Source organism: Anomalospiza imberbis, chromosome Z, assembly GCF_031753505.1.
Source record: "Anomalospiza imberbis isolate Cuckoo-Finch-1a 21T00152 chromosome Z, ASM3175350v1, whole genome shotgun sequence".
Taxonomy (NCBI): domain Eukaryota; kingdom Metazoa; phylum Chordata; class Aves; order Passeriformes; family Viduidae; genus Anomalospiza; species Anomalospiza imberbis.
In genome coordinates, this window is record NC_089721.1 from 51,327,363 (window position 1) to 51,399,451 (window position 72,089).

Consider the following 72,089-nt stretch of genomic DNA (forward strand, 5'->3'; position numbering starts at 1 on the left):
TCAGCTCTATACTTCTGGGGTTTCATATTAGGAAGCAGTGTATTTAAAATTCTGATTGAAAGGGAGACACTGATGCTTGGGTTTGGTTTAGCTTTATTTTTGTCAAATGTGGATTTATTTATAACATATAAATTCAGATTTGAACTAGGACACTTGAGGACTTTTTATATGGAAAAAATATGTAGCGGTGGGAAGACCAGAATAGGACTTCTCAATGCTGGTAAACTTACTCATTGATTATGGTGAGATAAACCAGGCCTGGAGGTAGTTTAACTGGGTCTTAAGGATCTCTGTAGGTGCAATACTTCTCCTGCATTATGGAATAGTCTTGGACAGGCCTTTGTGGGAGAGGCAGTCTTCTCTTTTTAGTTTCTCTCTACACCAAGAATATGACAGTGGATGATTAATTTTTAACATTCTAATTTAAACTGCTATCTCCTCAGTTGCTGTTGTTTACTTAGCTATGGCTACCAACCAATGATTTTAGGATAAGAGAGATTGAACAATATGGCTAACAGTCCTTTGTTTTATTCATCAGTGCACTTGAAAAGTAATTCTTTATTATTCCACAACCATAAACATAATTATAAGAAGTTTAAAAATGCAGCCAACCTCTTTTTTTCTAAATTTGAAAGATGCTTGGCATGTTGCTGATGATATAGTGAGGGATAGGTGATGCATGTGATGCATTCAGGATCAGACAGTATAGCTTCAGTCACTCAGTAAGCTGACTTCCTTAGCCAAATCAGGACCATGCATGTTCTTTTATTTCTTGTGTTTCTTTTCTAGACTTGAAAGTGCATTTATAGAAAGATGTCTGACATCATGTTGCAGCTTTAGGTCTTGTCCATATCCCAAAACCACACCAGGGCACATCTGACTTCAACCATATCAGGCACATATTCATGTTAAGTCTGCTAGAACTGTTGTGCTGCCACGTGTGGAGAAGCACAGAAATGAAAACTGTGGAAGAAGCAGTTTCTCCCATTTATTTTTTTTTAATGCACTAACTTGATTTCAAAAAATAATTGGATAGTATAAGTTTTACACAAATTATTTGAGGCACTGGAGATGAATATTTTATTTTTCTTTTATATAGATTTGGAATGGTAATTCTTGCATTCAATCTATTTCTTACTAGTCTGACCTACATCCCAAGCCTGGGGAATTTGAAGTGGATCAGAGGGTTTCTTTTTGAGAAGAAATTTCAGCAGGAGACAATAATTCTGAATCTGTTTTTGTTCTTTTTGTTGAGATGTTCTCATTGCAGCTTCCACAGTCTCTAGGTGCATGGTGAAAGGGAGGATCATGCATGCTGGTATCTTGTACCCATTTTTCTTGGAAAAGCACTTAAAGACTTGGGTTGACATTGGGCTAGCAAAAATGTAGTGAATAACTATTGGAGGGGACTGGGTGGAAGAATTTTCAGTGTGTGAATTTCTTTAGATCTTAATTCAGTGATGTTCATCTTTATCCAGCAGAATAAATTACCAAATTTTTGCTTCCTGGTTGTATTAAAATTCAGTGCAAAAATATTTTCTGATAATGAAATCTCTTCCTTCATTATGTGTCAGAGGCTGATGTCAATGAAGTGAAGAAATGACACCTCTGATCTAAGAATTATTTTGTGCTAATCTCTGACTTTCTTGATTTTTTGGTAATTGAGTCTTATTACTTGACACTTTTAACATGTTGACATAAGAAATGCATGTATGTACCACATAGACCTAGAGGATCCTTCTCTTCTAGTAAGTTTTCCTGAGCTTTAGAAGCTTGCTGGTGAAGCCAAGAATTTTTCTAAAGTATTAAAATTTTTCTGAGTGTTTCAAAGTTTCCAAATAATTGAAGGAGTTTACTAATCAATTTTCTCACATTCTGGTAAATATAGAACTTCCAAGTCTTATTACTTAAATTACATCTGTCAGATTATCAAATCATACAAGTCTGGACACAATGCAGACATTTTATGCATGTCCAATTGGCAATATGCCAGCCAGTTATCATGAGCTTTTAACACTGTAGTGCACTTGTACACAGAAAGGAAATTTGATCCATATAGCCTAGTATTTCTTGCAAATTATTGTATCTGGTACAGTGTGTGTGTGTGTGTAACATGTTCATATTTTTTACCTTCCTGAGGGAATTTGGATTTAAAAAATTGCTTTGCCACATATTACAGAAAAACACACATAATTCTTGTGTAAGGAAACCTTTTGTGTTCAAAAGCTTTATCAATCACAGACATCTCTCAGCAATTCTAAAACTGAAGGACTTATGGGAGTCATTCTTTAAGAATTGTTGGAAATTATTAACTCATGTTTATCTGAAATAACCTGGTATTTCCCTGGTTTTGTTTACTTATAAGTTTAATGGACATTTTTGTAGAAGGTCTGGATCTGCTGTGCTAAAAATATTACTCTAATCTGTCCACCCTTGTTCATGTAAAAAAATCTTGTTGAGGTGATGAGGCTCTGTGAAATAATAACAGTTTGTGGGAGCAGAGGTTGCTACATCATGTCTGATCTGATCTGGGCTGCAGCATTTTTTTTCCTTCCAGCTATGTGTTTTGTTGAAAGATCAAATGAAGCCATGAAAATGGTGGTAAGATACTGTATAGAAGAGTATGTCTCAATATTTTTATCATCTTGTATCATGGGCAAGAGAGACAGCTGTTTTCTCCCCTACTATGAAGACACAGATGCATATTAAACTGTGGTTTCTGGCTGCCTTTCAGAACAATAAGAAACTACACACCTGTCAGCTCTTGGCAAGCAGGAATGGTAAAATTACTAACTTTGTTTCCACAGCATTCTCTTACTGACAAACACACCATTGGCTTAATTTTTCTCTCCATCACTTCTCAAAAGGCTTAGATTTCTCCCCAGAGGCACAGAAGAATTAAGCAGTTTTACTACTGCTTCTCATAAATTGCTTACTTTTTAGAAAGTGTAGGTTTTCATGCTAGGCTTGTTTTATTACGGCTTTTCTTCTGGAACAATTTTTTTTTCCCAATAAGTGTTTTGCATCTGTAAGCCTTTGTGCTATATAGCACCCTCCTTTCCTATGGCAATCCAAAAACCCTACAAGCTAATGGCTCGTTTAGTGATCAATTTGTCAAATAATATCCACAGATGTTTTTCTTGTAGTACAATGCAGGTAATACCCATGTGAATGATTTCTTCTCATAAGTGGTTAGGTAGTGGATTTGTTTTGTATAGTGCGGTGTGGAGTTCTCCAGCAGCCAAGTTTTCTTTTAACCTATCAAACTTTAAAATAAAGTTCTGTTTAAAATGTAGAAATATGAATGAACGTTGGATAAAATTTCTGTCCTTCTGAAAAGATCTTTAAGCACAGGAGCTTAAGGAGCTGCAACTGAATCCTAAAGTGGAGTTCATCATGGGCTTTCAGTCTTGCTAACTTTTGTTATCTTGGCTACATTATGAATGTTATAAGAAAACTGGTAGTATTTTTATTGTTTGTTTGGGTTTTTGTTTGTTTGTTTTGTTGGTGATTCCTTCCCCCTCCCCCCCTGCCCACCCATATTGCCAATAAAACCAAACTGAAGAAAAAGATTGTTCAAGACACTTAAAAAAATTATTAAGATGGTTCACAACAGTTTTAAAAATGATTGAAGACTTCCCTAAGATGTTACTGCCCTGTCTTCCCTTTTCTTCCCAGTTCTTAGAGCTCCTTCACACTGCCCCCACACAGTTAAAAGCACAAACCAGGAATTCCTCAGAAAGTCTTTTACAAGGCATGTTGAAAACTTTGAAGACATTAATCTGAAATGATCTGTCAAAGATCCAGGGGAATGGAATCTAACTGAACTTTAACTACTTTATCCTACTTAAGCCGGAACAGAACTGCTGAGCTGAGCAATTTAAGATTCCCACAGCTGCACTAGCAATGTTTTCGTTCATGGTACTAAATTGTTTCCATTAGCCTGAAAAGGGTTATAAAACCTACAATCAATTTACTTTCTGGGGCATTGTGTTTTGAATACCGTTTAATAGGGTGTGACAAAAACACATAATTTCTCCACATGTTCTTACATTGCAAGCAGATTTTGCTTGGTACTAGGCAGTGAACCAAATGTTCTGGACAGACAAATATTCAGCAGAGAATGCACTGGAATTGGAAATAAAGGAACAGTTTCAGACAGCTAGAATGCCCAGGGCATGACAAGAATCTTAAGTGGAAGAGATGAGCACAAAGGAATAACAGGAATTTTTATCATCCATTTGCTCATCAGCTCCACATTTGCTATGGATACGAATCATTAGATTTGTTTAACGTAGGGGAAAAGAATAGATTCAAAAACTGATAACATGAGTGAACTCAATTGGACAGGAGTATATTTAATACTAATATGAATAACCAGAGATGGATAAATATGATGAATAGCTGTGGGCAGGAGGAGGATTCTCACTTTCTTCCAATGAACTCAATGACTTGGATTGCTTTCTCAGCCTAATACACCCACAGCATTTTTGTTACATGAATAACCACATTTATTTCAAAAAGACTTCTTCATAGGGGAGGACAGATTGATTTACTTACCTTTACTTATGCTCCTAATCTGTTTATATCCTATATCTCCTTTCATTTTAAGCATTTCAGCTTGTATTTTTCATACACAGTGTATCTTAAATAAGTTTATTCAGCAGGAAAATAAGACTCTTTAATGAGGAACTGTGAATAAACATATTCAAGCAAGTTATATGATAAAATATTTCTTAATAGTGATATGGAAAACTCCCCACACTGTTCCATGACAACATGTCTCTGAAAATGTATTTTGATGTTTCTGTAATTGTGTAATTGTTTGCTGAGGTACACTGTAAAACATGTGAATGCTGACCATCTAAAAGGCACTTCATTCTACTTCTGACCACAGATGAACTTAATTGTCCTTCCTAGGTGTTTCGTTGTCTTTTAATTTAAGAAAGAGTGAAAGAAATCTTGCAATTTTCACTCCAAGTCTAGAAATTATTGCTATGTTAGCAAGCCAGCTCCTTGGTTGGTTCTACTGCACTGGTTTCAGCACTTTTTGTCAAAGTGTGGTTTATTTGTTCTTGTAAGGGCTTTTAATGGATCATTTCACAGATCTTCAAAATTTGGTGAGAACTTTTTCTGATTGAATTTTTAAGCAAAAAAATTTCATAGAAATTTTTAAGCTACTTTTACATAGCCTGTATTCTGGTTAAGTGGTAAATGGTAATAAATGTTTTCACTATTATTTTGTTGGATGATGATAATAAAAGCCAAATTTGCTCTATTTTATGTGTAAAAGCATCAAGCACAAAACCATATTAAGAATTGCTACCTAATCATTTAATATAGCAGTATTTAAGGTCCCAAAACTTCAGTTCCAGTGTTCAGCTCAGTGGCTTAACTGAAACTAGCTGTTGGGAAGCAGAGAGAAATAGGAATCTACTGCTTGATGGTATTAGAGAAACTGTGCACTCCACCTTGTTTTCCCAAAGCTGTACAAAAAGTACATCACACCTAAGGGTGTTCCTTCTCCCGTTCTTACCTATTTCCAAGTGCAGAAACATAGCAACCTTGTCCATTTATTCCAGCTCTTCTCTGTGCTTTCCACTGGGCATGCTTTCTTCATAGCTCACCTAATCTCCTCTACTACCATTCCATTCAGCCCTACATCTTGTGTCAAACTTGGCAAAATTCTTCTTTTGCAATTGCTTTTTGTGAAAAAGAATTACATCAAATCTTTTCTACTCTTTTCTCTCACAGTAGTCATGCCCATTCTTTTTGTTTCTTTATCATGCTTTTTAGAATCAGTGAATCATTCATGTTGGAAAAGTCCCTCAAGATCATAGAGCCCAACCATTGGTCTAACACTACCAAGTCCAACCTTAATTGATGCCCCTGTGCACCGTATTTAAGTTTTTTAAATACCTCCAGGGATGGTACCACTACTACTTCCCTGGATAGCCTGTTTGTATGCTTGACAACCCCTTTGGAGAAGATTTTTTTTTACCAGCCTAACCTTCTAAAACCCAGCCTAAATTTCCCCTGGCACAGTCTGAGGCCGTTTCCTCTTGTCCTGTCTCTTGTTTCCTGGGAGAAGAGACCAAGCCCCGCCTGGCTAAATGCTCCTTTCCGACAGTGGTGGAGAGTGATAAGGTTCCCCCTGAGCCTTCTTTTCTCCAAGATAAATATGGCCAGCTCACTCAGCTGCTCCTCACAGGTCTTGTGCTCTAAACCCTTCACTGCTCTTTTCTGGACACATTCCAGCATCTCAATGTCTTTTTGAAGAGAGGGTCCAAAACTGAACACAGGACTCAAGGCATGGCCTCACCAGTGCCCAGTACAGGGGTATGGTCACTGCCCTGGTCCTGCTGGCCACACTATTGCTGATAGAGGCCAGAATGCCATTGGTCTTCTTGGCCACCTGGGCGCAGCTGGCTCATGTTCAGCTGCTGTCAATCAGAATGCTGGGAGAATTTCCAGGCACTCTGTCTCAGTCTGTAGTGCTGCCTGGGCTTGTTAAGGCCGAAAGGCAGAACCTGCGGCCCAAAGGCCTATTTTGATCCTCATCCAAATTGCCTCAGCCCATTCTGTCCAGATTCCTCTGTAGAGCTTTCCTGTCCTCCAGTAGATCAACATTTCCACCCAACTTGGCATTCACATTTTCTATATTTTTGTCATTTCTGTGTTTTCCTTTCATCTGAGCACATCTTACAGGTCAGAATGATTTTCTAGAGCTCTGTTCAGCTTGCTTTCTACCTGACATGTACTTTTTTTTAAGGAATATCCAAATTTGTGATCTATTTTCCTCCCACAGGCTGTCATCTAGTGCTTGCTGAAATTTCCTTTACCAAAATGAGTTATTATTTTGCTACTTTCCTCTCATAAAAATGACTATGATTACAGTAAACAGTGTTAGGTACTCATAGTAACCATCTGCTTTCAAGTGTTAAAATTCCTTTGAAAAATACAATAAACATAATGTCTAACTTTGTTTCTCTGGCTTGCTTTCTCCGAAAATGTTTTCAGAGCAAAAAAGCTCATCCATTTTTGTGGGCAGGTTTTCAGGCTTAGTAGTTCTCTCTTAACTACTTTGTGATTTTTCTAGCATTGGGATTGACCTGACAAAATAAATAGGGACATGGATGTATGGATGTAGTGTGATCACTTCTGCCACATACAAAGTGCAAACATCAGCATTTTAACTCATCATACCTATGTAATACATCAATATATTTTTTGAGCAAACTATGCAACAGCTAGTAATAGAGATGAAGATCCTATAAAAGTGTGTGATTTTGGATGTGTAATGAAACAAAAGAGGTGATTTCATCTAGGATCAATTTAGAGCGCAGGAAGACTCTTTTTAGGAAAGAGGGCTTTTGAAGTTTTAAAAATTGCCTAGTCATTTGACAAAAATCAACTGTTTCATAGCATGATTGAGAATGGAACTCAGAAAGACTGGAAAAGAATATAACTGCTGTTGAAGTGCTGAGGAGAAGAGAAGGTGACTTCACTGAAATGTGTTGGGTGACATTTTTCAAAACTGCTATAAAATTCAGTTCCTACTTAATCAGTAGAAAAAGTTTGAAAAGCATTTCAAAATTTTTAATCTTCAACCCTAAACCCCCAAATGACTGCAGAAAACTTTAAATTTTGACTGGAATATAATTGAAGTAGGAGTGTGACTCCATAGTAATGAAATAATCTAAACTAAATACGATCTGATACTTTTGTAATGACTGCCAAAACAGCTGAATCTGTTGTAATAGCTCTTGCAGATATTAGGAAACTGTGACAACTTGATGTAAACAGTGAAGGGCCAAGAAGGAGGTGACACCTGTAAAGACTATTTCTATCATATGAAAGAGGGACAGAAGTGACCATTGTCCCAAATATAAACTATGTGGGAATCCAAATAAATTGAAGTATGAATGTTTTGTATGTGAGTGTAATGAGTGGAACTGGCAGCATGGAACTCTACATGGCAGCAAAGCAGTGTACTGCCCTCCTGGCCAGTTATAGAGCTTTTCAGTGCTGTAGCAGTTCATTCAGAAGAACCTGCAATATTCTGAATCTAGTATCAGTAGTTTAACTGTAAAAAAAAGTCCTTTTGTTAGACAAGACTCATGACAGTTGGCAAAAGGGACTCACTTTTAAATTCATGGTGAGGAATGATTTGTTCTGGTGTGCTGTGGTGACTGAAATGGGGCATATTTAGCATAACAAGAATGGAAACAGAGCAAGACCCTCTACCAAGAAGACAGTAGTGAGCATCGTAGGAGTGTGTGAGCCTCTAAGCTGTCATTTCTGCCTGGTAGCTGAAAGTGAGCAAAAGCCTTACAGAATACACTTAAAATTCCATTTAATGCATTTTCTCAGAAAGCTGACTGAAGTTAGCACCAGAAATTTATGAAGATATTGTGTGGTGGAATTTGGGTCTGATTTTACTGGTCACAAAGATGCTATATTCATGTAGTTCTGAGAATGCAGGTTTCATCTGAGTTATACATGCCTATCAAACTGATGAACTATCACCTAGCTGTATTTATGAAAGAATCCTTTTAGAGAAACTTTACAGTTATATGTATTAAGTCGGTTCTACCTCAACTAAAACAACCAACTTTTTTTTTTCGAGGATTAAGTGTTTGCATGTGGGAGATTTTCAAGATTGTGTTCATTGTTTTCAGTTGTCATGGCTAGTGTTTTTTCCTTTTCCTTAGTAAGAAGCAGTATAGAATGTGCACTCAAATTATTTTAATTAATGGGTCAACTTCAAGAACTCTTTCTTAAATTGTCTGCTACCATTGTTTGTGATGTCTTCCTGTGGGTTTAAACTGCATAATATGAAGCATGGTATACCTGACTTTTAGTGTTTGAAAACCAGAGTTATGTAAATAATGCAGTCAGTACAGGTGAAACATCTATATTAAATAGCTATTTGCAGAAGTCAAGCTCTGAGTTTGACTTCATTAAACTGCAAATGGCTTGTAATTAAGTTATTGATCATCTTTTGCTGGGTCTTAAGATTCTGCAGATGAGATTGAATCCTTAAATGTGCTTCAAGAGGCCTCGATTTATGCTAGCATTTTGCCAATTAATAATAGGAAACAATACTGGAAGAACATGTAAATTCATTTAGCTATGAGTGTAGCATGAGTACTTCAGGAGCATAAAATTTCACCAAGAACTTGAAAGCTAAAAATTATGACTCTCTGTATCCCACTTCCTAGTCTTCTTTGTTGCTCTGCTCTTCATTCTTTTGGTATTTCACTCATTATTACAGAACCAAGAGAAATGATAATTTCTTCACCATTGCTAGTTTTCTTTTTTTTTTGGTAAATAAGTTGTATCTGAGAGAATGGAGACCTTGCTGTCATATGCACATGGTCTGCGGGCCACATATTTGTGGAGTAATTCTTCTGGCTAAATAGATACCACTCATATGAGACGCTGATAGGGCAGTGAGAGACAGTGAGAGCTTATGGTTTCTGTTTCTGTCCTCTTACCTGCTTTTCACCATCAGAGTGATTCCACCTCTTGAAATGTAACTTCTGGTGAGGATACAGAATGGGAAGGTCTCAAGAAGCTCAGAGGAGTGGGAAATATAATTGACAATTCAGAGTTTTAAGTGGCTTCTCTTTTTGAAATACATGTCTCTACTAAATACTCATTTGATAAAAAAACATGATCAGGCTTAAAAGACAATAATGAATTAAGATATACAATTTGATATTCTCAAACACTGTGGGTGTGCAGACCAAAGGAAGATCCATACTAAAGCTTCTTCTGACCATGAGTTGATCTCACACCTAAAAAATAGAAGAGAGGTCGTCATCAGTTTCATGGTGGAGGTAGAATTGGCATCTGTGGAAAATTCTCCATGAAGAACAGTCACATGAGCCAGCCACTAGGATTAGCTCAGTTAATTAAAGCATGGGGCTATTAATGCCAAGATTGTGGGTTCAATTCCTGTGTGGGCCATACACTCAAGAGATGGACTTGAGGATCTTTGTGGGTCCCCTCCAATTCAGAATATTCTGTGATTCTGTCTTGGGAATTTATTCAAGTATTATGTGAAACCTACAGAAATTTTTTTTACAATATTTTTTAATAAAGACAGCAATTACTTTTAACTCACTTTAAATTCAATGCATTTACTTTTATTAAGCATTCTCACCCATCAGAATTTAGTAAATTTTGATAAAGCTGATTAGAAGGTTCTGTGATTGAAATGAGAATTTTTTAGTTGATAGATCCTGTCCTTCCTACGGAGATAAAATCATTTAGCAGAACAAGTTAATTGAAATAAATTGCCTATATTTTACTTCTACAGAGGACATCTTTCACTTTGGACTTTCTGTAAAAGAGCTTTATTGAAGATCATCTAGACTTTCTGTTTGCACTGGCCATGGAAATGTTGAGGAGACACCACAATACATCAAATATCTCTTTAAAATAGAAAATCTCCTAATTTGTAAACTTTTTTTTTTTTTGTTACAGAGATCCTAGACCATCATGGCATAAGAGATGAGTAGCTTCTTTTCTTGAAGCTTCCTATATATTAGCTTATTGAAAGAGTGGTCCACTATTTAGATGACTGGAAGCTTGCCTGATCTCAATCAGTCTCCTCATTTGTTTGAAAACATTTCCATAAAGACATCTTCCATACTTTAGAAATGGCCTCTAGTCCTTATACTTTGTTATGTATATTTTCTAAACCACTGGAAATCTTGTCATTGATGGCTACAAATGACAGACAGGTTACTTATTTTATTTGTTTGATGATATTAATTCCAGCTCTTGTAATATGAGTAGTATTCTGTTTGTCTTTTACCCAGTGTAATTTGATTTGATATGGTTTCTTTTTCCTCTTATAATTTCAAGCATATTGAATGCTTTTATTTAATTCTGGTTACAGGCATGGGATACATGAGCTGGATCTTGTCTATGCGCTGAGTTATTTGGGGTAGATAAAATGAGGTAAAAGGCAAACTTGTGCAGTCACTACAGACAAAGGTCTACAGTGGCAAATAGTCTAGATAAGTAACAAAGAAAAGAAACAAAAACCACCTAATTTCTATAAAGAGAAAATAATCAGCATCTGAGAGGGAATAGATACTAATTATAATGGATTAAAAAAAGAGGAAAATTAGTTCATCAAAATAGTTAAAAACCCACTACATTTTACTAAGTGATAATGACTGTTATTATTCACAAGGTTATTAAATTCACTAATGATATTTCCAGTGGTACAGCAGATACATCCATATGTGTTCATGGATGCAAATTATCTTTCCAGAAATGAAACTGCATTTGCTATAATGTAGCTCTTACTTCCAGGCCTGCAGCTGAAACCTCACAGTTTACTTTATCCAGTGGTTAGGTACTTTTCTATGGATGATGAGACTCCAGCTGTTTTGCTCTTCCCTGGGGCCTGACCGAAGAGGTTGGAGTTTTTTGTCAAGGCAAGTACCAAAGAGCAACCTATATGTTTCCCTTCATAAATATTGAAGGTTATTAGCTCCAGTGCTTTAACAAGAAGACTCCTAATTGCATCAGAGGTGCAAGAAGTTCAATTAATGTGTGTTTGTTTGCTCTAATTATTCTGATCTTGATTTTATTATGCTGTAATTTGGATCTGTTGATTCAGGGCAATTTTCTCCTCCAACAAGCTTTCTTAAGCCTACAGACACTTAGGATCTCTTTTCCTTTTTATATATGTTCTTTCTGCATGCAGTCTCTGATTTTGCTTGGGAAATTTTTCTCAAAAAGCACTTTGGGACTTTGGGACTGTTCAGGTCACATATGACCAGAGGCCCTATTATGTCCTGTTACAAAATATTTTAAAGGGTAGTGAATATAACCACAAACTGTTCTATCATCATAGAATCATGGAATGACTTGGTTGGGATAGACATTAAAAATCATCCTGTTCCACCTATCCTGCCAAGGGTGGGGACACATTTCACTAGATCAGGCTGCTCAAAGCTCCATCCAATTCCATCCCCAGCCTCTGGGGATGGGTCCTCCACAACTTCTCTGGGCAACCTGTTCCAGTGCCGTACCACCACTACAGTAAGGAATTAATTGTTAATATCTAATCTAAGCCTTCTTTCTTTCAATTTAAAGCCATTCCTCCTTGTCCTGTTATTGCATGCCCTTGTAAAAAGTCTCTCTTCATTTTTCTTGTAGGCTCCCTTCAGCTACTAGAATGGTGCAATTAACTCATTCTGGACCCTTCTGAACCATCCCAATTCTCATTGCCTTTCAACAGAGAATATGTGCTCTTATCATTCCTCCTATCAACTTGGTGGCTGTCACTGCCCTTAACCTCACAAACTGCAGCTGCATGAAGGGAATGAAAAGAATAATCTTTGCAGCACTAACTTGTCCCTTGTGAAGCACAGAAGACAAATATTTAAACTGCCAGGATTTTCTACCTGATATGGTATTTTTTTTTTTCCCAGAATCCTACCTCTCCAGTCAGGACCTTTTTGGAAGTTGTTCTTTCAGCTTTTAAAAAGGGAGAGATATTAGCTATTTTGTTGTTATAGCTCATGAATCAATCCTTTCCTTCTTTTCAGTTTATATCTGAATTAAACATTTGTTTAGAAGAAATTTTCTTGGTCCCTCATTAATTGAATGAAATCAGCTAGGAAGTTAAAGCTGCTAATGCTTTTCTGTCAATCGCCTCAATTAGTCACTTGCTTGTATTGGACTACGCAGAAATTATATCCTTTGGTTTTTAATACCTGCTTGTACTTTACACTTCTGTGATCCTTAAAAGTTTGTGTCATTTTGATAGTGATGATTCAATGGAGAAAAGGTAACAGCTACACGTCTAATGAGCACCTAGACAATGAACCAAAGCATCAGTGCTTCTGTAATAGGTGGTTGTATTTCTAAAGGGCTGTAAGCAATCACTGAGAGTATACTGAAGCCCAGTTTATTTTGAGAGTAATGGTTAGAAATTTTCATAGGTTAGAAGTTTTCAGATAACCTTTATCCAGTGGCAAGTTGTGGATAGCCTTCCAAAATTGTAATGCAGGGATGATATAATTTGTGGCATAATGTCATGATGATACAGCAATGTTAGATCTTCCCATCATTTCAGAATATTCTTCAGTGTTTCCAGTTGTGGGTAAATGCATGAAGAGCTGCATTGTATTGTAAAAATAATGGCAGGCAGATACATCTGGAAAAGCAAAGCTGTTGAACTATTGTTTTCTAGTCAGACTCTTAAAGCTAATAGTAATTACAAGAAAAAAGCATTATGTTGATTCTTCTCTGACAAGGTGACAAGTCTTTCAAAATTGTTCTCTGACAAAATGAAATAAATGCATACTGCAGTATAGTGTTTGTGTCATAGCTGTGTTTGTCTAAAACTGGGAATTTATTAAACCAAGTAATGCAATTGGAAAAACAGAAAATCCTTCACATATTTAAAGAAGATTGCATTCTCCAAACCTCAAAAAAACACTAGATGTTGTCCTAGGATGTTTAGGGAACACATTCTTTTGTTTACAAGGACATATTTTTTCTCTAAACATAGAGGCATATCTTTGTGAATAAGGAGGTATTATTCAAATGAGAGTACCAGGATTTCTTTCTTTGTGTTGCAGAATGTGCATTTACAAAAACGGATAATGTTCTTTCTGAAGAATGCATATGAAATTGCTGGAAAAAGAATGATAATCTGTTTAATTTATTTTCTGAGAAAGTAGCATACTTGCTGACTAACCTTATTGGCATTCTTGCTTCCACTCACAGGGTATAGCTCTGGAAAGGGATTAAGACAGAGACAAAGCTTTAATTTTTTGAGAAAATGCTCATTCTGATTTTTACATTGGAAAGAGGAGATAAGCAGTAAAATCCATTTGTAGGGACGCTTATGTGTGAATGTGAGCAGCATATCTATGTGCATATGTTGATATCTAAAATCTTTAGGAACTGTGCATCAGGAGAGATGGATGTGACAGAATGAGGAGCTCCTGATAGGAATGTGTCATAAACTCACAGAAAGGACTGTCATTTTGACTATGGATGACAGCATCTCCAGATTATAGACCACACAACTGGGATTTGTACATGTATTTTTTTAAATATAGAACAAATTAGGGTGGCCTAGAGAAAATGTGAGCAATGACCAGTGTCTGTAACCTGTATGGCTTTCCCACATTTTGATCAACAAAATAGCTATTGAAATCTGGGCATACAAAGCATGTGGTTGGTTCAGTAATGGCAAGCAATGTCAACATGGTGTAATTAATATGGGGTGGTATAATTTATAAGGAATGTTCTATGCAGCTTAACCCACAGCACCAACACAGGGAGAAGGGAAGGAGCAAAAGAATTGCTCATCTGCAAAATCAAACCGTCTCTCCTTTTGATGTAAACATTTTATTTTCAAATGCTCATTACATTTTTGTCACTAACTAAAGGCATCTGTCATTATGAGTTAATACAGTGACAAGCAAGAGTGAGTCATGAAGATGACCTCTGTCCTTTTGCCTCCATATTAATCTGAAAGGGAAAGTCTCAGCAGACTGTTTTTACAGTACATAATTAAGCAATTCTGAATGCTTAGTGAAACTTGAATTGTACGGCATAAAGTCTGGTAATATGTCAGTTAATGAGATAAGACTTAAAGTTATCCAGCCTTTATAATAATAAATGAAAGCTTCTGCCTTCAGATTTAGGGCAGACATATGCTGAAATATTCATTAAAAAACCTAAAAACAATAGCAAGGGCACTGTCCTATGTGTCTTTGTTTTATGACTCTCTCCAAGAAAGAAGAAACTAAAATAAATTATTTCTTAATTATAATTATTAAATATCTATAACAAACTGTGACATTTGCATTCATGGTGGAGAAATCTAAAGAAGGAAACATTCCAGAAACTGCTAACAGTATAGGGACTTATCTATGTCACTGTATCTTTCTTTAGAGCCCAAGTATTCAGGCTGGCTGAAGCTACATAATTAATTTCACTCCCTGTCTCTAATAATGAGATAGTTACTTTGGAAAGACCTTTTTGTCTTTTTCTCTGCTGTATTTCCACATTCATATACTAAATAATTTAGCTGAGTAAGCCTTCTAGTTGTCATTGGTGGTTCCTGTGTGTTTGCAGCATTATGTTCTTTGCAGCCATGTATAATACATACTCGGGGAGGGAGCTTTCTGGTGAATCATCCAACTTAGCTGATATTGATTAAATGTATTACCTAAAATTGCCTAGGTTAATGCTGGTAAGCAAAAATAGATAACAAACAAAACCCACAAAAGAGATATGTGAATGATTTTCTGAATATTTATTCCTATATTAATAATATGGGAAACCTCATAGGTACCTATAGGGATAGCAAGCTTGGCTGTGCAGCTTTGGCTGCAATTACAGAATTCCAGACATTTTCCCAGAGAACAGTGACCATGTCCACATCTAAAAATGTAACCGAGGTCAGAGCCCTAAGCTTTAACCTAGTGAGCCTACTGAGACAGTGCTCTTGTGTTCAAATTAGAGCTTTGTTCTCAGACTGAAGGAGGCAGCTGGGCTATATTCTTCTCCGCATTGCTCTATTCCCCTGGTGCCTTAAAACTAACCCCTTTGATTTTTCTCTTAACCTGTTTATACTTCATGAACATTTACACTTTCTCTTCCCCAGTTTTGCTAGTCCTGCTCCATTTGGGCAGATTCTGAAACGCTGAATGGTGACTATGCAACCCCAAGATCATGGTCTAACTGCTAAAAAATGTTGTGGTTAAAAACATAAACCCAGACTTGGTCTCAGGTGTACTTTCACTACTAGTGTACTGTATTGTTCAGTAATTCAGAATCCTCAAAATTCAGAGGATTTTTTGATGTATTGCCTGAGGTTGGAGCACATAAGCTTACTATCCCTGCATTTTTAGTTTTTTATTTTTTTTAAGAAGAAACAAATGAAAGCCAACCTATTTCAAGTATTTTAAGCTCTAAAGAGATACTAGTTGATAGGTGACTCATAAATTACACAGAGGTTATTCTATCGGATGCAGTCATCTCACGATCATGTAGTGGCAGGGCAAGGAGAAATGGCTTCAAACTGAAAATTAATAGCTTTAGGTTAGATATTAAGAAGTTGTTTACTGTGAAGGTGGTGAACAGGTTTCTCAGGGAAACTGAATGCCCTTTTCCTGGATGTATTCAAGGCCAGGTTGGATGGGTTTGAGCAACATTTTCTAGGGGTAGGTGCCCCCGCCTATGACAGGGGGCTTGGAACAAAATTTTCTTTAAGGTCTTATCCAACCCAAGACATTCTGTGTTTCTATGATTTTATGATCAGTGGTTCATACAAAACTCTTTTTGTCAATTGTTCCCAAAGGAGATTTTTAGAATGGAAAATCTGAAATACTGAGATTGTTTCTGCTTCATATTTTTCTTAAATTGAATGGTACTTTTGCAAAACACCAGGAGCACATTTGCCTAAGAAGTACTTTTTTTGACTTTCAGAATTGTATTAGTCCAGAGTTTTGTTTCACATTCAAATTTGTGATAAAAAATATTTGTTCTGTTACACGAAAATGAAATGAAAATATAACAAATGTATGACACGTATAAAATGTCTGTAAGTCTCATGATTCTGCTGCAGCAGAGGGGTGTAGTTCAGAGTGAGAGCCCTCTGAGACATCAGGCTTCACACCAGGAAAGTGAAACTGGAAGCAGGGCTCCTGATGATAACCACGCAAGTCTTGCCTGTGGGGGTGTTACAGTATTTGTTTGTTTTTCACTGACACTTGGTGTGTACGTCAGGAGAGAAAAATGCTCCTTCCTGTTGAATTATGTTTTCCCCCTTGATTATTATAAATGTTGCAAACAGCAAGTAAATTTGTGGAGGAGGGGAACTGAGAACATTTTGTAGTTCTTGAAAGGTTAATTGCACTATTTATAGACATAACTGCAGAGGGAAAAATCTCTCAGTATGACCCAGCAAGGTCAGTGTGGTAATAGGAATCTAAATGGAGCTCTGACCAGTCATGAATTACTGTCTGTGATACTGGGAATGCTGACAGTTCAATCACAGCACTGTTTCAATACAGAACTCTATATATTTAAAGCGCTGATACTGTTTTCCCTCTAAATGACAGGCTTGACAGATGGGCTGAAAGCACTGCAGACGTTTGAACAAGGAAATAGAGAGGGAGCCTGCTGGAAGCAAGGCTTCATGCAGCCAGCCACGGATGATGAATAGAGTGTGATTGTGTCTGACAGGTAGTAATATAACTATTCATTCACCACAGAACACCTGGAGCACACTATATTAAATGGTACAAGATGGAGAGATTCTGTGACAGGAATGGGAAGTGTGAATCCCATGCTGAGTTTAGGTACAGCAATATAAAAGGTCAAGGGTCGTGCAATATAAACTCCCCGAGAAAAGGATGTAATTAAATTATTTGCTTACTAAAGTCTTTCTAATGTTTTGCTAACATGTTGCCAGGACCATTATTTCAGCATGTCTGCACAGCTAAGAGGAAAATAGCAAATGGTGCCTGCTGACTACTATGCTTCTGCTCTGTGTTCAGAGTCTTGCTAATCAAAGTGGCATCATTATTGCACAAAGCTGCATTGCAGGATGGGGATGGCACGGGGCAGAAATGCCTAATTGTGGCCACAGTTCTAGAAGCTGTGTGCTGTGTTTTGTCTTATATTTTGAAGCTTGTAGTTGACCTTGTTTTAGGGCATTTGGGGCCAAAAATCTACTGTGTTCAGCATGCACATGGAGAATTAAAAGATACTGCAATTGTGGGTAATGTTGGCTGTGGAGCTGTGTAGCATCACAAATCTGTTTTGTTGGAGCTGAAAGAAGCTGCCATTTTCACCCTGCTATGACAGAACTGTAATTCAAAGCCAGAGACACTTCAATTTGCTAATACTGGTTTTGTTCTGTTGCTGTACTGAGAAGCAGATCAGGCTTAAATTCTGGAATTCTTCTTTGTATGTAGAAAATGAGGACCTGAGATTAGGTTTAAATATTAGTATGAGTTGGAACTGAGCTGCAAGGAGTTGACTTATAATATTACTGAATATCTTCCTCAGAGGAGGTACTGAAAACCTTTGGAACACTTAACTTTTTTTGGAGTAAACCCAAGATTATTAAAGACCCTTTGGAAGATTTCAATGAGCACTTTGATGTGAGAATTAGTGCTACCAATAAATAAATAAATAATATCTAAAAGGAAATCTTGCTAGCAGTCATATGCAAATGAATATTTTTACCACAGTTCGTATCTTGCTAGGCAGGAGTGTTAACCAATTTGTTTCTGTATACTTGTCACTGATAACTCTTAAAATACGATGACAAAGTGCAGTGTCCTTTTGAAAATACAGGCAGCTAATGCACATAAAGTCCCTTCTCTTGGGTATTCAAATCAGGAGTTTACTTCTGCAAGCATAGGTGACAGAACAAAAAAAAAAGACAAACAAGCAGGCAGGTTTTAATTTTACTTATTTATTGTTTCTTTACATTGAATAAAGCACACTGTGTAATTAGAAATGTTACTGTGTCATGTACATTATTGCTCTCCTTTGACCTTACATTATTGACAAATGTTGAATAGAAGGTTTACATTAAAAATGTATTACTTTTGTCAAAATTCAATATATAGAAAAGGTATTGATAATTTTTTGCAAATTCAAAAGCATCAAAGGGGTAGGCTACCTAAAAGCGCTCTGCTTTTTGCTATTTGAAACATCTACTTTTATGTTAGGAACTTGAGAGATATAGTCTAATTTTATGCCTCATAATCCATACATTATTTGACATTATACAGATAAATTATTTCATATTAAAAATATATGTTTTCAAAGATAAAGAATGTCTAGTATGAATGATTTATTTCCTGATTTTTTTTCTTTCATTTTACTATTGTAAGTAGTTTTTAATGCTGGTTTGGGATAAAAGTCAGATTTACATTGTGCCATAGACTGGATATTCCAGTTTCCTTTTTTCATGTGAAATAGCTAGTGATGTGAACCTTGTATTCAATGTAGCTGAACTCTTCAATCTCTGAATCTGATCCATTTTTTTGCCTCTACTTTGTCCCCATATCTTGTTACAGAAATGCTGACATATTTAAAATTGTTTTGAAATTTTTGTGGAAAATGTTGATTCTGATTGGTTTTGTCAAACAGTATGGTCGGGTGATTTTTTTAATATTTCTTCTACTTAGACAATCACTTCAGATATCTCATGCAGCATAATCGGGAGAACCATATTTCTAAATATATGCAGTGACATGACTGTTGACTTGTCTTAAGAAAGTCCTTGTGAATTGAAGTATTTGGTTGTCAATTTTCCATAGGAAGTTGTTCACTAGCTTTCATCTCAATTTAATTTTGCTTGTCACTTTCTTTATTTGCTGAATTCTCTGACTAGGTCGGTTAATCCCTGAATTCTTACTAAGTGGCCTTTCCGGAAAGCAGAAGACATACCAGGCACTCTTTTTTCCTCTGTCTCCTTCCATTGCCAAATCTGGCAGCATAAGTAGTAGTTAAAGGACAGCAGCAAATAACCAGACATAATTTTAAAAAGAAAAGTAAAAGCCACCACTTTTAAAACCATGTTTTTGCCTAAAGATTCAGTATCTCTTTTTCATGAAAAGAAAATACAAAAATAAATGTTCTATGTGCTCAGAAAATTAATGAAACTGCTCTTGAAACTCCTGCTGAGAAAGTTTTTTAGACCTGGTGCACAGAACTCTGTCAAGCAGCGCCCAAATGCATTGCAGCTCTTAGGACTCGCCTATTTTACCAGGAGGTTTCATCATAGCTGGATACATACTGGACTGTTTTCTTGAAAAAAATCTGTGTTTTCAGGTTTTCTGGTGCTTATTAATTTTCTGTTCTGTCTCAAACCTTGTTGCAGGCTGAATTTTAATTCTGTTGGATCAGCTGAAATGGAGCACTTTTTTAGGCAAACAAATTTATTTCTTTATCTATTTATTTAATTTTTTATTTATTTAGTTTGTTTATTTTAAGCAAAATGAGCAGTGTTCCAGGCTTTTGCATTCTTCTGCATTGTCAGTCTGGGAGTATTAACTCAGTATATTTGTAAGTTTACTTATTATTTGTAAGTTTACTTACTTATTTGTAAGTTTATAAGCTGAGGCTGCACCTTCCTTGAAGGCTTTTTTAAGGTTTGTTTTTATATAATTTATTTTAACCAACAATTTATCACAGTTCAAAATAAATTATTAGAAATATTTGTCTCTTACATTAATTTGCTTGCTTTGCTTAATAAGTGACATATGACTATTTGTTGTATCGGGAATAGGGTAATACACAGAAGAGTGTCACTGAGCATGAGAAACCTGCAAAGATTCCTGCTGAGGGAATTGAGGACAACTGTAGCCTTACATTAACAGAATATTAATTATCAAATAACAGTGTTTTGCCAGGAGCAGAGATGGATTTGTCCCTCTCAGTGTTTGAAAATTTCATTCTGTATTAAAAAAACTTGCAGATATAGCTGAAGACACTCTATCTGATTAATCCATAGTATTTTGTGGATACTAAAAACTCTCTACCAGGAAAAGAAATCCTAAACTTGGAGATATCATTAATGTAATGTTTTGCAGTAGAATTATGTGACAAGAGAAGAGGAAAATGGATCTTTTAGACTAAAAGCATTACAATAATTTTGCTTCTCATTGTCTATAAAAAGTTACAGGGTTATTGTCACCAAAACAAAGATTTGATGCATCATTTATGAGGACTGTTGTGGCCATAGAAAATGAAAGAGTAAGCCATAAAATGTAGGTGCCCTCCCTATCTACAAGCGAGTTTTCCCTTAGGTAGAAAGATGTGCCCAGCTTCCACTCCAGTCAGTTCTTCCCTGAATGGTGGAAAAGTTGTCAGCTTTCTCCTTTTCTTGGAGCAGGTCTGCACAGTACGAACAAAAATTTTGCTCTCACTATGTTAGTGCATCTGTGATCACCCCATGTCCACACCAAAGGATCTTTTAACACTACTTTGATGCTTACCTAGAAAATAGGAAAAATGAGAAAAGATTAAAAATATTTCACCAGTATCTTTTGTTCTGTAGATGTGTATATTTTGTAAAGAACAGTAACAATTCAAAATAATTTCCTTGTCTTCTCATTTTAATTGTCTGATGAGATACCTGATGACTTTGTCAGCAACATTCAATATTTGATGCTTGAAATTTGAAAATGTTTATTTTTCAAAACCGTATGTACAGAACTTCTTCACATTTCTTTGTGTTTAATGCTAAGTTGGATGTTGGGATGCCTGTGGCATGTGCTCAACATTTTAGGTCAAGAAGAATTTTACCACCTACTGAGTAGAGTAATAGGTAGCTATTCAGAAGATCTGTAATTTCCATTAGCCTACCAGCTGCCCACAAGGGTCATTGGACCATATCCTTTGTTCCCATTCATGTTTAAAACTGTGACTGAGGAACTTTCTTAGCAGTAAGTGTTCATTCTTCAGGTGTCTGCCCTAACTGAACATTTTAACTGTAAAGATCTTCTTGGCATGATCAGAACCACATAAAATATTATCTGCTTCTTCATAAAAGGCATTTCTAACTAGTCTTATTTTTGTATGGAGCTACTCTCTATTGAACAGTTTCTTAATTATCTTTCATCTATGTTAATAACAGAAAAGTATTTAATGTGTTCCGGAAATGGCAGTTAGAAATAGACCTGCCTCTGGTCCATCTTCCTCTCTTTCAGACATCCATTGCATCCAAGTGTAGATTTGTGCTCTAACAAATTTTATTTATGTAACATAGCATTACTACCGGTATCTATGATATTGAGCTCTGATGAGTCTTTTAACTGATTCCCGCTTCTAATCATTTACTCATTTACTCATTTACTCTGCTTTATTGTCAGATATAAGCTTCTGTACAGACAATAACTGGCTGCACTTTGTCAAAACCTTTCAGACACCAAGAATGGAAGACAGCTAGAAATATATAAGTAATTTCAAAATTATGTCAAAATAAAGTTTTTGATCCAAATAAAAAAAAAAATAAAGATCCAGCTGGATAATTTTGTGAAAAACTTTGCATCTTATCATGGTTTGAAAACAGAAACCATGAGCCAGTGACACAAAACATGCATTCTAGTCAGGGCCTTATAGAGGGATGACCTGGTTCTCAGTGCTTCTTTTAATTTCTCAATTGCACAGAGGATCTGCTGGAGTCTCGGTTATGTCAAAGTGAACTACTAACACTTTGGAAAAAACCTAAAGAAACTGCTATAGTTTGAGTTGAAAGGGCAAAGATATTGCTGAAAACTCAAGACCTTGGTTTTATGCTGAGGCTTTTTGTTCCACAAAATCTTTAATTGCTATGGTTTTAAGGTTTGCCCATGGTGCAGCACTTGATTGCTCATCTCCTGGTGGAGGCCCATGGCTACCAGCTTGGAGGTGAAGAGGGCCACTGAGCCCTGATAAACTGAAAGATACATGAACCTCTGGAACTCATGAAAGATTTAAGCGGGCAGTGCACTGTGATGCAGGGACATCTCGGTGGTGTGCATTGAGCTGGTGTTGTAAAGGGAGACAGAACAGTTTCAGTAGCGCTGTATTGTATGTTAGATTGGTTCAGTTAGGGATTTTAATAAATGTTAGTTAGGTTGGTTCTCTGTACCCCTATTTCCCCTCACAATGGTCTGCTCCAAGCAGTCTACCACGGGAGCTCTTACATGTCAATCTTGTAACCACTCCCTGCTTCTTCACAGAAAGTTCTGTATCAATCACCCCACCTTTGCACTCCCATTTGTCCCAGAACACTGTACCCACCTCTGTTATGTTCCCACAGGTTGTTATGTTCCATGTCACACCCCTGTTGTCTGTCCCTATTGGGTGAGGGGGTTTTCCACCCCGTCCGCCTGCCCCCTATATAACTCAATGCTTTCTCTGTCCCAGCACCATTTTTACCTTACACGGCACTGGGAACGGCTGCTCCGACCACCACTGCAGCCGCACAGGAAATAAATGTTCTCAGGCTCACAGGCAAAGTGTGCCTCTCTCGTCCCTTCGTTTCCTCTCAGCTGAGGCTACCAAAGCTGCAAACCCAGGCTGGAGCACTCAGCACTAGCAGGGAGGCAAACGCCACAGCCCTGGAGCGTCCGTCCACATGGCAGCCACGGTCTCTGGAAGGGCAGCTCTAGCCAGGCTTTCCAGCTGCTTGAGGCCATGGTGGGTGAAAGCTGCAGTGCTGTCTGGTGTTAGTGTTCTCATAGAGAAATAGTAGTTTACTGGATGTGTATCCACCGTCCTTGCTGCTGCTTTGTGCAGTATATATGCAGGACTTCCATCTCACTTCTTATCCTATCACTTTTATTGGTCAAAAGTTTAATGTATTTCAATATCCTCTGACTCCATATGGGTGATTAGAAAATATTTGCATGTTGCTGCAATGTAGAGGGCTGCTGTCATGTATTTTTCACCCTGTGCTTTGCTCTGAAGGAAGTAAATAGAAAATTACACACATTTAAGAAGAGAATTACACGTTTCTATGCATGATATTGTGAACTCAGTAGCATGCCAGTTAAATAATTAAGGACTGAACTTGGAACACCAATGTAAACTCTTCAGCTTTTGATAATGTCTCATCTTTATTGGCTGGAAGAAGTGTAGAGGCTAAATATCTGCTTAACATAATTTGTGATGAATATTGTTATTTAGGAATCTTTTGCTTTTCTGAAATGTCACTTTCACTGTTTATAGGTGCCTTTCCTCTTTCTAAGCTTCTGAAATCTGTCATTGTCCTACAAACTCTTATTTCTAATATACAATTTCTAATGCATTTTTCTGGAAGGATTTTTTGGTGCTTTTTGTTAAGTTTTGTCTGGCCTGATTCATTTCCTATGTGACTAATTTGAACTGGTTTTGTTTTCATAAGCTTTCAAGTATGTCTTGTGTACAAGACATACTTGTACACAGTATGTGTACAAGTATGAATGAATGTTTTTCAGCTGAATGTTTTACAGTATTGCTTCTGTTTTGCTTTTTAGTGGTTTTTAGTTATTGCTCTATTATCCAGAACCTTTCTCCACTTGGATTTCATGCCTGTATGGTTAAGCAGTTTATTCCAACTTCCGAGAGTCTAAATTTCTCAATTTTTTGCCTCAGGATGTTCTTGGTTAGGTTTCTTGACTGAAGGTTAGGACAAAACTTCTTGTTTTCAGTATTTCCTTGTAAAGAAAGATTAGGCAGCATGTAGCCAGTATTACTTAATGGGTGATCTGCAGATCACCTGGACTTCTTCCTTCTCTCTAGTAATAGCAATGGCTCTTGTACACTGCTGAGCTAGTTATTCTGAGCAGACAAGAACTGGCATAGACTCTAAAAAAAATAGTGATTTAGGACAGAATATCTCTCAAGTCAGAGCGGTAGGGACTGTATGAGCAGAGTAGAGGACTATGCAATTATTTACTGCCTTGCTGTGTGTTATGGAACATGAGTGTTTTTAATGTATGCAGAAACTTTTTTTTTTAAGCCATACATGCAAAATGTATGGCTTAAATGTTGCAAAAGATATCCAATGGATTTTTCTGAAGTAAATTGCCTGCTGCATAGTGATGCCTATTCTAGTTCTATGGATCTGATCTGAAGGTGCAATTTGGCCAGGTCGGAACTATAGTACAAGTTTTATTTATCATGTCTTTGTTCATATTTACAGCTGTAATCTGCAGGTTTTACATGATCTGGAGATTACCAGTTAGACCTCTAATAACTGTAATATTTTTGAAGATTTTGTCATCTTTTTATTCAGTAAAGGATATAGTTACCCATCATTGTGATATCAATTACATAATCACGACACTTTGATGAATAATTCTGTTAAGATTCAACTATCTATATTGGCAGCATAGTATCACTGAAATGTTTCTGATTATCCACTACATTTATATTTTTGATGGCCATGGAAATGTAATTTGTGTGTTTTGCAAGTGAATGTATTTTATCCTTTTTCTTTTTTACACTGTCTGCATTGTTCAGCCAATATGCTTGAGATGGGAATTTATGTTCACAGACTGTAAGCATGAAACATCACTATAATCCATAATAAGGCCATTAGTATTCTGCTCATGCAAGCCAGTGTAAGTACAATTTTCAGTGGCCTAATGTAACAGGTAATCATAAATTAGTATTTGCTTTAAAACAACACCAGATTATGCAGACTGCATGCTTAAGAAGAATGACTCAGTAAGTAGTGCAGCTCTGTAATGAAGTGGGAGCTCATTAAACAGATGCTATCTACTTTAGTGATCTACATAAACAGCAAACAAACCAAATGGAAATGTTTCGACAGAACACTGCAGTCAACCAGAACAAGTTCAGGTTCATTTACCGTGACACTGTCTACAGGAATTAGTCACAGCAATAATTGAATAGTTGCTTGCTAATTTATCATTTTACATTTGTTATTGAATTTGCATAATGTTGATTTTTTATGTCTTTGGCTACATTAAATGCCCTCATCTGTGTTTACAAAACCAGAACACAGTGGGTGATTTTAAGATTCATCATACTGGCAGTGTTCAATATTCACTGCTTGGACTGTAATTTTTTTTAATTGTCTTTATTTTTTGTTTTGTTTTGTTTGTTTGTTTTGTGTGTTACATCACAGCACATGCGCACTTGTAATTAATATTTAGGAAAACTGAAACATTTACTTTTTTTATCAGTCATAGGTAGAGGTATGCAGACAGAAGCAATAGCTAGGCATTCAGTATTTCTAGTGTAATGCAGCAGAAATGACATAAGATGTTTTCCCAGTAGGTGGAATAGCCAGAAATAACAGTCCTTTAGAACTGAACTCTATGAGTAATTTCAAAGATCAGTACTAGTTTTGCAGTATTACCTGAAGGACATTTTGCTGACTTTAGAGGCTTTGTAGCTGTTTAGGAGGAACAGTACTGTATAAGACCATTATACAGTTCTGTTTGAGAGGAATGAAATGTAAAAAAACTAAACAATTAGAATTTAAAAAATAATTTTTGATATAGTTTCTGATATGCGTTAATTGTAAGTATTACACAATATGTGTGAAATATAGCTGATAAAGCAGAGATAAATGGGTTATAACTTTATTTTGGGTTATATATGGTTTTTTATATAGTGATATTTTTTATTAGACTGTGTTTTCTGGTAAGTGCTGATGCAGTGCAGTGCTATTCAATGATACAACATCTAGCAGAATCAATTTTTAGTGTTGTCAGACTCTTTGAAGACCTTTTTTATTATTTGAATGCTTTATCTTTTGCTTATAGCTCTTAATTTGTAGAGGTACTATGATCCTGCAGATAGCATCCTGTTAATTCTTACATGTTCCAAGTTTTTTGTCCTCTGCAAAAGCTCTTGACATTGTGAACACTTGTAAAAAATTGCTATTTTACAAGTAGCCAAAGACAAAGATTGTGACCTGTATGCAGACTGTGCTTAGAGTAATTGCAGTTTTTGTGCAAATGTATAGGATACAGAGTATTAGTCACCAAGAAAATGTGGATGAGCTCACTGATGCTGAGGAAAAAGAGAAAAAATTGCAAAACACTAGTGTTTAACATAAATAAATATCAGGGAAAAACATGTATTTCTGAATGACCTTTCAGCAGGACTGGTTAGACTTCTTTCAGAAAACAAAACACATACACTTGCTACTAACAAAGTATTTCGTCAAAAGAAAAAGCCTTTCTGTTAATGGATTTAAATAAGCTTTCACTCCACCTTTTCAATATGTTCATTCGTATGTTCCACAGAAACTGCAGACTGAACAGACCTCTAAATTTGTAGCTCACCTTCTTCAATAACCTGCAGTGTTAAACAATAATTCTGCTGAGAGAAACAGTTAGAGGTAGCACATTCTTTAACACATAGCAAAGAAATCGAGCACCAACAAGTAATACCAATATTGTACTCACTCTGTGCTAATCCACTGAAAATTTGTTTGGATATGTTTTTTAAACACTGACTTGTAAATTATTCAGTTCTTTTGAGATTTATCCGGGTTCACAGAATTACAGAATTGGTCAGTTTAGAAGGACCCACAATGGGTCATCTGGCCCAACCATCCAGTCCACCAAGACCCTCCCAGAGCACATTGCGTGATTGTGTCCAGGTGGTTCTTGAATATCTCCAGTGAGGGAGACTCCACAGCCTTTCTGGGAAATCTGTTCCAGTGCTCAGTCATTCTCACAGGGAAGAAGTTCTTCTTCATGCTCAGGTGGAACTTTCTGTACATCAGTGTCTGCCCATTGTCCCTTGTCCTTGCTTGGCACCACCTAGAAGAGCCTGGATCCATCCTCTTGACACCCTCTGTTCAGACACTCATAGACATTGGTGAGGCCCATCTTAGTTGTCTCTTCTTGAGGCTCAACAAGCCGAGCTCCCTCAGCTTATCCTCATAAGAGAGATGTTCCAGACTCTTGGTCAACTTAGTAACTCCCTGCAGGACCTGCTCCAGGAGCTCCATGCCTGTTGTGCCTGTTGTGTGCTGAGGAGCCCAGAACAGGACACAGCATTCTAGGTGAGGCTTCACCAGTGCTGAGGGGCAAGACCAATTCCCTTGACCTGCTGACAACACCCTTACAAGTTCAGTCCAGGATACCATGGGCCTGCTTGGCCTCAAGGACACACCGCTGGCTCACAGACCCCAAGGTCCTTCTGCAGAGAGCCGGTCTCCAACAGGTTACCCCCCCGCCTGTACCAGTGCCTGGGCTTGTTCCTACCCAGGTGCAGAGCCCTGCATTTGCCTTTGTTGGATTTCAGAAGGTTCACTTATCTGAACTCAGGTCCCTCTGAAAGGCCACACTCTGAGGTATTGGCCGTTGTCAGTTATTTAATAAATGAAGGAAGTTTTAGCTTTCTTTTTCCTGCCATCAGTTAAAGTAACTAAAATTTTGGTTTATAAACATATGATTACATGAAAACATTCATACTCCATGTATGTGAAGTGTCTAAGTAATATATTTCAGTAATACTGAAATGTATCAGGAGTATTGAACTGTTAAAGGAGAACCTTGCAATCATACCTTGTCAGGAGAACCTTGTCATCAAACTGTGGCAGACAAATTAAAAACTATTCCATGCCAAAGCTGTATAAAGACCTTTCCAGCTTATGGAAAGGGTTTATATAGCTTAGTGAACCAGTACATCAGAAGAAAGCAAGAGAGCTGGAAGCTCAAACTCTGTTCATTCCTACTTATTAATCTAGTTTATTTCGAGTATTTTAAAAATAGGTCATCAAGTTTTCATGCTGTTTTGATGTTTTTCCATCATTTCCTTTACAAAGTGGATGACAGTTCCATCAAACTATTCATATTCTTGCATCTATTATTATGTATAAACAGTTCCACACTTCACGATGATCGAGGACACAGCTGTATTGCATTTCAACACTTGCTTTATATTAACATTCAGTTTCACATTGCAATTTTACACAAGAGTGATGAGCATTTATTGATGCTAGTTGAATTTGTCCTTTTTCTGACATAAAACAAGCTTCTAGTTGTATCATTATCCTTTATATTTAAGTTCAATCCACATAAGCAGCACCTCATTAATAAGGGGATAAGATCTAGCTGTGAAGATATTGTTTGAAGAGAAGCACAAAGAAATACAGGTTGAAGAAACTATCTTTTAAAGATAGTACCTCGATATTGAATTTGTAGGAACGTCCCCCCTTCTTTTGTTATATCCCCTACTGTTCTTGTCTCTGGGAATATATAAAATAAACTCTGACTCAGCTAAATATATATTCACTAATTTTTGACAAGTAGAGCTTATTAAGTCTACCTCTGAATTTTTTTTCCCTAGATTAATCTGTTCTTTATTAAGTTATCCATTCACCCCTGAAGATGGCTTGTACCTCTGCCTTTCACCTCTACCCAGCTGACTTGAACAGTGTTAGCACAAGCTCAAGGGACAGAGACACTTTCTTTTCTGAAGGTCTATGCCCATCATCAGGAACAAGTAATGATGTACAGATGCAAGAGGGTGTTTCTACTAAGTCCACTTGTGAATCACCAGTTTCCCTTTTGGAGAAGATAGCATGATGTCTATTTTCTCCTTGGTTTTCTTCTTCTGTTACCTGCCCCTTATTTTCTAATCAACCTCTACAGTTATTGAGAATTTTCTTCTGGAGCATATCTTTTGATATGTTTTGCTTTTGTTGTTCATTTATAGCTTTCCAATGTACCAACAAAATTGCATCCATAGCATAACCTATAATGTAGACCATTCCATATGTGCACGTCCCTTTAAATAGATTGAAAGCTCTGGTGGAATGGTGATCCCAGAACTTTGATGCCGCTTTTCTACCACCTTTTCAGTGGAAATTGTGTAAATAAAGTGTTGATTGGTAATTTCAGAGAAGTATTGGAGCAATCACAATAAAATAATACAATAAAAATCTGACATATATGATATTATGATTTCTTTATCTGTTCTTTGTAGTTTTCTAGATCTTAGAGTCTCTGTAGTCTTTTGGCCATCATGTATTTATGTTTAGGAAAGTTAACTCTACTCCTGGACATAATTAGCTTCTCTTTTCTCTTGCAAATTTTGTTTCATTTTTCTCGTTCTGCATGTACCAGTATCTACTGCCTGAATTTTGCCATCATTGTATTTTTGTGCTTGTCACAGACATCTTCAAAAGAATGGACAAACCTAATCTTTTTGGGAAAATATTGGTTTAAAGTATTTACCAGGTTAAATATAGCAACTCATGTGATAAGGCAACTAAGAGATTCCAAAATGAAACACTTTGTAAGATTTCTTCTCTCATCCCAAGTGATGCGAGTACAGAACCAGATCACCTTTTTGATAGGTGCCTTATCTGCAGATGCTTCTGGGTCAAGCTTTGTGGAACAATGATTGTTTGATGTGTGCTGCATGTTCTGCAGCAATTCAGCCTTGAAATACGCAGTTCAGGTTTACCACTGAGGATATATGATGCTCAAGCACATATGTTGTCATTCAAAGCACGTGTCTAACTTTGAACAAGAGAATGGTTTCTGCAGTGTTTGAAAAATATCACAACAGACAGAAAATGTCCAACGTTAACTAAGTTAATATCAGCTTAACTTCATTGTTAGCATAACTGAGAGTGAATCTGAGTCTTATGACAATGACCATGACTAAGGTTAAAATTTTATTAAAGGCAGAGAATGAGAAATATCTGCTCTTTGGAAGTAACTGTCCATTTCCTTCTGTCACAGCCAACCAATGCAGAAATTGGTCATACACCACAGGCTCATGAGCTGTGTGTCAGGAGGAGAGCAAAGAAATCACTAAAAGCAGGTGGGGAGATGAAAAGCCCTCCTATACTCATGCTTTTCACAAAGCATGAGAAAAAGTGAAATTTCAGCCAGGAGGGAGATGTCACGAAAAGTAAAGAGTTTTTGGGGTGTTGGTCTGTAAGTCACTAGAGAAAAAGGAAACAGATTATTAGATTACAAGGGTGTAACAAGAACAGGTACAGGTTAGGTGACCTGGTAAATGTGTAAATTATGCTTGTGACAGTCAAAATCAAAGGCCAGAACAAGACAGCAGATTATGTTTTTCTTAAAGAGCTGTCTGTAGTTACTACAAACGGACAAAATTGGGCAAGTGCAAAGTAAAGCTAATTGGGACCAAGATCTGGCAAACTGTTTTGATCTAGGTATTAACCATATTTGTAAAGCAGCAAAGATTTATGAATACACCTCTTCGTACTAAAAATGAAGTCTCTGTGTGTCCTGCTTTCCATTCCTTGATGCTTTTAAATTATTCATGTTACTGCTACTTTTTGTGAAGAGATTTGAACCTGGGTCACACAGAAAAATGATCCAGAGGACTTCTCAGTGTTTTACTTGCATTTTAACTGGCTGAACATAACTCTTAAATGATTAAAGAATTTCTCTGTCAAAATATATTTTTAGAGAAAGAATGTGCTTTTACAGAGTTTCCCTCCTTTTCATCCTTCTCTAACTTTAGGTTAATTTTTATTTTCCATCTAAAGACTCACTAGCTTTTTGAACATATTCTCTCCCCACTTTCCTCACCCTAAAAATGCTAGTCCGTGTATATCCAGCTGAATTTTGGCATAATATTTTTCTTTGATAGCAATATAAAAAGACCAAACAGTGTGTGCTGCTTATTTATACTTTGGTCTCACTGTATTTTGTTTGTGTGTATGGGAAACCCTTTTGAAGTTTGGGAGTGGTCATGGGATGTGAGGAGAGATATTTCAGAGAGCAGCTGTAATGGTTTCCCCTGTCCAAGTATCACAGACTGAGAAAAACTCTTCTGGCCAGTTTGCTTCCTTTGATATTTCAAATAGGTGTGCTTCAAACTTGAATAAAGAGGATTTTTGGGGTTTTTTTTAAAGCTGAAGACACAGGAAAATACTGTTTCTAAATAAACACTGTGTTTCTGAGAAAAAAAAACAAGGAAGAATTACAGAACATGACCAAGTGTAAGACTGGAAAAAAGAGATAGCCTTTAAAAATTAAAAAGGAGTTTACTGCTATTTCACCATCAGTCTCTGGTGTGTGCATACAATAGAGAGCAGAAGAAATGTATGATGAAACCTAATGTTCCTCATCTGCTTTTTTTCCAAAATAACAAACAAACAAACCTGAATTTTGATAAAATGGTCAAAGAATAATTTGGTGTTGCAGATTCTCTGAGACATAATTAATTTACAAAGAGTTGTCTACAACTTTGAGCTGAGGATAATGGATGTAAATACAGAAGTAAGGAGAAAAAAACACTGGCTCCAGACTTTGTACATCACGTGAACCCCCAGTCATTCTTAGATTTTGCTTAGCTCAATAATGTGCCTTCTCAATTAGTCGTACAAGCAGTACTCTACGACACTCAGAGGAGCTGCTGGTTCTCTTTATTTTCTTGCCTAGTTGGTGTTGTAACTGATCAGTTTTATGTGTCTGAAGAAGAATTTTCAGAAGTTATCTCAAGTACAGATGATATTTTATGTGAGAAACAGAAAAGCTTATTTTTGGCAGACAGGAGGGAAGCAAGAATAAATTGCCTCAGGTTTGTCCCAAGTGTATTAAATTGCTAGAGAGGTGAAGAAAATGACAAGAATAAAAATTACAAGAGCTGTACTTACATGTTGCAAATTTTGTGCCTGACAGCCAGAAAAGCAGAGTGTCCATGGCTGTCACAAGAGCATGAATGAACAAAGACACTTTGGTTCAAGTGAGAAATTATAGGCCTGGGAACAAAGAACTGAGGAGGGAGCCGAAAATGAAAACTTAACCCACAAAAAATGGGGACAAAGGAGATTTGAGTGTTCAAAGTAGGTCCATTCAGAGTCAAATAGAGTTCAATGATCAGTGAAAACTTCAAAGATGTGCTGTGTCCAAGGTTTGTTATTCAGTGCCCTGATCTCATGCTTTGGAACAGATTCAGAGGTGATGTGGATGTCAGACACCAGTAAGTGGGTGGAAGGTATTCAGCACTCAGCTTTGAAGCCTAGCAAGTGCAAGTAAAAGAATGGTATGTTCTTCTGTCCATCCCATCTCTTTATTATGTTTCATTTCTCAGTCCTCCTTGTACATGTAAAACTTGACCTGCTTATACCTAGAGCATGAAAATTACCTGCTACCCAGAAGGAATAAGAGTTATATTCTCATGGCTTGGATGGGTGGACTGTTTGATGGGTAAAAAACTGGCTGGATGGCTGGATGACCAGACCCAGAGTCTTGTGGTGAATTGAGCTAAATCCAGTTGGCAACTGGTCCCTGAATTCCTCCTTAAAGGCTTTTGGCAAACATGAGCCAGTGTATGCTCAGGTGGCCAGGAAGGCCAATGGCATCCTAACCTTTATCACCAATAATGTGACCACGTAGGACCAGAAAAAAGGTTGTCCTCTGTACTGGGCACTGACGCCATACCTCAAATGCTGTGTCCAGTTTTGGGCCCCTCACTACAAGAGGGCTCACTGACAGGCTAGAGCATGTCCAGAGAAGGGCAACAGACCTGGTGAAAGGTCTGGAATGCAATTCCTATAAGGAGTGGTTGAGACTTCCAGGGTATTTAACCTGAAGAAAAGGAAGCTCAGGAGGCAACCTTATCACTCTCTACCACTGCCTGATGTAGCCGGGTGGGAGTAGGCATTTCCCAGGCAATGAACAAAAAGACAAGAGGATATGGCCTCAAGCTGCACCAGGGGAGGTTCAGGTTGGACATCAGAAAGAATTTCTTCATGGAAGGGGTTGTTAAACCTTGGAATGGGCTGCCCAGGGAGGTGGTAGAGTAACCACCCTTGAGGTGTTCAAGTGACTGGATATGACACTTAGTACTACAGTTTAGTTATCAGAGTGGTGATGGATCAAGGGTTGGACTCAATGATTTTGGAGGTCTTTTCCATCCTAAATATTTCTGTGATTTTGTGGTTCTGTGATATAGTAGTGAAAGTGGCAGTGTAGCATTAAATGTTTTGTTTTTGTTGTTTGGGGTTTTTTTCTAAATATATGAAAGCTTAGGAACTTTACAAAAAGAAAACGCTAATACCAAGAACTGTATTTCTCTGACAAAAACTTGAAGTCTTATTTTTACAGATTACTAAAAATGCTTTGAATTATTTTCCCATTATGATTTTTTTTTTTGTTTGGTTGGTTGGTTTTTTAGACATATTTTAGGGCATTGCTGTATGACTTTGGTGTTACTAACTAAAAAAAATCAAGTTAATGATATGAATGAGAGTAAAAGAACAAAACTGCAAAATTGGTAGGCTTGGACAAGTTCAATGCACAATCACAGTACTGTTCTAGGATTTTTGTTAGCTGTGACTGATCTCTGTTTTCACAGCTTTTCCAAAAAGAGAAATCAAAAGTCTATCCATCACAATAATATGTGATGCCAATACCAGTAGTCAAAGTTTCATTTCAAAGAAATACTGAAATAAATAAATATATTATCACCATATATGAAAAATTAGGCCACTAATGTTTACCAGTTTGACTTCTAATCACAGGTTTCCTAGGACTTTTTTTTACAGTTGAATAGATGTAGTTTTGGTCAATATGAAAGCCTCAAGCTAGTCAGCTAACTGAACAATATTTAGTAGTACTATTTTGTGATCTAGCTTTTAATTGTTCTTCCAACTTCTATAATATTGTATGCAATAACTATTAAAAATTAAGTGTTGAAGGGTCTGATTTAATTCAGTGTCAGAAGTGTATTTTTCATGCAGACAGGCATGTTTCACAAACAGTAAAAAGTAATTTTGTTACTGATGTAAAGCTCAGCAGTTTTTTTACTTCAAGTGTAAGCATTTAATAGTGTTCTCCTATCCCGCCAACTCTTTCTCATTTTAAAATTGAACAGCAGTCCTCCTCCCCAGTCTGCCTACATATTTGGAGTCCACTTCTACTAGATTTGAGCAGTTCCATTTGCTTTGCTTTTGTTCATTTATTCATGGACACCTGAAGAGCTGTCATTTTTAAAGCCTTTGCACTATGCAGGAAGACAACTTTGTGTGTCAAGCATGTCATCATTAGAAATATTTGTAATTTGAGTGACACACAGATATGTTTTGTTTTGAAAAAATGGAAAGCCTGAAAGGCAAAGCAGACAAGAAAGTAGTGATATTCTTCATGAATAAATGGTTGTTAAGGAAAACCCTCAGTGAAAAGGAGATAGGAGAGAAGGGTAATTCAGCAGTGCAAAGGGTTGTAGGTTTTGGGTTTTTTTAGATTTTGTACTTATTTTAAGCTTAAAGCAATGAGCCAATAGTTTGTATTGAAGCTGATATTGATTTTAGGGCCATTGCTGATAGGACAAAGCACTGGGACATAGCTCAGAAATGCACTTTATTTTCTTCTGCAGTCCTTACATTAATACCTCCCATTATATCCACTTTAAGAATCACTTCTTAATTGACTTTCTTCTTGTGTGGGAGAGATTGCACATATATAGGACCCCTGATAATCTCAAATCCCACACCCTCAATTTATTTTGGACTTATATTGACTTATGTCAGAAGACTGAAGTAAGAAGCAGTCCCTTTTCTCTTTTTTGATTGTCCAAATAAATTGCAGAGAGATAATAAGCTATTTGTCAGGTGTTCCTTTGGATATGCTTATTATTAAAATTTTTTTTTTTTAAATCACTGTTTGATTCTGAGTTATTTTCCCATTTATAAATAAGGAGAAACACATTTTGGATCTATGACAGTGAATTCTAAACTTTTCTAAGTAAACAAATATTCTCCAATAACTTTTTTCAACAATAGTGGGAATGTCTGCCATTCAGGCAATAAAGATATAAGCATTAAGTAGTGAGGATAAGATTTCTATGCTAGTGGTGTGGAAGTCTTTAACTGCAAGGACATTTCTGAGTTTTCTATATGTAAAATATTATCACAAAAATCATGGTATGGTCTTTTTTTACATCTATAAATTAGCTTTTTATTTCACTTTAATGCTACAGCAAATTATAAGCTAAAGTTAATTTCAAAACACATAATTCTTGCATACTTTTGGCACTCAATCTCAAATAAATGTAAAATATGTCATGTAGATAAAATGCAGTAAATAGACTGAATTAATTCTTGCAGGTCTCTGAGGGTTGTACTTAAGATGATGGAACTGGCCTCTGTGGACTATGGAGGTAATAAAACTTGACTAAAACTTCACAGAAGAAAACTGATCTATTTTCTTCCAGCTATTTCACGCTCTAACATTGGTAGGGAACAGATAGAAAAGTATTCCCCAGTGGAGGACATGAAAATGTTTCATTCTGTTTTGGTTGCTCTGTGCCAAACTAGAATTTAATAAGTGTATCACTTGATATTTGCCATTGAATAATGATATCATGAAAAAACAAAAAAAAGAAGACTAAAGTACTTTCTTCTCAGGAGAATGTACTCATTTTTCTGTATGTCAGTTGAAAACAAAGTGCTTTTAGATCCCAGTGGGACTGAAAGTGTGGCATCTCATAAAACTTCAACTTACATGTCTGTGAGGATCTTCTGCTGTGTTGTCTATCTTCACAACAACCAGCCACTGATTTAAGCTGAAAAGAATCAGTGACAAAATTTTAGGAGGGAAAAAAGCCAATTGGATTGAAATGAAATGCAGAAAGAAAATGTCTAAAAATATTTATAAAAAGATCAACACCCTTGCCCAAACTAAAACTGTGTTCCAGTGCTACAAAGTGGTGTGACAGCAAATACCTTATTTTAATTTGAAACCAGCCATATTCCTTTCTTTTTTCCTATCTACAAACCACATAAATTTTGTCAAGGCAGCAATAAATGGGATTTGCCAATTGCAACACGTGGTAAAAATAAATTTAAATGTTCTAAGTGATTTAATGTGTTTAGTTTGTTAGATTTAAGTTGTTTCATTTTTTTATGTTTAGTTTTTTCTTGATTTTAATTAAAAAGTTTTTTTTCATTTTTTCCTTGTTATAGTACAATGCAGTAATTCCCTGGGGTGCTTTCTGAAACACAACACTATCCAACAATACTTAGCAATTGATAGACTACAGATACTGGCTTTTTTTTTTCTTTTTTCCTGAGATTATCTGTGTCAGAGTGTAATTTCAATTTCTCCATTATCTTCAATTTTGAAAACATTTGTTTTCTGTTACTATTCTGTACAGCAGGAGGAGGAGGGACAGGGAAGAAGCCCAAACTCTAAGAGATACATATTTGTATTAGGTTAAACATAGTAAAAAAATGCATTTAATTTGAAGGAACAAAAGAATGTAATAATAGACTCTTGGAAAAATATTAATAGAACTAGTTTTCAGACATACTCTTGCATCATCTAAATAGTATACATTCACAGTGCTCCATGCTTACATAAGTTCATCCCTGTTGACTAATGCAATGAATATGTAGCCCTTCCTACACAGAATATCTGCCTTCTGAAAGGATACTTTGTTGTATGTGGCCTTACTGTTCATCTTTTTTTTTTTTTTTTTTTTTTTTTTTTTTTTTTTTTTTTTTTAGCATGTGCCAGGCCTCCAGATATTTGTTTTTCCTCTGTTTGCCACCGAGCTGTGTGGCCCCACTTCAGAACACTGTGAATACCAAGCATTGGCTTTGGGTTGCCGTGAAGTGCGTGTGAATAGTTGTGTTGTATGTCATAGCTCTTATTAACTCTAGTGCCATTGCTAATGTTTTAATGTATGCGTATATGTGCCCTGAGGGAGTAGTTTGTGTGTTTTACTAGCGTGATACACCAAAATACTCCCTTCCTTTTGCCTCGATTATAAATTAATACATGCCATCAGGGGACCTCTTATGATGTAAAATTGTCATCTTGTGAACAGTACAGATGAGATTCCATGAAAGTGCAGCTGAGCAGCTACCCATCCTATGAGCACAACAAAACTCTCTCCATCCTCGCCCCTGGTGGCTTGCATTAATTTCTTATGAATAATTCACATTCCTTCATCACAATTATTATTCCTTCCTTTTTTTGTTTCCCAGTTTTGAAAGGCACACCAGCGTCTGTTGTGGTGGAGTGCTCTCAGGCAAAACCTTGTCCACTGGCCCCATGGCAGAGCTTGCTGGCACTGGGCAATGCCTGGATGGGATGTCACACTGGCACAGGGAAGCACCCTGCTGGGTTCTTAAACTGGCCAGTGCCCGAATTAGTGGTTTAATTGAGAAGCTAATGGGTTAATCAGCATCCCTGAGCTTGTGCTACTCAATGGATCTGTTGCCTGGCAACGACACCGGCCAAAATGAGGAGGTTTTGTTCTTCAGCGCTGTGTGAGTCAGGGTCTTATCTTGTGAGGGTTCAGGAAAGGGAGCTGCTCGTATGCTGAATCTCTGGGTCTTTCTCCACCCGGCTGGAAGTTCTGCAGAGCAAAGGAGTCAGATTTCCAAGTCTGACTCCTTAATTGTAAGGCTTCCAAAGTTCAGATGCATATTTGAACTTTTTGAAATCTCACTTTTGCCTTGTAACCCAAAAGGGTCACTTCCCATTCTCCCTCTGTTTTCCTGACCTGCATTTAGGTCCCTTCCTAAATCAAACTACTTACACTGATTTTTGTTTTACTTTTTTTTTTTTTTTTCCTCCTTATCCTAGTCCTTCTAAACAATTGACCAACCCCCTCTCTAATTTGTTTACCCTCCACCAGGAAAGTTTGTCTCTCTACCCATCAGTCTGTGTTACTCTGCTGGTATCTCTGCTCAAGGTTGCCTTTACCTTACAATGTTTACCATATCCCAGGAAACATTTACATTGCCAGAGAAACATCCAAGCACAAAGTTGAGGTTTCCTGACTTAATACAAGCTACCTGTTGGCTTTGGTGGGGTTTTTTGAGAACTGGAAGAGAAAGTCTGCTGTATTTGTTTTCAGAACTTATCTGTTTCTCCAAAGGCTTCGTAAATCTGTGGGGTTATGAAAGTGTCTGAGCTTACACCCGAAGCCACGGCTGGCTCTCTTTGAACACTGGTGGAAATCTCGTTAGGAAATCAATAAAACTCTGTTTCATTGGTTTGAGGCAACTCAGTGTTACATAAATATGTTCTTTGGCATGTAAATATGCTTTCTCACAAATACAGCATGTAGTGTAATTTTTGCTTATGCAAGCTATGCATTTCAGTTAAAAAGCCCATCCTGTGGCACAATATGTTACTTTGCCAGTCTGCTTTAAAAAGATCAGTGTTGCACTGATCCTCTTTCTGTGGTACTTCTTGTATTCTTTTATATGTGAGCAAGATTAAAAAAAAATCTAACATTTCTAAATGTATTATTCTGTGTGTATACTCACAGAAGTATTTTTAAATCCTCCTCCCATGACTCATTCATGTGTCCTGTACCTGGGTCATTCAGCTTTTACTCTTGTATTAACAGGTTGTTCTGAATAGGAGGTCTCTAGCCAGACAGCACTTTTTTTTTCATCATTCCATTTACTAGGAAAGAGAATGGTAGGGCACAGTGACATTTATTTACTTGCCTCCTTTTGTACTGTGTCATCTGGAACTACTGTAATGTGGCTTGCTTACTTTTAACAGCAAAACTACTGTGACACACAATGCTCTTCTGTAAGCTATATGGGAGAAGGCTTTTCTAGACAAGACAGTAGACACGTAAGGTAGGTGAGCCAAATGTCAGGACTTGAATTTTGCAGGTGTTGAAATAATTTCTCCATTGTTACATCTCAGTGAAATACAATATCCAATACTTGGTGGGATAGCCAAATTGTGCTACTGTACCATATTTTGTTTCTAAAGCCAGTGTAGGCTATACTGTAATTCCTTGCCTCTGGTTTCGGTAAAATGAAACCCTAAAATCTATTCTCTGTTTTTTTGCATCTTGAAGCAATTTTCTGTAGAGTGATTAAATTGTCCTTTTGCGTGGGAACAGACTTCTTTGAAAAGCACTGTGCCTCTCATCCTGAGAGCATGGTACTAGTCTGGTTTTGATCTTTCAGGAAGACTGTGCTGAGACGGGGAAGGCACTAATCAGATTAGTTAATGTGATTTATAGAAGGGGGGGAAAGATAAGGATCAGGGACTCCGTAAGGAAGGAGTTTATAGCACAGGATATCAGAACACAGATCACACAAAGAAATGTTTATGTCTCATTTTATTTGGAACAGAGCAACACTGGAGTACAAAAACAAATTCCCTGCATAATACTGAAAAGGCTGCCTTCCTTTTAAAGTAGAGCCTGCTCATCTTTTAAGTGATCAAGACATGAGTGTTTATGTTCACTGTCAGGCTAAAATCATTACTTTGTATCAGAAAGCATTTTCATGCAGTCTTTTATTCATTAATTAAATTGCTGATGCAATTTGTAAATGAACTTTAAAGATAGTACTAGGAAGTGTAATGAGTTCCTGACCAGACAATTAGGCTGAAGAAAGCTGAGGTTCATTCTTTTAATTTAATAGGCATCACCCTTACTACAGTATTTTCTTATAACTTCTCACTTCTCTGTCTCTGTACTACCTGATTTTAACTCCTTAACTCTACTACATGAGGTGCTGGGAGAGCTCTCCATGGGTCAAGATTTGCCAGGGATTTCTTAAATCTTCTTAAAGATTAAAAATCTGGAGCAGTGGGACTGTAGTGCTTGTATGAAAATAATGGTGATTAAAATAGAACTTTCCTCTGCTGAGACACTGGCATTGAATGCTTAGAATTTTTTTTCAGCTATTTATGCTGCAGACAAGTCTTTGTGTATGTGTGTATACATATACAAATAAGGAAGTATGTATATCTATATACATAACTCTTGCTTGTCACTTAACACATTCTAGCAGCATGCCAGACAATCCAAAGGCTCAGTCCGTGCTCAGGTCCTAAATAGTGATTCTTTTTGGAGAATGTATCAAAGAATAGCACAGACAACACACCATTACAGAACAGTTTGGTTTGGAAGGGAACATCTGGTCAAGCCCCCTAGTTCATGTAGGTCACCCAGAGCTGTTCTCCCATGACTTTGTCCAGACAGCTTTTGAATCTCTCCAAGAATGGAGACTTTATCCCCTCTCTGGGCAACTTCTGCCAATCCATGGTCACCCTCACTGTGACCAGGTGTTCTTGATGTTCAGAAGGAAGCATCACTTCCCTAGACCTGCTGGCAATACTATGTGTAATGCAGTGCAAGATACAATTTTCTGTTTTTAAGGGGAGGGTACCTTGCTGGCATCCACCGGTTCCACAAGGAGAGGAAGTACATGAGATTCACTTCTCCATAGCTGCCTTCCAACATCATTTCATATCACCTTCTCATTAGAAACATCTCCTACAATTGGCTAGGGATGGTGCTTTGCCTAGACTGATATATTGAACTTGCAGCCTAATCACTTCTTTCCTGTTTGCCTTCTGAAGAGGGAGGAAAATGTTTTTAGTTTGATTGGTTTGGACCCTGTATTCTATGTCTTTTAATTAGATGTCTAACTAGACTGCTTAAAAATAAAGTTTATCTGGGCTATGTGTGAAAATAAAGCCCTTTAAATGTTTTTGTGATTCTGGATTTTAAGAAGAAAGAGTTCTATGTGCATGCTTTTCATTGTTCAATATGGATGACAAAGTAGTGAGAAAAAAGTTTCATATATTCTAATGGTGGGAATCCCTTTCTCCTTCTCTCTGGGAATGGAATAATGTGCTATCTTGTTGGTGCAGCAAAGTAATGATAACTTGAATTCTGCCTCTCTTTTCTGACTTCTGAGTAAGCCCTGAAAAAATTTAGTATTTGGTCCTCTAAACCATAGCATGTATTCTTCCAGAAGGGTCATATCTGATGGCAAACACACTACTCTGACAGCTGCAGAATGTGCCTAATAGTAGAGTTTGAGCTTGGTTTTACCTATAGCACTGTAGAAAACCATCTTTTTTTCATGGAGTAAAATTGTTGTGCTTCAGGGTAAAAAATGAACATGAACATTGTTAATAACTTTAGTATGTTGTTTGCAGTGTAATAGTTTTCTGTCATTGTTAACTTAAAATGGTTTGGGCCTGAATTCTTACCATTCACATTTAATTTTTATATAATGTATACTAATGCTTTCTAATTCTCTTATAATCCAACATTAAGGAAACAAATTAAACTAGAGCACTAGAGGGTATTTAGCAACCAGTCAGAAGCCTGACCTGAATGTTATTTGCATTTAAATATTGTAAAACATACACAATTGGAGTCCAAGAGAACTTAAACTCTGTAGGTTTCTAGGCTCATTTCTGCTAACCATGAAACGGGGCGCCAGGATCCTTATCAATGAGCATAGCTGCATGACTTCATTCGTCTTCACTTTTAACACTTGGAAACACATGTTGGAACAATGTGTCATTTAGAGCTGGGTGACATAGCTGATGCTCCCTCTCCCGGGATCCAGAAGTGGAAACAGAAACCTGCTTTGTGCCCAGTTTTGGACAGGGGTTTCAAGAGACCTCCAACTTTCAATGATCTGAGATGAACTCCCCAGCAGCCTCAGTGCATCTGGGCTTTTTGGGGTCTGTGCCACTCTTGTATAAAAACTGTAGAGTCAGGTGATTCTAAGTGGCTAATTAGGGCCCTCATCTCTAGCTGCTGGATTAGCTCTTTTTACAAGAAGGAAAGTTTTGACCCAGGCACCTTCCTGGTGGAGGAGATGGGGACCTGGGGCACCCATTAGCTTGGTTTGCCAGGCTGAGTTTTACCTAAAAAGTTAGGGAGAAAAGATGTGTGTTTGGTACCCAAGGGACCTGTGTGCTTCAGCGCATGATGATGTAGCTGGAGGTAGCATCATCCTCTGACTGGTTGCTGGGAGTGCAGTGCAGGCACATCCCAGGACATCCCACAAGTCAGGTGGGAGTTGAAGGGGCCACTACCAGTCCCTTGGGTCACTCCTCCTTTTGCTCCCTGAAATGTTTCCCTCAGAGTCCCACAGGATTTTCTAAACTGGATGAAATGCTTTGTGGCTCTGCTCTCTTTCATTAACACAAGATAAAAAAAAAAGGAAAGAACATTTAAATTAAGGCTGGATTGAGTCTTCCCTCTCCCCCTGCCTCCCCCCGCTTTTTCTTTTTTCCTTCGTCTGTTAGGCTAAAAAATCAATTATTTGCACAGCCTCAGTATCAGGAGAGAGATCTTCTATTACTATTTCCTATACTGAAGAGCTTATTATGACTACATAGAGGCTATTGTATTCAGAAGCAAAGGGATTAAAAATATCTCAATGTCTCTTATTGCTGCTAGTAATTATTTTTACTTCCAGCTATGTTACAACCATTAAAGTTCATGTTTAGGTTACAACATTCCCTGTGTGAATGTTTGCTTTTAATTAATAGAAGGATGTGCTGGGCTTGTCCTTCCACAGTATAGACCCTAAACCTGTCAGAAACAGCTTACAGTAATGGAAGAGCTCTGAAAAGCTCTTTCCTGTGAGAAATGTGTGTCTGGAATTCCTTGATTTTCACACTACTAGCCAAAGATATGGATGCTTGGGAGATTTTGTCCTACAGGCTGTATTAGGTAACTTTATTACACTCTGTGTGAAATGCAGCTCCTGACTTTTGACAGATACCTGTATATTTTTCAAGCCAACAAAGAAATAGCTCCTAACAAGCAAGCAGCGGCATAGTTAAAATTCAGTGTGGAGCATAGCTGAAAACACGCTGAGGGTAAAAGGACTGCAGCCACTTCAGCTCGCTGCTCCATAAAAAACTACAGAGTTTCTAAGAGAACCAAATGTCCTGGCTCTTCTCCCCCACTGTGGAAATGCTCTCCGTGTCCCTCCCCTTCAGTTCTGTAGGGATGAGAAAACCTCACTGCAATCTAAACATTTGCTGATATCATCTGTCATAAATAATCTCCAGAAAAATATTAAGAGGGGGGAAGGACAGCAAACCTCAAACCAATGTTTAGGCCATAAAGGCCAAAAGCATTTGTGTTTGTTTCAAGATAGTGGAGACCAGAGCAGAGGTCTGGTATTTTGCTGGTGACTGCTGAAGAAGAGGGATTTGGCTGCTGGCAGAACATAAAGCAAAGCTGACAACAAAGCTTTCCTTTCATGCTATCCAAATGAACACATTTCTAATCTGAAATTCAAATACTTGACAACAGAGAGCCTGTGAGTTGGGCTTTGAATAGGAAATTGCTTCATGGTTTTAGCATAATGAATTAGGCAGTTAGAGTAAATCCATTTAGAAGGCATAGAATGCTTTCACATGCCTTGTAAAAGCTATAAAACCCTACTAATTTCCCAAATTTCTCATGACTTGCAAAATGTCTAAGTGTTCTGTGCAAATGTGGTTGTGCATGTTATGTTTGGCTTATTTCAGCTATGTAGTTTGACTCTTCTATTTTACAACACACTGATTATTTAGATAAGATTGTATCTTAATTAAAAGCCATAAATAACAGCTAGGACATTCTTTGAAAACCAGTGCTCTCACCAATAACGAGAGTACGTTAATTAGTCCAGACACTCTGCTCTGGTCAATTACTATTGCACATTCTAGAAATGCAGCATTAGTCTGAGAAAACAGCTGGGGTGTAGTCATACCAAGAAAATCAATAGAGGGATTCTCTGAACTGTTAGCTGTGTACTGACAAGTGGCAACTTCAGTCTCATGTTTTGGACAACACTGGACCCATTCTGTGTTCATAACCCTTCAAGGGGACCAAACACAGGCGGTGTCACAGGTAGCATAAGGAGAGATGCTGTAACAGAACACAGAGTGAGAAGTTGTTCTTTCTTTTGTGCATATATCTGACCTTGGAAATAATTTGTCAGATGTCCTGGGAACTCAAAGTTCCTTCTTCTCTGGTTTGCTTAAGCAAACAATTGCAAATAGTACCACTCAGAAAGCCAAGGTTAAATGCATTCCAGTCATGTTTTCAAAAAGGAGCTACCTTCTTTTTTTTTTAAATTATATTTTTATTTTCTCTTTTTCTTTCCTTTTTGTGATAGCCCTTAGAATATTCTTAATAATTTGTAGAAAGCATTCAAGTCCTTGTTTTAAACATTTTATTTTGCTGTGATGGTTAAGCATAAGAAGGCAACTGAGTTTATGAGCAACTGAATATGGCCTTTCTAACAAATGCTTACAAACAGATAATAAAGCATGACATTCTTGTATTCAGAAGTATACTAGCTATCACAGCAAACTGACATTTTTTCCCATGGAAAAAGACTGAGTAAATAAATAGATTTTGTTTTATCACATAGTTTTTAACTTTGCCATTAAAGATACTATGGTACAGTGATATAGTTCTTTGGATTGTGATTGTGATAAAAGAATTATGTTGGATTGTTTTATAAAGAGTATTTTTAATCATTAATGTGTGTCAAACACCTAATTAATGTTTACAGTAAGGAATGTAAAGGAAATATGTCCTCATTTTCTCACAGCTGCTAAAATATGAATAGGTCTTTTTAGGTCTTTGGAGTTGCATACTGAATATATGTATACAAGCATCTCAATCTATGTATGATGAATTAAACTGAGAAACACTGACATTTAAATGCATTAAAGCTATACTAAGTTTGAATAATAATTATCACCACCAGCACAACATAAATATTTAAAACTACTGTAGCTGTGCAGTAGTCACAGAGGCAGCAGGCTGAATTTATCAAAAACCAATTCTGAATGGCACCTCTGTCTAAATAATGGGATGTGGAAAGGAGGCATCTTCAAATCATTAATATGGAGGAAAACTGAAGCCTGCATTATAGGCTTGCTCTTGGGTGCCAACACAAACAATAGGTTTCCAAACCAGGACTTGCCTTATACAAGATGTCGTAAACATCAAACAGTGCAGCTGCTCCACTGCAAGACAGGCTGCTGCTTGAATTCCTTCACTTCAACAGAGAGGGGTAGTCAGATATTTCCATTTAAGAATCAGCTAAGAGAAAAAAATATTTTTTACAAATTTTATACCTTATGTTGTGGTGTAGAGTATTGTATAGTATGTTGGGAAAAAAACCCACAGTCTGTGAAGGAATTATCTCTCTGTGTGTGTGTGTGTGTGTGTGTGTGTATACATACTCTTAAATTATCGCAAGATTTCAAAATCAATTATTTCTGAACTACTAAGAAATTTATGTTCTACCAGGGCAAAAAGAGTTTTTCATTGATTTCTATCAAGTGCTATTCTTTGTGAAAACATATTCATGCCAAAATCTCACTGAAATCTATAAAACTATTTAGTGGGCATGGAGAATTTTGCCTAGACATGAACTTTGGGACTGAATCTAGAATCTGATAATCTGATGCAATATGAAGTCCCTTAAGACATTGAAGGCATTGTTTAAAGCTGAGTAAAAGGTGATAAAAATACTAAAAATTTAGATTTGAAAGCAGAATATCACCTTATTGAATGAGATAAATGTATTCTTATCAGAAAGAATTCTTTGGATGAGAACTGATAACTAAGTACTATTGCAGCAAGAAATGACAAGATGAACCAGCCAGAGTTACTGATTGCTGTCCAAAAACATTGACTAATTTCTTCCATCTTAACTCTAGGTTCTCGTTCAGCTTCTACTTAACTTGCCATATAGAATCACTGTGTGCTTTCCATTGTTTCTTGCTTGTATAGTGTGAGAAAATGAAGAAAAAAAAACAGATTACAGCCTTTCCCTTCCACCTGAAAGAAGTTATTCCCTCTTCTGCTCTGGTTTATAACTCATTTGTAGTAAAATTGCTCTGTAAATCCACCTCGAGTGACACCAGATAAAATACACTACTGTTACAGTGCTTAAATCATGGTATTGTATTTTGGGGGTGCCTGTGAGCCACAAGGCGTGTTCATGGTGTAACCCTGTAGCTCTTCTCACTGGAAGAGCTCTTCTGCCCTGTTTAGTGGTACAGTGTAAGATCTGAAGCCCAGGAAAAGCTATGAGCCAAATAAATGTCATCCTGTTCCTGCCCCTCTCTGAAGCAGGAATTACACCAATTCTTGGTAATGACGTTTGAAAATCTTGAGAAAGGGAGAAGCTATTTAAATTGTAAGAGATACTCAGGTTGATTGAAAGTTATGATTAATTACCAGGAATTTGCAGTCTTAGAGTAAAATGTGACTCCTGCCTTCAGCATATTTTGATGGTTGTAAGGAGGTATTGTAATGGTACAGCACTTTCACACAGCACCTACAGTGGGAAAACATTCTCTCTTAAGTCCCTTTAACAGTGTGGTGAGTTATTAATGCAGGAAAAGATAAAATACTGCCTTTCACAAACGTGAGCTCCAGAGTTTGATATCAGGTCACCCATCTAATTTCATTGATAAAACAGAATTGCAACATACTCTTTCATAAATGAGAAACATACAAAAACTTTAATTACTGAATTTGCATGGCTATGTTTTTTCTCCAAAAAATATCTCCAAAACCAAAGAAATTGACATGTTTTTCATAAGCTGACTACAATAATTTTTAATGTTGCAATGTGAAGACTTTTGGCAGATATAAGTGCTAGAATAGTCATGGATAAAAGTTGAAAAATATAATAAACTGATTTAGCACAAAAAATGTATTGAAAACAAATCTCAGAAACTGTCTTAAACAGGAAATAAAATTATCTTCTTATTAAAGATTCAGAATAGAAGGCAAATTTATATTGCAGAAATCATCTTTCTTCTTTTCCTTGACTGTATCTATATTAGAAAATATTTTATCTCATTTTCTCTGCTGGTGCTTACAAATGCAGCCAGCTGTTAACCTTGAGTTTAAATTCTTATATTGCATTTAGGTTTCCAAACTATCACGAGAAAGAAAGCTCCTTAGAAGTAGTTTATCCACTGAGTGAAGTATGAAAAGAGTTGAAATGCACTTTGATTAAGGTGCTAAAGCAGGTTGAAATGAGATTCAATAAAGCAACCTTTTCAGCAATTCAATGCAGTGATGAACCAGTGCTTTTCCAAACTGATTAATTTGTTGAAGGGAACATTTTACTGTCTGCTAATTTTCAGATATGTCTAATTGCTTGGAAATCAAATACTTTCTGTAGCAAAGATACAGGAAATGCTTTTAGATAATTAAAGCATAAAGGTTATGCACAAATGTCAAATCAATAAGGACAGTAAACATGGTTTATCAACCATGCCAAGTACACTTTTTCAGTTGCAAAATGTAAATAGGTTTAGAATAGAGCGGTCTGGTGGGATGATGGATAGGATACCCATAACACTTTAATTAACTCTAGTTTCCTACATGTTAAAGGATTCTTCAGTCCACTGGTTTATATAACAAAGCCTCTTAGGATTTCATTAGCCATTGCTCAATATAAAGTGCAGAATGCCATCTGAAGGGGTTACATTTTGTCCTGCTCTTCTGTTGAGCTTAAGTCTTTTCACAGTGCTATTGCTGTTTTCCCTTAAAATATGCAAATATTTTAAAGTATCAGCTGAGGTATTGGTTTGGAATTTTGTTTTTTTATTATCAGAAAATAAAAGGTAATGACTTCTAACTGTGAAATGCAAATGCTTCTTTAACTGCAAATAATTGGTTTCATTTTTTTCCCTTTATTTTTGTTTGGGTTTTGTTTGTTTGTTTGTTTGTTTGTTTTTGTGGTTTTTTTTTTTTGTTTGTTTTGTTTTTTTGTAGGGGAGATATATTGGATATATATTGGGAGATATATTGGATATATAGGGGAGATACATTGGGAGACTTGGATTCTTTATGTTGATTGGATGAAGAAAAATAGCTTTTGTTTTGTGACTCAGAAGATATGATTAAAAGGAAACCTACACTTTGCATGCAATAAATGTCAGATCTTTGGGTTTTTTTTTTTTGTAGTAAATAGGGTATTTTTCTTTACACATTTTGTCTGATAAAAGGTATACACATATTCTGTTTTAGATGAAGAAATTCTTCCATTCTGAAAGCAAGGACTCTGAATCTGGGGCAACATTTTCTAGCCTTGCCTACTACAGATTTTTTATCCCTATAGAAAGGAAAACATAAATCAGATGGTATTCAATTTGGCTTCAGACAATTAAATTTATCATTAGGAAAGAAAAGGGTTATTTAACCTTTAACCCTAATAGAAGAGATTAATTTTAAGTTTAGAGCACAAAAAGCCTTTTTATTTAAAACAAAATGCTCTTAATTTTTCATGTTGCCCATTTAGGACTGTAACACATGAAAACATCACATACAGCCTCAGTTAATAATGATCTATTTTCTTACAGAAGCAGGCAATAATAATGCTCATTAACACCATTTTCTAATGTTCCTGTGGGAAATGCTATCAAACTCTCTGTTAAGGACTTATTTCAATTAAATTAACAACTGCTGACCTACCTTGTACATAGGATACTCTAAGCAAGTGCAGCTTGATCCTGTAATGGCATTTTCTTTTAAGATGAATATATGACAACTGTATTTTGTATGCCTTGGAAACGACTTTCAAAAATGTCCATTGACAGTACATTTTAAGATTGCTCTTTTAAGATGCTTCATAGTGTCTCCTGACTGAGTCAGACATGCATGACTGTCCTCACAAACAATGATTTAGAGGAAGAAATTCAACACTCAAGATTTGCTGCTTCCACTTCTCAATAATTTTGTACTTTCCTTGCCCTCTGCTGTGTTATCAGTCATCCATGTCCCAGGGGAAATACTACAGGCTTGAGGTTAAATTAAGGTTCTATCTCCAGTGATTGTCTTCAGCAAACCCTGTATGTTCCCAAACAAACCTTATCTGCATTGAAGTCAGCCTTAAATGCCAAGGGACAGCAGGGAAAGCTCTCTTTCTTGTTGACATGAATGCTAAGATTAATATAGAATAGTGTTTGAATAGGAAAAAAGGTAACTAAGCTTAAAAATAAATTGTACATTTATTAACCTATTAATCAGAACTGTGCTCTGAGATAGAGATTAGTTTGTGAAAAACATTACCAGCCATCATATGCTACCCAAAAGAAAAAAAAAAAAGACTCAGAAAAAAAATTGTTGCTATTACATCTATCTTGGCAAATTTTGCTAATTAAAAAAATCAAGCCTTTTTGTGTGCTACATGTGGGTCACTGACATTTATGGATATAACTTAAGAAGCTCCCTGGCTCAAAAGATGGCTATATGTGGGCTTACCAAATAAAAGCAGCGCAAAATAAACTAATTCAGTGCGTGCAAGGGTCATCTCAGATGCTCTGAGGTAAGGTAAATTCAGGGTCTTAGCAATTGTGTAGCTTTGTACGCGCTGAATGGCATGGACCAAGTTTCAGAGCCTTGCAAGGAATAGTCTTGTATCATGTTTTAATAGAAAAGGTTTCTGAATTGCTGTGGGTAAGTGGTCAGCCATAGGCTAGTAGGATTGCCCTTCAGGGCTACTGCTCCACATGCCTGTAAGCCTGGTTTTGTGAGGGGGAGCAGGACTTTCTGGGGAGCAGAACTTTTCCTTGAGACAAGCTACAGCAGCAGCCTCAGTCTGACTCGCCCCTCTGGCACCAGAGTGCCAGACCTGCCACACTGGTTTCTGTTGGCTGGAAAACAGGCATGAGGAGACCCCTCCTTAGCTGTCACTCTGGCTTAATAAAAGGTGAATGTCAGGGATGGAGTGTAAGTGAGACATATTTTAACAAAGGATTTACATGTTTAGGTAAAGTTAAGAACAAGGTTTCAAGGGAAAGAATCAAACCCCAAATCTATCATTGTTGACAAGTGATTTTGAAACTGGACTTGATACAGCATTACATTTTGATTCAGTGTAAATAAAATTTACCTCCTTTGTGAGCTAAAAGATATCACAGAATCACACAATGATTGAGGTTGGAAGGGACCTGGAGAAGAGACCATCTGGTCCAAACCCCAAACTTAAGTGGATCCATCAAAGCGTTTTCACCACAGCATTTTTCTGGACTATATCCAGATGGCTTTTGAATATCTTCAGGATAGGAGGCTCCACCATCTTGCTGAGAAATCTTTATCAGTGCTTGCTGAGCCTTACAGTGAAAGAGTGTTTCTGGATGTTCAGAGGGAACTTCCTGTGTTTCAGTGTGTGCCTGTTGCTTCTTGTCCTGTCACTGGGCAGCATTGGAAAAGGTCGGGCTTTGTCCTTGCACTGTTCCTGCACATATTTATATGTATATTGATGACTTCGCTCTGACCCTGCTCTTACTCAGGCAGAACAGGCTCTGTTACCTTAGTCTTTCTTCATAAAGAGATACTCTTGTCCAACATCTTTGTTTCCAGCATGTTGATGGCTTTCTGCTAGTGGCAAGCTCAGTACTGGGAACAACACTCTATCCATGCCTTAGAAAAATTGAATAGAAGGGCAGTCTCAACTCCCTCAAACCTCTGGCAATGCTCTACTGCAGCCCAGGGTACAATTCTTATTCTTTGCAGTAAAGGCACGGGGCTCGTCCATGTTCAACTTGGTGTCCTTCAGGACGCCCAAGTCCTTTTCTGTTGAACTGCTTTCCAACTGAGTGGCTGCCAGATACACTCATTTGTGGTTTAGTTCCTCCCCAGGTGCAGGACTTTGCACTTTTCCTTGTCGAATTCCATGACATTCCTGTCGTCCCAGTTATCCACCCTGTTGAGTGCTCTCTGGTTGTCAGAATGACCCCCCTGACATATCAAGCATTCCTCTCAGGTTTGCTGAAGGGACACTCTTCCTTATTATCCAGGCCATAATGACAATGGTAAAGAGTATCACACTCAGATTTAATGATTCCTGTACACTTTGAATCACTAGATTCCAACTAGACCTCATACCACTGATCACCACTCTTTAGCCATTGTTCCGTCAATTAGTCATCCATCCCATACTTCAACAGCTTATCTACAAAGATCTTATGGGAGGCACTAAAGTCATTGGGGACAATATACAGCACTCTCCCTTTATCCATCAGTCCAGTTGTTTCACTGTAGAAACTCATCAAGTTTGTTAAATTTCCCCTTGGTGAAGCCATGCTAACTACTGATGATTTTCTTGTCCTTCTGGTGCCTAGAAATGGTTTCCAGGGTTAGCTGCTCCACTGACTTCACAGGAATCAAAGTGAAGATGACTGAACTTTAGGTTCCTGGGCCCTTCTTCCTGCCCTTTTTGAAGACAGGACTGACAATGGCTCTTTTCCAGTCTTCAGATATTTCTTCCAGTTGCTAGGATTAATCAAAGATTATCTTAAGTGGCCTCACAATGGCATCTGGCAGCTCCCTGCGCACTCATAAGTGCATCCCATGAAATCCTGTCCCACAGACTTATATATGACCTGTTTGCTAAAGTCTTCTCTGATCTGACCCTCTTTTCATGGTGTATATTTCTTATATTGTAATTTTAAAAATTTACATTTAACAGTAAGGCTTGATTTTTTTTCTAAGTGGGAAGGAAATGCTATTCTCCCCAATGTACTCGTATTGCAGTATTCCTGCACTACAGTATTGAAATTTTAAATATTTTTACTCCTTTAAAAATAGTGTTAATAATTACTTGTTGTGCAGTTGAAAGTCCACTGTGGAGGGTTGACTCTGGCTGGATTCCAAGTGCCTACAAAAGCTGCTCTACCTCTCACCCCCACAGCTGGACAGTATAGAAACAAACGCTCATGGGTCAAGATGAGGACAGAGAGAAATCACTCAACAACGATTGTGGTGGGTAAAGACTACTCAACTTGGGAAAAAAAAGATGAATTTATTGTCAATCAAATCAGAGTAGGATAATGTGAAATGAAAACAAATCTTAAAAACACCATATTCCCATCCTTCCCTTCTTCCAGCACCTAATTTCATTCTGATTTTCTCTTCCTTCCCTCCCTCAGTAGTGCAGTGAGACAGGGAATAGCGACTGTTGAATAGGGACATGTTGTCTCGTCTGCTCCTTCCTCCTCAGGGGAAGTACTCCTTGTACTCTTACCCTGTTGCAGTGCAGTGTGCTTCCCACAGGTGACAGACCTGCATGAACCTTTCCAACATGGATCCTTCCCACAGGCATCCCTCCCATGTGGTGCAATCCTTCAGGAACGTGCTGCTCCAGAGTGGGTTGCCCATGGTGTCACATGTCCTGCCAACAAACCTGCTCCCACATGGGCTCCTTTTTCCATCGGTCCATAGGTCCTGCCTGGAGCCTGCTCCAGTGCAGGCTTGTTATGAATAGTCTCCTTCAGTCACTGACCTGCTCCCTGTGGACCTCCCCAGGGCTGCAGGCTTACGGCTGTCCCTGGATGATCACATCAGCTGGACCACCTCATGCCTCTCCTTCTGCTCTGGCCTTGGTGTCTGCAGGGCTGCTGCTCTCACATTTTGTCACTTATTTCTTTGGCTACAATTGGCATTGTGTAGAGCTTTCTGCCCCTCATAACTACATTATAACTAAAATGGCAGAGATGCTACTGCCATTGCTATTGAGTTTAGCCTTGGCCAGCAGGAGCTGTAGGGCATTGGCTCTGCTGGACATGGGGGAAGCTTCCAGGGAAGTCCCCTTTCTTGCAAAAACTTTTCAAAGAAGTGCAAATGTACTCACCTAAAAAGCAAATGGTTTTAAAGTAAATTATGAGTGGTTTTGAATAATACCTTGGATTTCTTTTTGTCATATTACAGATGAGGACTTTAGGGATTGTTAGAAGAGGTGTGTGAGTATAACAATAAGAAAAAAACCCTCCAAAGAGTTTCAGCATTCGTATTTGCTAATTTATGTCCTCATCTAACCTGTCTTTCTGTATATTACAGCTGTCCTTGTGGTCCTACTTTATCAGTGCCAATGATATTACTTTCCCACTTACCACCTTTTTCTCACTCTTTAATGTTGGACATGTAACTCATACTAGCAGTCTTGTCACTAAATAATTTAGTGTGGCTGTATCTGTGGGAGATACATTCATAGCAGATCTGATTTATTTGAGATTTTTTTTCCTGTGGGTAGGAAACAATAGCTATTTTTTCTCCCAGCAAAATAATAAAAATGACTCTGCTGCTGTATTTGAACAGAGTCTCAGATCAATGCTCACATTTAACAGGGGAAAAAAGTATATTTGAATAGAAATTACATATGAATACTTTAACATATGTTACGTGCTTTTTCATTTTTATGATCATGTTTTCTTAAATGATAGCAGAAACTGGGGCATGGCAGGTTGTGCTCTTGCTGAAAAAATTAGTGCTGCTAAGACAGGATGCTATTGCACTGGAATTAGCTTTTGCAGTGTGTGTGCTTTTCCTTTAGCAGAGATGATCACAAAACTGACTGATGTGCTCCAACAGAACATTTGTGCTGGGGATATAGGGGACTAAAATGCACAGAAAACTACCAGGCTTTTCCCAGGAAATGTGAATTCTAAAAAAAACCCCAATGATCTGATATTTTTGTATAAACTGAAGACTGCTCGCTTTTTCTACAAAAAGAATTTGTAACACAATCTGTGACAGTGCCACCAGGCTCCCCTAGCAGTAGGAATGTTTCAAACAGATGTGTCCTAATTGAAGTAATCTGTCTCAATCAAATGAGCCAAACAACTTCAAGATATGTCATGAAATTATATAAATATTCCTCAGCCTTTTCCCCCTATAAGCTCACATTTTTTCACTTCTATGTAAATTAGAGTGTACTTTTTATCCTGTTCATAATGACTTTTTCCATTTCTGGAACCAAAACATGTAAGTTCTTAGCAGTGTATTGGTTATTATTGAAACAATTAGCAAAATTTTCTCATGATCATTTCATTCTACAGTATGGAACCACATAAACACTTTAAATGACAAGAAATAAATGAGAACTTATGAATAATAGTTAAAGGACTTTGAAGCATCCTGTTCAGTGCCTCCTTGTGGGGTTTCTCAACAAAGAGAAACCTGACCTGAGATTTAACATGAAGGAATGATGTTTTTGACTTACTTAAAGGAGCATGCATGACAGTGACAGGCCTCCATTTCCAATTTAATTCTCAAGAAAAGGTTTTTTTTTAAATTTTTCTTTCAATCTATGGAGGAAATTAAAAAACCCACAAAACAGCAAAAATATTTTCAAAAGGCCTTCTACTCTTAGCATTCTACTTGTTGCTTCTGCAGTATACCCAAAATGAACATTTTCAATGTCAGACTTAGGTAACTTCTCTCTCCTTGCAAATATGTAAAAAAAAAATGCCAAATAAGAAAATAAATCTGGGGTTTTTTGATGAATTTAGAATGTTGGTGTAGTTTTCTAAAACTGTGATAAATCATTGCATTTAAGACGGTTATTGTACCCATTTTTCCTTGGCAATTATGACGGATACTGAACAAACGGATATTTTATGCTTAGTAAAAAAAAAAAAACAACAGATTAGTGAGGCCAGAAAATACCTTTCAATTTTTTTTTTTTGGCCAATTAGTTAATTTGTCATTTTGTTCAGATTCTAAAATTTGCCCTGACAGGAAATAGAAATCTGACTGGTTTTTAGAAATGTGAGAGACCAGCAATGACCCACAAACTAGCAGTGATGAGTGTTTGGCATAATTGTGATAATGCAGAAAAATATTAACTGTCAAACTTGAACAAAGCTGTGGCTGTGAGGTAATTGAAAAAGACTAAGGGTTATTTCCAAGTCACCTCACACATTTGGAATAGGAAAGGCTAACAAATCATTATAATTAGTTTTATAATACTTTTATTTTTTAGCTATGAACAGTTTACTAATTTCATGTAAGTTGTAACTTCAAAGAAATAGCTGCATGAGCAATTTCAGTCCCTGAAGGAATCAAAACTAGGCTCTTTCTGAGGAATTTTAAGGAAATGAAATTACTTCCATGTTATGCGTCAGGGCTACTATAACTGAGTATTTCAGTCTGAAGGTCACAATTTCACAAATAATTTCACTAAATACATTCTAGCAAGTGGCATCAGGAAGTGATATGCATGTTGATTTTTAAGATATGCTTGCCAAATATTAAGATAGAAACATATACAGTAAGACACTTCTCAGCACATGCAGAAGGTGAAGGTTCTATATAGGTATTCTGAAAACAGATTATGCATCTCTGTCCATGAAATTAGTCTGAGTTAATTCAGTTTGATTACTGTATGGTCTCAAAGAAGAATAAAAGCACATCTGTATTTCTCTAGTGGTTTCTACTTTTTTCTTCCATTGAAACTTTATAAAAAGCCAACTGAGTAACTTTTATAGTGATTGCACAAAATAGCTATGTTTGTGTATATGAACATCAGGTCCACTTTTATGCCTTCAGTTCATAAAGACCATGAGTCTATTGGTCTTTCTAAGGCAGTGACCACTAGAGGATGGTTCTGTGTTTTGAGAGACGCATCTTTCTATATGGGTTATTTTGTTGGGAATATTTATGCTATTTAATTTATTTTCCTTCTAGCTTTCACAAGAATTTTTCTCATAGGTAAGTTAGCTTGTAAACTACTCCTAGCCCAGATTTCCTTGATATTGTGTCTATGGGTAAGGGAAAGTTTTGACAAGATAAATTACATAAGCTGTGATGATGAACTACACACAACTCTTTTGAAGATGTTAATAGAGAATTATTGATAGTTTACTCTGGGAAAAGTTTCCCTGCTCTCTATACTGCATAACAAAATATTCTATTGACCAGAAATTTGTGTTCTCTGTTTAGAAGGTGTAATCATGTTATTTATATGCAATGACGATTACCTCGAGAGGCCTGAATAGGACTGGAAAATCCTGTATGTAGCTTCTCCATATATTGTCAGAAGAACTGAAAGGAGTAAACCACTAACTGATATGAAGATTATTTCTTGCACATAGAAAAACTCACTGCAGCTCTTCAAAAATATGTCTTTCTGGCTGTTTGCTTTCCTATTCTGCCCATTTTCCACAACACCACTTTTTACTAGTGAAGTCTTCCATGTAGGCTTATGGTGTGTCAGATAATAATACAGGCTGATCCAATCAAACATTCAATAAAACTTTGATTTTTATATTTTTATTCAGGCAATTCTCACATGCCTGTTGCTACCTGCATGATATATTTAGATGATATATTTAGATTTTGCTGTGCTCTGTAACTGCACTTTTGCATGTACAACTGATCATGTTCCAGCTTGCAGTAGAAATCCAAATGACTCCTGGCATGCAAGTTTTAAAAATCAAAATGACTAATTTTGTTTATTTACTTACTGTTTGGCTTGCAGATATTGTTAAGAGTTGAAGATTAAAGTTCTTTTGGGACCATAATGTCTACATATAAGCATTAAAAATACAAAGATTTGTATCAAGAATATAGTAAGTATAAATAACACTAAATTGGTAGAGCACCTTTTATTGTGAAGACATTCCTCTCTGGTAATGTTTTCCTTGACTTAATTCTAAACTTAAATGAGTTATAATGCATATAAAAGATGATAACTGACTGTTTTAATTTGTTACAACCTTTCACCTTTTTTTACTTGGGTTGTTTGTTTTTCATCAAAAATACAATGTAATAAATGTTTCCTCCACCCATTTAATTTGTCTCTTTGAAAATACCATGAATTCTTTTTATGGCATGTTGTGGAAACATATATACATACATTAAACTTGCAATGACTTTTATTAAAATGTGTACTTTGGGACACTTGTTGCCTCAAGCAGTTGGAAGTATCCAGTAAGAATATTCTCATTACTGACTGTCTGGCAATAATTTTGTGCCATTCCAGCTCCAGATCAACCATTGCTCACACTCAGAACTGTAGACAGATGTGGGATGCAGGTTGACATTGTAGAGACATGTAGCTGTAATTGTTGTGCCATTTAATGTCACTGGTTATCCATGGAGAGCAGGTTTGAAGCTATTAAATGGGAAAGAGAAAATAAGTCTGTGCTAATAAGTGTCTTGAATTAAATAGCTGCTATATTTGGGGTTATACCATGCATGGTGTAAAATTATTTCTGTCCCTATGGATTCTCAAATGCAGCTAGGAAGTTTCAGAGACTGAATGTGTGTTTTCAGCAGCAGATACCAAAAACTTGTTGCTTTCCTGGTCAGTCAGCAGATTGAGTTATTTTTATTTAAAAACCTTGTATTCATTAGCTGACATGATGTATTTTCAAACCCTGTAGGAAAATGCTATATTTTAAAGAAATATATTGATCTAATTAAAAACTTTTATGGCTTTTTATTTGGATTTATTTTGGATTGTTCGTTAGCAGACATGAAAAATCACTTCACCTTAAACTCATAACTTAAGTTTCTCCTAGAGTTTTCTTGTAATGACAGCTTATTATTCTGTTCTTAAAGGCCTTAATTTTCAGAGACAGATTTCAGATATGCTGAATGTGATTAGAACTCTCATAATGAAATTGAAATCCCCTGGATACCCATATGCTAAAAAAAAATCTTTTGCAGCAACAGCCAGCCTGGTATAGCAGGAGAAAAAAATTCATTTAAGTTGTCAAATGTCTTTGGAATTTGCTTTCCTGTGTTCAGGCAGAGTTGTATGTCTAAATCTTTTAGGATCAGGTAACTCTCTGGTGCACCTCTTTCTGCCCTCTGACTTCTCCCTTGTGGTCTGACAGACCTCTAAGTAGCAGAAGAGAAAGCCTGCATCTAAAGGGTGACCTCAGACAAGACAACAGTCTCCAGGTGACCTGGAAAAGCTGCAGAACAGGACTTCTGATAGCTGATGTACCAACACCAAAGGAATGAACTCATGCATGGCTGTAGGTGCTGAACTTCTACCCCTGCTCCTGTGACCTGAAGAAAAGTTCTACAGTGATGTGAAGTGCAGCTCCTTGTGCTCGCTGCACAGATGATCTCTGCTCATTTTTTTTTTTCATATGAGGAAGGCAGAATGACTGTCAGTACTGAAATTGTACTGGCAGTCATTTGTTTCTGCAAAAAGGGAAATTCTGCACAGTGGAGCTATGGCAAATATGTATGTGCTGTTCAGCTCATATTACAAAAATTACCATGTTTAGCAATGGGTCATTGATATTGCATGTCAGCAGATGAGTAATGTTTTTGATGATGTTAATGGACACCAGGAAAATTTTCAAGGAGTGCATTCATTTGAATTGTTTTCCTCACCCGCCCACAAATTTCTTAAATTTCATACAGGCCTCCTACAGCGCAGCAAAAAAAAAAAAAAAATCCCAGCTGCAAGCACTGAGACATGAAATACTGGTTGGGAAGTTGGGGCAGTTGTTTCAGACAAGTACAGAGCAGTTTTGGTGTTATGATTAATAAGGAAAATATTTTAAGCTGGCCCGACAAACTGGGGCATAAGCTTTTCAATGAGATGTATTTAAATCGGTGCACTTTGAGAGAACAAACTAGATTGATGTAATGTCCCCGTGTAGACATGCCCTTGCTCTGCTTGCCTCCCTGCTTTGATCTGAGATCAGGGAGCGAGATGAAAGCAGATCAGAAGAGTGCTCCCTATTGTACCTCTGTAAGTGATCACATCTATCTTCATGTGACGCCATGGCAGCTGAGGCCAGCTCAGGTGGCAGAGCTGATTTCCCACAGTTATAAATGCAAAGGGACTGCAGGCAGGGAATTTCAATGAGGGACACATGATTTTGCAATGACAGCCAGCAGGCTCTCAGTCAGCTGATTTAATCTTCTGCACTGCCTGTCCATTTAGCCATGTTTTTGGAAAGTGGTTGCATTAGAGGCAGTGGTAAAGATGTAGGTCCCTTGTTTATTTCATGTCATGGGACAGAATAGTTACTTCAGTGACAGGAAAATTAGGTGTAGTTGCTTAAAATTAATGTCACTGTTCTGACACAAAAGAGAGGAAATGAACAGAGGGTAATTGAACTTGTTACTTATTTATATGCTATATGGAAAAATGAATACATATTGCTGATAGATCTATGTATACACAAAAAAATTACTTATTTGTTTCTTCTAGTAGCCAGGTACAGATGTTCTGATGCCAAATACATGTTAGGAGTTCTACAGAAATAACTGTCTTCCACTGAAAGAGCCCAAGTATTGACTATGCATCTATAATCATCTTGCTTGGCTAAACTTACAGTGTGATTTCTTTTGCTTCAAAATGAAACCTTTTTATTCCCTACTGAATGTGGTGTGGAGGAAGTAGTAAAATCCTGTTCTAAGTTCCCAGAACCTGCTAGAAGCCATAAGGCATCAGCTTTTGCTGGAAAACAACACTGCTGGAACACTAAATCACAGCCTCTTGCAGAAAAAGTTGAAATGAACCCAATGCTTACAACTTCTATTAAGAAAGCATTTTTATTTTTCTGCTGTCCATGGATACATTCACATAGAAACAAACTTCATTTTGCACTTGATAAGTTGTTACTTTAATTTTTTTATTTGTACAATAACATGGATTTAGTCTTTGCAATGTTTTAGTGTAACTATCCTTCACAACAAGAATTTTTGTCTATTGCAGTAATGTAAATGGAAATAAGAGAGCATATATATTTTTAATTAGATCTTTTATTGCCCATGACTGAATAAGGGTCAAAAGCTTCAAATATTTTACAGATTATTTATTTGTGCAAGAAAATATTCAGTTATTTTGTCTGTTGATTCTCCATGAGAATTGTAGACTTAGATCTAGAAAAAGAGCTTATCTAATGTTTAGAAAGTGTATTAGCATTTCAAATCAGTTCCTGCAACTAATTTATTTTCCTCTATTGCCATTGATCAAACTTTTCCGTATCAAACCAGTGTGTCAAAACAGAATTGAATAACTTGAAAATATGAATAAATCTATTCAGACTGTTCATTCTGTGGCAGTGGTTAATAATGGTTGCTTCAAAGCCTCAAAATGACCTGAATTGGAATAATTCCCTGTTCTGCAGTGAATTAAATGATATTTTGAGTATTAGAAAATAAAAGGAGATTTTGATCAGCCTAATTTTCTTATTCATTTTTATGTAAACTGGGGTGCATCCATAAGAAGAGTTCCTTGAAGAACATTAGTTCAGTTTCACTCTGGCCACAGATTTTCCTCACAAGACTTAAATGTTAGAATTTGGCTTCTGGAGACCTAGTCCTGTGGCTGAAAAAGCTGTCAGTAATTACAGTTGTGAAGGCTGATTCTGAGATTGCATGGGAATGAAAAGCTTTCTGCTCAGGCATTTAAGTATTTGTACTAATTTGGTGCTTTCCACTGAATGGATGTTTGGATTTCTGAAAGCAGGCAGCATGAGGGAAAAGGCAATCCCTTCTTTATTTAGTAGAAGACGAATGGAATGGAGGCATCCAACAAAATTATCTACTCCCCTGGAGGCTATGGAAAAGAGTCTCCATTGCAGTTCACCAATGGACTTTCACGAGCAAAAAGAAAAAAAAAATGACAGTTGCATGAAATTGGGTTGAATTATGGGTAGGTAGTTAAGTAAGATAGACTACTGCCCACTGGGGAGAATTTTGGAGCTGTGAAAAACTGATCTTTAACAATGATAATGTATGTAAAAATAACAAACTGTCTTTTACGGAGATAACTTTCCAAGGCTTTGGTCTTGCTTCTTGAGTATCAGGTTCATCTACACAGAACAAAAGGAAAAATGTAAAATAAAAAGTGTGTGTGGGAAATTACATATCCCCTACTTTCACTTTCAAATAACACAAAAAAGTCAATTTTAAGTAATTTAACTTTTTCTATTCTGAATGATGTTACTTAAAATATTTATAACTTGTAGTGTTTATGCATGAATCTAAGGCTAATAACACAACAAGTAATTCTAAATAATAGCGTAACATATAATTCAATTTTAGCATAATTTAATATAATCAGTTTTTACAAAAACACATTAAAAGAGACAATTTGTCTCATTAAAATTCAACAGGCATTTAGCTCAGCTGGAACAGGACTTATTTCAGCCTCATTCACACTGAATTTTCAGATAGATTACAAGCACATAGACTTAAACAAAATTAAATACAAAATACTTTTGGAGTAAGAGCACTGAAAATATTTGAGTGGCAGCGTCTGTATATTTTTTATGAAGTACTGTATCTTTACCCTTTCAAATTTGAGCAAATTGCAGTTTTGTAATCCATAATTGCATGGGATCATACATAATGGTTATATTTGGTAATAGTGAGACAATATTAATCAATTTTCTAAAGATTTATATATACTTTCTTATTTCTCATAGTGGTACTTTTGTGCTTCAGGTAATTACAGTCATCTGTAAATTTTATATGTGGTTCGGTGGCACTCCTGTAAACCTATTTATATTTGGGATTCAAACTTTCAGAAATTTTCACAAATTTGACAAATTTAAAGATGTATTTTTTGCATGTCTCTGGGATGAGAGAAGCTATGTTAGCAATCTGAAACCTATCTTGAGAAAATCTACATCTGTGACTCTGTGGTGAATGTGTGTCAGCTGCTGCCTGAGCTCGACCCCGTGGAAGATGCTACTTTTAACTTCTTTTTGAACCATGGCATACTGTACAGGCTGTTTGAACCTGTGCACTGTGCTTGAATAAATTTCCTAATGATGTTCTTCCTCTCTGCCTTGATGTCTGGACTAATTTTTAGCTGTGAGTGAGCAAAGGGTTGCATTTCTGATCAGCTTCTCTTGCAGTTGAATCATACAGCGATTAGTGAAAATCCAGCTATTTACATACCACAAAATTGCTGTCTCATTGTGTTTCCCCCTCCTCCTCTGTTGCCTAGTTTTGCTGTTTGTTTGGTTGGTTTTTGTTTGCTTGGGTGTTTGTTTGGTTTTTGTTTGTCTGTTTGTTTTTATTTGGTTGGTTAATTTGTTGGTTGGGATTTTTTTGTAGATTAAAGAAAATTATACACAGAGTTCTCCATATGCTCTGGTACAGGCCAGATCAGAGAGACAAGCAGAGTGGCGTTTGATTCCCAGTTTGTAATTCCATCTAGTAGGGCAGGTAGTGAAATTTGTCCTGTAGCATAGTGACTGGTAGGTGAGAGCAGCCTGGACATTGCCCTAGGAGCTGTTCTTATGGGCCTTTGGTAAGTAACAAGTGCCTGTGACTCTATCTTTATTCCTAGTCCTTGAAGGAAGACTTCTCACAGTGATCTTAGCAGCTCTCTAAAATGGGTAGGGTGGCAGTTAGACCTTACTGCTTCTTTTTCTATTCCAAATGTAGATGTAACTGTCCTAACTGGGAGGCAACTACTGCAGACATTATTCTGTGACATCTAATAAATCAGGATCTTTGTCATTCAGCACCCTCTCTGATTCTATTTCCATGTTTCTATTACTCTTTATGGTTATAAATATTCCTGTGAAGTAATAATTTTATCATTCTTTGCTTTTCATTTCAGAACTTTTCCATTTTTGTGTGAGAGATGGATGCTGTTGGCAGACATGATAGAGTTTTTGTTATTTTCTGTTTACCCTTCTCTTCTTCTTTGGTTTGTTTTGCAAGGATATGCATGGAAATCTGGTCCAGGACCCTGTGTGTTGAAACTCATGACCTGAGAATGGAATTACTTGCTTTGAATCTGGCTTCCTCTCTGCTGTAACTGGAGGACTTTCACTTGTGCTCTTTGTCAGTCATGGTCAGACCTTGGGGTGAAAGATGAATGTCATTTAGCTCTGAGAGTTATTTCCAAAGGGACCAATTCCTGCTGTAACCTGCAGTGCCAAGGAAGGGTCTAGAGTAATCACCAAAGAGTAAAACACAAAGGGTTTCACATGCAAGTCTGTGACATCTGCCTGTTTTCCTCTCTTGGGATACTGGCCATTCATTCTCTGAGAAGAAAATCCTGCTCAAAGAAGGACTGTGGCCAAGAGGTCAGGGCAGGCTCTCGGAGCTAAGACTGTTCAGGGAAAGAACTAAGGCTTTGGCACCAAAACCTTGTACAGAAGAACTAACTTGAGCTAAATTACCTAGCAACAGAGTAATTTTTTTTGTCCATAGAAAGAAGAAATAACAAATACGCCCGTGTTTTCAAAATTATTGCTGTAATTTTTTGTGTACTCCTGTATACTCCTAAGATGAGAACAATTTTGTAGGCTATTTTGCTTTGAAAGAAGATATCTGTGGTTAATCACAGTGCTGCTGGGAGCAAAGAGATTACTGTTCTTATCTTACTGCTGTGCTCCTTGAAGAGTGTTCCTAGTGCTGTGCTCATTCCTACCTTTGCTCTTGAGTTGCTTTTTTTTCTTTTCCAATCCACTCTACCCTTGCTTTTAATGGATGGCAATTTAGACTCCAGTGGCTGCAATAGCAATTCTGTAACATCTGCCTTTTAGATTTATTTTTTTTTAACACAAACCCAAGGTATTACCATAGGACTAAGCATGTATAATTTATCATTTGTAGTGTACTGCCTTTACTGCAGCTAAATTCAGCTAGAATGTACAACTATACAAATGTATATGTACAAATAACAATATACATAGCTTTAAAATGTGTAAAATGCTTGCTTGTATTTTAAAGTCAAACAATTCCTTTAATGACATATCTTGCATAATCATACACGCCTTAAAAAGAAAAAGAAAATTTAAAGTGCAAAAAAGCATTGCATTCCACCTCAGATCTTTTTTTTTTTTCTCATTTCAGTGATGGACCATTTGTCTTAAGCCAAAAAGAAGTAAAGCATGTCTGACTTTTATGTCATTTGTCATACCCACAGGAGCTGCTTTGCTTCATTGCTAGCATTGTTTAGAACATTTGTACCAGAGAGGAAAGAACTGAGAAGCCAATAAATTGCAGCTGCTTTTAAAAAGGAGCTGAAAATCAATAATAAATTATTGTTTTCTATAGCAGTTTAGGTTCCTTATGTGTCCCTTCTGACATGTGGTTGTAGCTATAAATTAATTTAGTTCTAGGCTGTAAAAAAACCTAACTTTCTCTGGACTGACTCTCTGGCATGCATTAGTGATATAAAAATAACATACCTTGGCAGGATAGCTTTCAAGGAGTGCCGAACACTGCAAGTTATTTTTATAGTTTAATGAGATATTGGCCCATACTTCCAGAGGGAGACACAGTGAGCAGAACGCTCTATAATTTACTGCAGTAAAATGATCAGGATTCATGCTGTCTATAAAACATGAAAAACATTCTTCATTCCTTACCAATTAGATCATAGTTACAACTCCCAGCTCCTTTGAGCTTAAAAGAAAATTCTAACTGCTAGACATAAATGAATGCTGTGGTTAAATTAAAGCCTTCAACAGCCCAAACAGGCTTGAAAGAAATGTCTTCTGGATGTTATTAACATGCATATTTAAGTGCTATTTTTAAAATTTAACTGCAAGCCATAGCAAGCACAAATGTTTATAATAGCTATTTCAAAATTGAAACATTAATTTAAAAAGCATTTTCATTGCTGTTAATTTCTTCCCAATAATTTTATTTCAGCTTTTATTACAGCAGATTTTTTTTGCATGTGATGACAGACAACTTGAAGTCCCAAGATTTCATAATTTGCCAGCCTTGAAATGATTCTCCCGTAAAATATGTCATGCACAAATAAAAGGGTCAATTCATCAAAAATGTCTGATTTACAAAGTGAGCAATCCTATTTATTTCAGGGGCACATCAGTGTAGGACAGGTAGATGGACATGTTCACAGAGCTAATGCTTTGGTCTTGTGCTTCAGTTCAGAGATGAATCATCGCACATCACAAAAACACTTGTGGCTTGTTCTGCAGTGTAGGGAGAACAAAGCAGTGTGGAGGAGCAGGAAGTAAGGAAAGAACAGATAGCAAAGGTGTTTGGTTTTCTGTCACAGGTTGCTGGTGGTTAATCTTCTCTGCTTCAGTACTCCACAGTTTCAATTCTCTTCCAATTTGGTCACACTGACAAGCCACAAGCACAGTTTGTTGCTTACAAGAAATGTTGATTGCTTGACAGAAATGAATTTGAAGATGGCTCAAAGGTGACCTTGCAAGTCTTTGAAATATCAAAGTATGTTGTTCTGATACGCCTGATAAAAGTGTCATTTAAATATCCATGGAAACTGGCTTTCACATGCAGCTCAGGGGCTTTGGTCATAAAAAAAATACTGGACTGTGAAGGGATTTCAAAGATATACCACATCCTTTTGATGTCTGCAGCTAATCCTTTTCCTCAACTCTGTCCTTAGGAAGACTACTGAAGTTGAAGGTAAGCTGTACAGTGGGAACACTGTGATTTGTTTATTGCTTTGATATTTCCCGTAGACTACTGCTCCTGTGAATAAGGAATGTGTGATAAGACACACGTGAATCCCCACCTCTGTATTTAAAAATTAAAAATGCATTGATCTCTGCATATGGCTATATTTGCATGTGTTAAGTGGGAAGCAAGCTAAGCAGTCTTGTGTTGCCTGAGAGGTGTTCAAAACCAGTCTGTAAACTTGGTATTAGTGTCTCATTTTTGCTGCAGCCTTGAAAACGTGTTTGTGCTGTGTATTGTCGACAGGGTCTTCTCCAGCATTCTCATTATGTAAACAGTATTTAAGTCCAGGTAGTCATTTAGCTAACATAACGAAGTAGGCAGCTGTTACAGATAATTAAAGGAGATGAACAGTTCATATTCTTTCTTTTGTAATTTTGGTCCAGCTGGGTGAGACAGATATTTTTCTAGCTTGTGGATATAGATGACTTCACCATTTAATAGAGCGTTTTAAAGATCACTACAGTAGAAATGAGAATTACCCTCTTATTACTTTATTTTCTTGTTTGGCAACAGAATATTTGTAAAACTGTGATTTACTGAGTAGATTAGTATGCACAACCAACCAACCAAACCAAACTAAAACAAAAAACAACAAAAACAAATCTGGTATTTTAAATACTTGACATCTTTTGGTTTTTAGGTTTTCTGGAGGATTGATTTAATTATATAGTACTAGGTTTTTTGTCTTTTTCTTCAATATTTCATTGATTTTATTTTAATTTTTTTAGTCTTCATACCATCTGTGATGTACAGATCTTCAGAAATTTTCTTGGGAATTTAAAAATTATGGGATCCATTTCATTAGTTTTTTTTTTTTTTTTTTTTTGCAAAAGACAAACATAAGAATAATAAGAAAAATGTAATTAAATTGGAGTAACTGATTTGGAATAACTGATGGACAACACTGTTACTTTTATGTGAGAGATTTAAAGGGATTTCAAGTGGAAGTTAATTGAGCCTACTCATGCTCTTTGGGGTGAAGTTAATTAATATTATTGCCTTCATCACGGGTCCCAGCTGTGAACAGTCCTGGGCTTCTCCTGGACAATAAAACCAAGCGATAAAAAGCTGTGTGTTTTGTGATTAGATGGGAGTGGTGCCTCCTTTGAAGATAGGATCCTGCTGAACTTATTAAAAAATATAATTCAAGGAGCTGCCTTTGACCGGGTGAAAAAGTCCTTGGAAGAGAGCTTAAGCTAGCCAGCTACATGCAATTTCTGTTCACTGTCACTCTCCTCTAGAGCTCTGGTGGAGAGCCTGTGTCCGAAGTCATCTCCCTTTGTTACATCATCCCTGGCTGTGTGGCAGGGCCTGCCACTGCAGGAACAACAGTAAGAAGGGCAGGACTGCATGCTCCCAGCTTCAGGGGCTCTGTTCCAGCTCGTAGCCTCATTTTCAAAGACAGAATGTTTTTGCCAATGTGTTGACCTAAGAACAGGAATGTACATAGCATGGACACAAATACCTTTCTGCAGTAAATGGATGTTGCTGTAACAATAAAAGTGTTCAGTTCCCAAGAGTTTCTATCTCTTTTCTTCCTGTGTACAAACATCAGACTTTTGGAGGGGGTAAGAGAGATGGAAACTCTCGTACAGATAGCAACACAATAAATATAAATTGGATTTCTACCTCTGCCAAGACTGATACAACAAAGGAGAATAAGAGGGGTTAGTTAAGAAAATAATCTAGTTATAGGCTGAAGTAACAAAATTGTCTTTTAGTTAGCTTATTTATTTTAATTTTCTTAGGGTGTAAGGGCTAGAGTGCTGTAATCTACAAAGAAGCCCCATAACATGGTCTGAATATCATGGCAGCAACACGTGTGCAACATTAGGTTTGACTTTGCTCTGTGTAAAGCAAATCTGTCATGCCCTCACTCTTGGAACAGATCTGGAAAGAAGATCAATAACTGGTAAATGCCAAGGGACGTTTGTGACACTAGAGCTGATGACTGGAAATAAGAAGTAAGTTGATTGAAAGTTTTTTAAAGATCTGACATGCAGAAATGATAAGTGAAATGTGGAAAAACTTTGTCCACTCTTCTGCCTTTTGGAGAGAAGTTTCACCCCATAAAATCTCTAAAATAAAAAAAAAAAGTCTTTGTTTACTTTGAATATGGGAACAGCTACTTCGATCTCCCTCTAACTCAAGCAAGTTCCTACTGCTCAACTTCAAAGCATAGTTTTGGAACTCTGGAGCATTTTAATGAAGCATCCCCAAAAATCCTGTGCCTGCTGTCCTGGTGGTGGTGGGTTCTCAGATCATCAGATTATCCAGTGCAACTGGACACTCTTGCATACCTTCACTGAGGAAGGTATGCAAGAGTGGCAATGCAGCTGAGGAGTAACCCATAAATGTATGTGGTCACGTCTACAGAATCATGAAAAGGTTAAGGTTGGAGAAGTCCAAACAACAACCTAGCCCCATCACCACTACATCATGTCCTCAGGTGCCATATCCACATGTTTCTTGAATATTTTAGGGATGCCAGCTTCACCACCTCCCTGGGAAGTCAGTTACAATACTTGATAACCCTTTCAATGAAGAATTTTTTCCTAATACATAATTTATATAAACTTGAGGCCATTTCCTCTTGGCCTTGTCACATATTACCTGGTAGAAATGACTCACACCCACCTCAGTACAGCCTCCTTTCAGGCAGTTACAGAGAATGATAAGGTTTCCCCTGACCCTCTTTTTCTCCAGGTTAAATAACCCCAGTTCCCACAGCTGCTTCTCATAAGACTTGTGCTTCAGCCCCTTCATCGCCTCCATTGTCCTGCTCTGAAACATAAAATATACATGCACTGTGCATGCATTTTGTGTAATGTGTAATATATAATATATATTACAGATATAGAAGTACATTATGTGTGTGTGTGTATTTATTTATTTATTTGTTATGGAATCATGTGTACCCTGCATTGGAAGGCATCCACAGTGATCATCAGTGTCCAGCTTCTGGCCTGTACAGGACAGTCCCAAGACCTGCAACATGACAACAGAGATTTTAAACTTAATTGTTTCATGATTGCTGTGGCCAAGGTGGCCACCAATGTTCACACCTGAGGGCTGTGTCTTAACAAGCCACAAGCCAAGGAAGCTACCTCTCCTAGTTGGCTCCCTTAGAAGCTATAATTTGAGGTTATCATCCAGATGTTTTAGGACTGTTCTGGACCTTTTTGTTCCAGATATATGATGATCCCAATTAACATTTGACAAGTTGATGTTCCTGTAAGGACAAGGGCAACTGTTTTGAAGGTGTCCCTTAGTTCCTCAAAGAGTAATTCTCTGGAATCATTGTCCTGGGGAGGTGGCCTATCATAGACTCCTACGATGAAGTCCACATTATTTTTTGGTCCCTTAATCCTTACTCAGAGACTGTCAGCCTGCCATTGCTGGCTTCGGGCAATATTCCAGCCCTTCCAGCTCACCTGCCCTGCCTGTCCCTCCTGGAGAGCTTGTGACCATCCAACATGGCACTTCAATCAAGGGGCTCATCCCACCAGGTTTCACTTATTCCAATGATGTAAAATCTCTGGGAGCAGACCAAAGCCTCCCACTCTTCTTTGCTCCTCACACTGTGTGCATCGGTGTAGAAACATTTCAGGTATGATCTGCTGTAACTGATGCCTCTTTGAGCAGCTTGAGAGAGCTCACTGGCACCTCCTCCTTCAAATTTTGGTATGCCTTCCCATTGGTCTGGCAAGCATGAGTTTGTCCCTTCCCCTTCAAATCTAGTTTAAAGCTTTCTCAATGAGCCCAGCTAACTCCTGTGTTTGAACCCTTTTTCCCTTCTGAGATAGGTTCATCCCATCAGGTATTACTAAACCAAGTGCTCTATAGATTACCTTCCGGTCAAAAACCCCAAAATTTTTCCATTGACACTAGCCTCAGAGCTATGTATTGACCTGATGAATCTACCTGTTCCTTTCAACATTATTTCTTACTACTGGAACAATAAAGGAAAGAACTACCTGTGCTTGTCTGATCCTTCAACCAATCGTCCTAAGGTCCTGATATCCAGTTTGGTTGCCCTTGGACTTCTCTTTCTTGTTTTATCATCACTGACTTGAAGAACTAATCACGGATAATAATTGGAGGACCTTGCTAGGCTGGAGAGCTTTCTAGCAATACCTCTTACCAGTGCCCCAGGAAGAGAGGTTTTCCTGTTGGTTGGGTCTGGTTTGCCTATTGGACCCTCTCTTCCATTAGAAGGGAGCCACCTCTGACTACCCTTCTTTTGCTCCTAACAGAGTTTGTGAAGGAGGGGCTAGATCTTGTTGCCCTAAGTGGGCCCTTTATCCCAGAAGGACCTTCATCCACCTTATCAGCTAACTGTCCTTCTAGTTCCACGGCCTCATATCTGTCATAAAATGTGCCAGTCCTACTTGCCATTCTCAAGTTTCTGCCTTCCTCCCACTATGGGCAGTAACCAGCTTCTAACCTTTATGTTCAACACATCCTTGACTACTTGAAGGTTCCACTACAGTGGAGGTTTGAGACTCCTGAGATTGTAACATCTCTGAGAGTAACCTCTTGATCTCTTCCTCATTTTCTTGAATACTACATAGCCTATTCACTTCCTCCTTGTTTTACACTAATTCTCTCCTTGGGAAAGGAAAAACAAATGAAAGTCACTGAAGCAGTTCAAATTGGATTTGTGGGGACAGGGAGGTGGGGGGAGGATTGTTTTTGATATCCTAATCTAAAATAAATATATGGTCAGACAAGGTTAAAAAATAATGATGATGAGATAATCCAAACACTGGGCAAAGCAGTAAACTGATTTGTTTTCTTTTAGATAAATCTATGGACACAAAGTGTAAAAAGTGCAGTGCACAGATAGTTTTGAAACTGATGTAAATGAAAGGCTTTAATGTTTCAGAACTCAGTAAACTCAAATTAAAGATTACACTCTTTTTTACTACCTGAGACTGTAACTGAGCAGCACAATTAGATTAGAGAGCTTGAGACATGAGGGATTTTGCATGCCATACAAATAGGACTTTTTCTGTTTGAAGAAGACCCTGTGGATTTGGAGCAAACCCAGTCTGTCTCTTCATCTAGCTAGGAGCCAGATCTGATCAGTGTGTGAAAGAGCGCTGCACATGATACGTTTTTATGTATAAGAAGGGAGCTGATATTCAGTTTTCTTTGTATCCTGAAGTGACACTCCAGGGTGTCTGATGTGATGTCCAGGAGTAAGTGAATATGTGGTTTACCTTGTTGTAAGTCTGCATGTTTTAAAGCAAAGCATTCTTTGTTGGCAATATGATCTGGCATAAAGTGTACATGGCTGTTATAGCTAAAAGACGTTGTTCTTCTTGCTCCCTGGGCATTATGGAAACTTTGGTTCCTCTTTTTTCACTCCATTTATTGATGTCTGTCTTCAAGGCAGTGTGGTGTGTTGACCTAGATCTTGATCAGAAAATGACTGAAATAAATTATCCACTATAAAGTTTCTGAGAGGCTGTCCCTTTCACCTCACTTTACATTTGATTTTGCTTCTTCCTGTTCATTCTGCTGCTCTTCTCTCTGTCTGTCTCTGCCCACTTTCCATTATTGCTCAGCCTTTCTCCTGCCCTTTTTAATTTATTCTTCTTCTATTGCTGCATTCTCTTTCCTGTGCTTCATTCTTCCCTGCAGTCTTTCCTATGTCCTTCCTTTATCTTGAATATCCAAACATCTTATTTAATCTACTCTCTTATTTTTTTTCCTCCAAATATCTTATCCTTTGAGCTTTTGCTTTCTATCTCTGGCTAGTAATAATGGTTATCTCTTTATGTGAGGGAATTGGAGATACACAGTGAAAGGGCATACTCTATTACTCTCCTTTGCACACTCTCCCCTTGCTCTATTCACTCAGTAATTTTTTCCAGTCTTCTCTTTCTACTCTTGTGTGCTGCACACCCTGAAGCTCATCGCTTTGCCAGTTTTCTCCAGGAGACTGTGGCAATTATTTTTTACCCTCTTGTGGCAGGATTTTCTGGCTTTACTTTGCTTTCCTAGTTTTTCCATCTCTTCTTCTCATTCCCACTGTTATTCTTTAGCTCTTATTGCTCCATTTTCTCCTTTTTCAGATGAAATTTTCCTCACAAAAAAGGAAAGGATTGTAAAAGTCTGCTAACATGAACAATCCCATACCCACCCTTTACACACATTTAGACTAACTGCACAAACCCACAGAGAGTATAATGAGGTGAAAACCAGCAGGAATCTAGATTTCCCCTTGCTCTCTAGAAGTTCTTTGTTTGCCAGAACTCTGACTTCTAGTGAACAGAAGGTTTAATCTCTAAGTACAAGTTTATTTGCAATTCATGAATTTCTTTGTGAAATGGACATCTGAAATAGTTGAACGATGCTTCACAATGGGGTTGGGGGTACTGTAGCTGAAGTTCAATGTGGACTTGGACCACTTCTGAATCTTCTTTGTCCAAAGGCTGATTTTTGTTCTGTGATCACATTTCATTCCTGCATCACATCTTCGCAATTGTCTATGAAGCTACGTGGTTGATTATGTCAATGAGACAGTCAAGGAGATGGAGGGAAAGAAGCAGCCAAGACCTTTCTTGAAATGTACAGCTTGGTTGGAATTTTATGTCTCCCTGTTACTGATTTTGATTAGGTTGGGTTTTGTTTTTGCTTTTTTTCTAGTG